The 72,089-nt window shown below is 37.4% G+C and overlaps 1 protein-coding gene across 7 annotated transcripts; it reads left to right on the forward strand.

Moving 5' to 3' along the window:
* The first annotated feature begins 16,076 nt into the window (after positions 1–16,076).
* Positions 16,077–32,777, forward strand: C1d (C1D nuclear receptor corepressor). 7 transcript variants are annotated; one of them, XM_078029097.1, is made up of 8 exons: positions 16,130–16,193; positions 19,395–19,499; positions 20,336–20,383; positions 26,098–26,118; positions 27,599–27,745; positions 28,507–28,573; positions 28,884–28,939; positions 31,605–32,777. In XM_078029097.1, exons 5-8 carry the CDS (start codon positions 27,608–27,610, stop codon positions 31,767–31,769), a joined length of 426 nt encoding a protein of 141 aa, XP_077885223.1. In that variant the 5' UTR covers positions 16,130–16,193; positions 19,395–19,499; positions 20,336–20,383; positions 26,098–26,118; positions 27,599–27,607; the 3' UTR covers positions 31,770–32,777. The 7 variants fall into 7 exon arrangements, with proteins under 7 accessions (XP_005322143.1, XP_040127001.1, XP_077885223.1 ...); XM_078029095.1 differs by lacking the exon at positions 26,098–26,118 and having other exon boundaries at positions 16,131–16,193; XM_078029094.1 differs by lacking the exon at positions 26,098–26,118 and having other exon boundaries at positions 16,131–16,193; positions 19,395–19,426.
* The last annotated feature ends 39,312 nt before the right edge of the window (positions 32,778–72,089 follow it).

A 72,089-nucleotide genomic window follows, 5' to 3' on the forward strand; every position in this document is an offset into this window, starting at 1 on the left:
TTGTTGTTATAACATTTCCACTATGTTTTTGTGATGGTGAGAAAAATGAGGTCAGATTTCTTTTTACGAACCACTTTATTCATTTCTTAGCATTTTTAAAAATTGTATGGTAGCAAAAGTGTTGGATCTGACACGTTAACTCACACGTCAGCAATGGATGGTATTACAGTCATGTGCCAGGCACTGAAAAAAGACATTAGTGGGATGGAAAGGAGGTCACTGTCCTTAAGAACCCTGAAATTTAGTTGCATTTACAGAAGAAGATCCAGGTCTGAAATCAGGTCAGACCCCCCTCTGTATTTATCTGTTCTATGTATTTTTATGCCATCACCTCTGAATTTCTATTAGATGACTCCAGTTGTAGCTAAAGACATTGATGAGAGTAGAGTCAAAAAAGAGCCACAGAGGAGCCCACCTGAGAAGGTCCCCAGGGCTAGTTATGTGTTCGATACATCTCAAAAACCTTAACAATTTATCAACAAAATAAAACATTTATCCTTATCAAAGCATAGGAGATAGAAATGATTAATTGAGGATAGAAAGGTGTGTTACCTTTCCTCACTCTTTAGAGGGGTCAATGCAGAAACTCCTATAATGAAAGATAGTTAATAAGAGAAACGCACAACAGATTTATTTAACCAAAGTTAATATGACACAGAAGGCTTCGGAAGTGAAGACCAAAAGATATAAGGAGAATCACCTGATCTTATGCTTGGGTTCAATGAATCATTCTGTCCATTGAGAGCCATGTGGGAATGTGCCTGGACAAGAGGGCATGATTTAATGGTCATAGACTAAGGTGGGGTGAGGGTGGAGGCCCAGCCAGTCCTACCTGTTCACATTCTTCTTGGCCTTTCTGTTCAGCATTTCTTCCTTTCAAGTGCTGGATCCCTCTGGAATGAGGGTCTTAAAGCCTATCATTACAAGATAGGTCAGAGAGTTTCCTTCTGGCCAGCTCCTACACAGAATAGTAGGAGTAGGAGGGAGTAGTTCTTCTGGGTTTTATGGCTGACTTTGGGGAAGAAGACTTCTAGTTTCTATGGCCCACCTTATGGAAGAAGCCTTCCAGTTTCTGTGACTCACTTTGTGGGAGCAAAGGGAGCAAGAGACACAAGGGCAGGAGAAGGTCAGAGAGACTTGGCTTCTCTGACATCTTCTAATCTCCTTTAGTTCAAACGCTCAGCGTGCCAAAGTCCCATTTTCAGAGCTCTAACAGCTACAACAGGACAGATTCAATGTGAGTTGATTCTTTCAAGACTTTTGCTCCCAGGACTAATAGGTACTTGAGAATGTAGTAAAACAACCCTAATAAGGTAGGGAGATAATATTTATTACCTTTTTTGTTTGTTTGTTTTGTTTTGTTTTTTTGTACTGAGGATTGAACCAAGGACGATTAACCACTGAGCAACATACCTAGACCTTCTTTTAAACTTTATTTAGAGAAAGGGTCTTACTGAGTTGCTTAGGGCCTTGCTAAGTTGCTGAGGCTGGCTTTAATCTTGTGATCTTCCTGCCTTAATTGAACTGCTGGGATCACAGGTGTGTACAACTGTGCCTGGCTCACTCATTACCTATTATGAAGGGACCAGAATATGCTGATGACATAAAATGTTATAGAGGTTTCTCCCTCACTTAGAATTCAAGAAACAGACATCAGTGATGGTTGCTAATGAAAATGGGCATTTTCATCCCTATAAAAAAGCAAAACAAGCAGACAATGTCACACAATACCCTTTCTTTCACATTAAATAATTTTTTGAATGTGGAGAATCAATTATGTTATTGATGAGATTAAGCCAATTTTGGCAATGTAGATTCTCAATTCCATTATCTTTGGTGTCCAGATGCAATTATTTTACTCTAGGGAGAGGGGCTTTATAAAAGATTCAGCAAAAAGTGGGTCCTCTTCATGAACAGCTATTTGTTTTCCCATTAGCAAAAGTTATAGCATAGAATAAGTCCAACATGGTACAAATTACTACAAACATCTCTACTCAAAAGTTTTCAGTCTTGTTTGTTATCAGGATAATAATTTCCACACTTTACTTCCTTTTGGGGGGGCATAAAAAGGTTTTTGAGTTTTTCTGGGTAATTTTTCAGCTTCAAAGTTTGTTTGGCCTATATGGTACCAATCTTTCTTTGAGGAAAGGACAAGACTCCAGCGACTCTTCAAATATCCATGTTACTTATCACCCCATAAATGAATCTGCTTGGTAGGGCATTTTGGGGCTTTGTACTGATTATCCCCCAAGTCCAAGTTGTGTGTGTGTGTGTGTGTGTGTGTGTGTGTGTGTATGTGTTTTCAGGCTTTCTTGTGAACTCATTCTTTTTGTGGAAACTGTTGGATAACTCAACCCTCCCTTCTGAGTCAGTTTGGTTATTGAACTACAGTTGTCATCAGCAGCATATCCATTTCTCTACTTGCTTTGAGTGCCAAAAGTACTTTCTAAGCTTGGATTACTCCACCAGACAAGGGCCAGATGTTATCCCCTCTAACAGCAGCAACATCAACTCAGCTGAGGTGAGGTCCAGCTTCAGGATTCCAACCTAAAAATTTGGTTTAGAATGGTATTTGAACTCGCTCTTTCCTTCCTTCCTTCCCTCCATCCCTCCCTTCCTTCCTTCCTTTTGATGGGAGTCTTGCTATGTTGCTCAGCCTGGCCTTGAAATTCTGCCCCCAAGCAACCCTCCTGCCTCAGCCTTCCCAATAGCTAAGACTACTGTGTAGTCTATTGTTGAACTATTTTTTTTAACAACCCAGCCAAACAAAATTATGATTTATTGTTGGACAACATTGTTTCAAACATACATCAAACAGGCCAAAATAAAACAAAACAAAAAACAAACAAAAAAAAAAAAGAAAGAAGTAAAAAAGAAAACTTTCATCTTTGACCTTTTTAACCATCTCATACAAACCAACTACTTACAGCACAGCAAAAGTACATACACAAAATGTTACTGGAATGCTCAGAATAAGATTTTTGTTATTGTTTGTGCTTTTTTTTTTAAACATAAGTGTCCCCCCCCAGCCCCTTTGAGATTGTAAAGAACATGGTCACATCACAAATCAAATCAAAAGTAGGACAGAGAACACTCCAAAGGCAGTTTATCTGAGATAAATAAAATTGTTGATCCCTAACAATATGTACAAAAATATAAAATGTAAATAAAAATTACAAAGTTTCCTTTTTAAAAGTACTTTAAAGAAAAAAAAAGCAGGGCTTTGGAAGTTTTGTTTCTTTTTTGCTTTGCTGTTGCAAATTCACGCTGTGGTTTGGGGCAGGGGTAGGGGGTGGGGTGCCATCTGCGGCTTCAGGATGACCAGGTTTAGATTCTGAGATTCTGAGACTAGAAATGGAGGATGAATAGATGAGTAGGTCTCAGCGGCTTTTATCTTCTTCTTCTTCTTCTTTTTTTTAAGTTTACCTTTTCTGTTTTGCTGTCTAGTCATCCTCCTGGGTCTTCTGCTTCTTGGTGTCAATACTGTCACGTTTGTCATCTTCAGCTGCCACTTTGCCTGTAGCTGCCCCAGCTCAGTATCTTCACCTTCATCCTCTTTCTCTTCCTCTTCTGCATCTTCCTCTTTGCTGGGCTCCTGCTCCTCAATTTCCTCATTAGCATTCCCTTTACCATGGAGTCTCTTTCCATTCTCTGCCTCCTGCAGACTTCCTTCTCCAGAAGTCCTTGGGGGTGACCAGGAGGTGATAATGGGGAGTAGGCATGCGCGTGAGCCCAGCCATGCAGCAGGTTTAGAAGAGAACCAGGGTGCGGGGACTTTGGCAATCAAGTCCCCTGAGTCTGCAGTGGCGGAGGTGGTTGTGGAGAGCGGGGAGCTGAACCTGGGAACCATGCCAAGATGGCTTTTGGAGTGGGCTGTTGAAAAGTTTTTTAATTGTTATTTGCTATGGTTTGGATTTTAAATGTCCCCCAAAGGCTCTTATGTTAAAGACTTGGTCACTAGCCGCTGGCATTTTGGGGAGGCGATAGAAGCTTTAGAGGTGGGGCCTCCTGGAAGGAAGGTGGTCTTTGGCCCCCTGCCCCTGGAAGGAGGGTGCTGGGACCGCTGTCCCTTCTTGGCTGCCATGTGGCGATTGGCTTCTTCCGCCACTCACTCTCTGCCACGTCCTACTGCCTTGCCACAGGCCCAAAACAATCAGGCCAGCTAACTGTGGACTAAAACTTCCAAAACCAGGAGACAAAATATAATTTTCTTCCTTATGAGTTTTTTAATTTATTTTTGTAGTACTGGAGATTGAACCCAGGGCCGCTTTACCACTGAGCTACATGCCCAACCCTTATTTATTTATTTATTGTTGTAGTTTAGACATAATACCTTTATGTTATTTATTTATTTTATGTGGTGCTGAGGATCAAACCCAGTGCTCTACCCCTAGGCCACCCCCAGGCCTCCCTTTTTATATTTTATTTCGAGTCAGGGTCTCACCACATTGCCCAAGTTGACCTTGACCTTGAGATCTTTTGCCTCAGCCTCCCAAGTTGCTGGTACTACATCTGTGCACCACCACACTTGGCATAAATTGTCCTTCACAGGTTGTTTGTCACAGTGATGGAAAGCCAGCACATTATTACTATTGAAAACAGAGTATTTGGCTTATCCTTGTTCCTAGTACAAGGGGACCTAAATCTTTGGAGTTGCAGGATTGATAGGAGCGGTTCTGTAATTTTTCGTGGTCTTCTTAGACCACTACTGAATTAATGCTGATGAGGTGACTCACGGTGGGGCTGTGGATATTTTCAGAATGGACTGGCCATGCTGACCAACCCTGTGATTGGAAGGTTGGGATTTAGAGCCATGCCTTATCAGTTTGACCTTTGGAATTGAAATGGTACTGGGGATTAAGTTCAAATCATGCAGCCAATGATTCAATCATCTCCACATAATGAAACCCCAATATAAACTCTGGACCGCTAAAGCTTGGGTGTGCTTTCTGGCTGGTGAGACACACTGATGTGCTGGGTATACATGCCGAAGTCTGGCTGGGCACAAATCAGTAGCCACTCAAGAGGAACAAACTTTATTTCTGAACTCTACCAGCACACTCCACACATGCTCCCCAGGAACTCTCCCAAACGCCACAGGGCTCCTCCAGGAACCACCAACAGGAAATCCCTCCTCCGGCACTTCCCCAACCAATGCAAACTCTTCAGGAATCCCCGCCAGAGCTCACAAGTCATCATCTTAATGGCTCGCTGACGTCACCTCTCAACCACTACTAATGGCAAAAATGCCATGTGTCATCCCGACTCGGCTGTGGCCCTCAACATATGCATTCTGAGGACATTGAAAATTTCAGATCTCCTCTGATGAGTCTGTTCATTTGTCTGATTTTTGCCTTTAAAGATGTAATAATTACAATAATTATAAGTATAGCACTTTCCTGAGTCCTGTGATTCATTCTAGTGAATTACTGAGCCTGAGGCAGTAGTGGAAACCTCTACATTTGTAGACAATTGTTAAGAAGTGCCGCTGTACAGGAATCCCAGAATTGGGTGTCTGAAGTGAGGGGAGCCTGCTGGAGGACTGTGCTTTTAGTCTGAGACATTTGACCTAACTCTGGGTAGTTAGTATTAGAATTGCATTGCACCAGGGAATTTTCTTCTACTTTTTAAAAACAAAAGTAGAAGAATTTCTTATATTTACATAAGAACATATGAACACATACTCTCTTGTCAATTGTCCAATTAATTTTATTCTCAAGGTTAGTGTTTTATAATAGACTTCCAAGACCAAATTAATTTTTTTTTGCTTTCTTAGAAGATTGAAATGTTGTATAATGTTCCCTTAATGGGGTTATTTAATCAAGCCACTGTTGCAACAGGTTTTAGTTTATAACCAGCAAGGTTATTTTTAGTTTAAGTGGAGATGAAATTATCAGGTATTTTAAGCAACCTTTTCATGACTTTTCTAGTAATATCAGGTTGCAGGGATTTTTAGGGACTCTGAATATTGAAGGTCTAAGACAAGAAATCTGAAGAACCATTGGAAAAAACAGTGGTGCAGAAGGTTCAATGAATACAAGATATAAGAGTGATATGAAAGTGGTTTCATCAACTTATTGTAGAAACTCAGAAAAGGAGAGAGGAATTTGGAAAGCACTTCCATGTCTTTCTCACAGAGTCTTATAACCAAATGCTTTGTATACAATGGATGCTGAGTAAATGAGATGCTATGAATGAGACCCTGGAAAATTATATGAAAGCTTGATATGAGTCCATGCATTAGTATTACAGTCAGGATTAGATTTTTTTTTGTTTTGTTTTTGCAATAGCAAATAGCTTTTTTCTTTGTGTGAAATGAAGACTTGGATACAGGGAGCTGGAAGTAGTTTAAAGAATTGTGTCTTCTAATACATGCTTTGGAAACATCCCTATATTTTCTGTTTCAAATTGGTGCTTTACATACTATTGCTTCCAACATGGCCCCAGTCTTGAGGGGTGGAGGACATAAAACAAAGTCAAACAGTCTTTTCTGTCACCCCCAACCCCTTGCACTGTCCTATGAAGAATGGAGAGGAATCCTTCATAGAGAATGTAATGTTGGGATCAAGACAAGTATTGAATATAAGAGAAAAAAGGTTTAAATCCAGATATTTAATAAATTATGAACACAATTATATAAAGCTACAAGGAGCTTATACCAATTTCTTCACATTTTCTTCCTCAAAAGTGGCATTCCAATTGATTATGTAACTATTAATTTAGAAAGGAGATGATATTGGAGGCTCTGAGACTATATTTTTTTCTGTTGCTTTATGTTAATAATGATAATTAAAAATTGGTATGTACCCACCACATAGTTGTATGAACTTTAGCCAAAATTGGTCTAGGAGGCAAAGACAAGTGGAAAAATGTTCACTTGATAGTAAGATGAGATCCCTTTTGTGCGGAAACAAGGTATGCTGACATTTCTTGAAGTGTGTCTGTCCTGTTCTAGTCAGCTGTGTAGGTACAAAGAGTGATACAAAATGGTTGCATCAACTTATTTTAGAAACTCAGAAAAGGAGAGAGGAATTTGGAAAGCACTTCCATGAAGCCTTCAGATGACAGTTGTTGGCATCTTTAAAAATGCCCCTGTTGCTCAGAGGTCCTGCGTATCAAGGGTACAAACTTCAGGCAAAGTTTTTCCAGATGCTTCACTCTTAAGCCTGCGAGCATCGTGAAGAGGAACCATGGAATGTGTTTGGACATAGAGCTTTAGAATTCCTTCAGCTCCACAGCATCTGCTATGGAACAAAAATCTCCAAACAAAACAAATTATGAAACACCCACTACTTGAGCCAGAAGAGACTCGCCTTTTGAGGTCTGTTTAATTGAGCCATTAACACCTAGGCAGGAGCTGCTGGAAGCACTTGCACTGGGCAGGCGAGGCATGTCATAAGGGCCTCATAAACACACCCAATTGTCTCTTATTCTTTAATTAACATCTTGTAAAGTTAACAATATGATTATGATTGAGCCAAATGAGAAATGAATTGGTGCTTTTGTCTGTATGAAGCATAGCTTCCCATGGAATTAAGGAATAGTGTAGATAGAAGTGGGTGGCTGATTACATGGAGAACAACCAAGTAGTGTTTTCAGCAGTTTCTTTAACCTTCTAAAGAAAAAAAAATATTGGAATTCTAGTCTTCAGAACTAGGAGAAAATAAATTTTTGTTTTCCAATTACTCAGACTCCGGTGTTCTGCTATGGCAGCCTGAGCAGGCTACCACATTATATAGGGCTTTGACTTAAAATTTTTTGACTTCCATATATTTCTATTGGGGCGTAATGCCATTGAAAGTCAGACGGCAACTATATATTTACTTCTCAAGAGCCTGCAGGGCCCAGCTAATTTGGCCAGCCTAGTGATTTAACCCGGCCCACTTATGTTCCTAGGGAATGGACTAGGAGTCAGCTCTGAGTCTGGGCTGTGCTTTTTGAAGCAACTTAACAGTTTTCCATGTGCCTTTCATCTTCAGCCTGGGACAGTGGGCTAGTTAGGGTCTATCCTTCTCACTGTGTTGGCAAGAGTACAACATACACATCCAATTTTTTTTTTCTGGATCAGATTTTTAAAGTCTCTTTTTGCAACACCTGTTGGTCAAACAATTCAAATAGCCAAATTGGGAATTGAAGGGTGAGAAAATAGGAGGAAGGGCAAAGTCAATGGTAAAAGGCACAGTCAGAGAGAGGGCTGGAAACTTATGAATCAACTGACCTGTTTGCTTAAACTCTCTAGCAGAAGACCATCTTACCATCATTGCTGAAAATTTAGATGGACCTGGCCTTAGAAGGACTACATATGGAAAGATTTTCTAACACTGAAATTTATAAAATACCGTACCTAAGTTATGACAAAAAATTTAGGAAAAATATTACTGAGAAATGTAGTCCTTCCACCCCATCTTTATTCTTTTAATACTCTTATAAACTTATACACTTCTAAATTCACACCAGTGGGGAGTGGAATAAAGGTTTATCTGTGGTATAAAAATTTGTATAGGAAACAAAATTTTCTAGAAAGAATACAAGAATAACTCAGAATTTTTACAAACATTTTATTGTGAAATTTTCATTCACTTGATAGAATTTTTTCATAAGAATTATCAGAGGATAATTTTTTTGTATATGTGATCTCATTTATATCTTAAATCTAAGTCAACATGAAATTCTACACTTTCAGATTCATTTACAAATTCTGTTTTTATGTTAAGATTTATTATTTAGGCAAATTTTCTATTTGATCTCTTCATCTTCATCTTCAGCATCATCCACTTGATTTCTTTATAGAGTCACTGTTCACCCACAAACCACAAAATTTATATGCATAGAGAAGGACCAGACACCTGATATGAAGGAATGTTAGTCAGACAGCTAGGCATACTAAATACCTAAGTGGTTTTGCAAAATAGTTTATCATCCATGTCTTAGAAATATTATATATTGCCCTAGTTCAGGAAACTTGAATGACTTCCTGAACATTTAACTTGAATAGTTTGGCAGCAAGACCTGGTCTATACCCTCCTTAGCAACATTTAGTAGCTAAGGATCAACTGAGCGTGTTGAAACACTTGACATTTTTATTGTACTTATGATTTTCAGTATACTCCCACATTTCTTTTCTCATTTTTCTTTAAAACAATTCCCCTAAAAAGAAACACAAGTTTCCTAGTTTTCCTCTTAATTAGTAGGTCAGGAATCCTGATTTTACAGATTTAGTTTCATTGTACTTAACAGAATCACACTGCCCACCCTGTGGATGAGATGTAATCTCCGACTCCTGGAAGGAGGCTTTCTCTTGTTCCCTTGAGCACTAGTGCAGAAGACTAATTTTATTCTTCAGGTTTTAGTGGAAAATTTGAAATCAGAGCACAGAGCAACATGCAAATCATAGAAAGGGTTCATTCTGAGTAATAAATAAATATATTTATTTTCATTATGCCTGTAAACATTGATTTTTTTTTTTTGCTTGATGGTCATATGTTTTCAAGTGAATTTTTAAAGAAAGTATGTCAGGAATCAATTTCTTAAATAAAATTTCTTAAATAAGCATTGCCTTAAACAATTATTTCTTGAAAGAGGTAATTTTGGGAAGCTTTTCAAATCCTGTCTTTATGAAATTTTTAAATGTAAACAATATATTCGGAGCAACAGAGCACAGAAGATGAGGAAACAAATGTAATTCTGCAGAGTTTTTAGAATTATTTTTGAACTGAAACTCCTATTCTACCAAAACAAAACAAAAAACAATGACAACCATAATTAAAAGGGGGAAAAAAGGGGAAAAGAAAGAGGTTTATTTATGGGACTATGGAGACAACAGCAGAGATGGTGATGGCATATGTTTCTCCTGCCCTTGGTTTTAAGATAGACAATTCTCATGTATTTGCTGATAAATTGTCATTCTCTAGAACTTTGCTGATTCTTATAGGAAAAGCCAAATCAGATGGGGCATATTTCAGGTTGTCTTCTGAACCAGCAAGTCATGATTATCATGCAGGGTTTCTGTCCCTCAGCTTCTGCCTGTCTCAGAGAAGCTTGCCCTCCTCCCTGTCTCCTGTAAAGCTGGAAGATAGGGTGGAATGAGTGATGCGTAAATTTCTTGCTTTTTTGCGCTTACTACCCAGCCAGAGAAGTTGAGCTGGGAGAGCGATTCAGATGCTTTGGAAGCAACGATTGGTGGGTAATGCTTTCAACTGGGTCATGTGGACCAGTTTAGAGTTATCTTTGAATTTATGTTGTATTTAGAAACAAAGCTGGTATTAGAATTCTTGATATTATTATGAACTGTGCTAAATCGTTTCAAAAGTGGGAGAGGATGGCATGAAAAACATTTTTTCAAAGTAATATTTTGAATGCATAGGCTATAATCTCTGGCTAAATTTCCATTCCAGGTCCTCAGGACTACAAATGAGATCAGAAAATGCTTAGTATGCAAACAACCAATAAAACTAGACAAGGTCATGTCATCAAAGGCTCTGCTTCTCCCACCTCCTTATTGCTCATGTTTTTTTTAAAATTTCAAATTTATAGACAAGCTGAAAGCATAATACAATGAACTCTCATACATTTCACTCAGATTCACTAATGATGAACCAAACACTTTGATTCATTTAATATCTCTCTCCACATATTATTATAATCAATATTTTTCAAGAACTATTTTTGAGTAATTACAGACAGTGTGGCCCTCTAGCCCTAATCTAAATGCTTCAGCTGCATCCCCTAAGAGCAAGAATATTCTCTAACACATCCAACAACACAACGATCAAATCAGAAGAGACTGATGTAATACTATTATTCAATATATGATCTGTATTCAGTTTTCCCAATGAGCCCCAATAATATTTTTTATTTTTTTAAAATTAGTTATACATGGCAGCAGGATGCATTTATGCACTTTGTTATATCATACATAGATGGGAAAAATTTCTCATTTTTCTGAGCATACATGTTGCAGAATCATATTGGTCATGCAGTCACATATATACATACAGTAATAATGTCTGTTTCATTTTACTATCTTGCCTATCCCTACATCCCCTATCCTTCCCTCCCATCACTTCCCTCTACCTAATCTGAGGTAACTCTATTCTTCCCTAGTGCCCTGCTGCCTTATTGTGAATTGGCATCTGAATATTAGAGAAAACATTTGGTCTTTGGTTTTGTGGGATTGGCTTATTTCGCTTAGCATGATATTCTCCAACTTCAACCATTTACTAGCAATAGAGTTTGTTTTCAATGATTTGGGATTCAGTCTGGATATACACTGCCTTTAGCTGTCATAGCTCTTTAACTGTTTAATCTAGGATAGTTATTTAGCTTTTCTTCCCCACAATGTTAACATTTTTGAAGCACAGGTCATTTTTTAAAAAAGTATATACTTAACATTTTTTAAAAAGTATATACTTAACATGTCTTATATGAGCATAAGATTCAGGTAAAACATTTTTAACAAGAATAATACATAAATCATGCAGTTTTTCTTAATGCATTACAAAGGAAGGTACATGATACCAGTTTGTCCCAGATGGTAACATAGAATATTTGGTTCTATGTCTACTGTCTTTTTCCACTAAAATGTTATCATATTTTACCCATGTAATTAAAAAATAATCTGGGTTAAAATGCTCTTCCCCATCAAACTTTCTCCCAATAATTTTAGCATCTATTGACTAGACTCATTTGTATCAATTTTTATTATGATGATGTCTGTAAATGGTGATTTTAAAAATGTTATCACTCAAAAGATAGAAAACATTTGTTTTTTGTACTGAGGCTTGAATCAGGAGAGCTTTACCACTGAGTTACATCCCCAACCCTTAAAAAACTTTTTATTATGAGACAGGGTCTCATTCAGTTGCTTAGGGCCTCACTAAATTGCTGAGACTAGCCTCAAACTTGTGATGGGTTGTTGGGGTTACAAGTGTGTGCCACCACACTGGGCCAGAAGATAAGAACATTTGATATTTTATTCATATCAATTGGGAGTTGATTTTGTTATTCATAACTGGAGCACTAAGATTTAAGTAACTTCTTAAATGCAAAGTCAGAATTTTCTAACTTCATCCTTTATAGTGGTAATATTGATAATACTGTATCTCTGCTACTGTTACTAATAACTACTGTTTATTAAATGATTATTTTTTTGTCATCCATAATATGAAGCATTTAGATATTGTCTTATTTGGACCTCATAGTACCAAAGAAATAGGTACCATTATTTTTTCTAATTTCCAGAAGAGGAAACTGAGGATCATAGTTTGATCTTGAAAGGTGATTTTGCAGCACCCTCCATCATTTGTACTACAAAGTAATAAAATGGTAAGGAACTTGTTATGGTTTAAATGTGTTCCCTGAAGTTCAGGTGTTAGAAACTTAATTACCAATGCAGCAGTTTTGAGAGATGGGACATTTGAGGGGTGGTTAGGCCATAAAAGCTCTCACGTCATGTGTGGACTAATGTTCTTTTCAGGGAAGTAGGCCCATTATCACGAAAATGGATCTTTTATAAAAATGAGTTCAACACCCTTGTTCACTCCATTCTCTCTTACTCTCTGTCATTTGCTAGGATGAGGACCATCAAGAAGGTCCTCATCCAGAACTGTGCAAATAAATTTCTATTCTTTATAGATTATTCAGTCTATGGTATATTGTTATAGCAACACAAAATAGGTCAAGACAGGCTGATATGCTCTCAGAATGTGACTAATGTCTTTATTTTCCATTTCCAAAGTCAGCTATATTGTTACATATCAATCTCACTTCGGATAAGGGTTGGAATATTGACTAGCACTTAGAGGTAAGTCCAGCCTCCTGATGTTGTGAAATGGAATACAGTAGTCTCTGATTATCCACAGTTTCATTTTCTTTGGCTTTAGAGTTGCACACACTCAACTATAGTCCAAAAACATTAAATGGTAATTTCCAGGAAAAAACTCTCATAAATTCTAAATTCTGAGTCTTTCTGAGGAGCATGATGAAATCTCATGCCATCCCACCTGGGATGTGAATCACCACTTTGATCAGCATATCCATGTTGATATATCTACACTAGTCATTTAACAGTTATCTTTGTTATCAGATCTAATGTCATAGGTATCACAGTGCTTGTGTTCAATTAACCCAGAAAGCAAGAGTATTGAGCAAAAGAGGCACCAAGGGGATAAAGCATGGAAGGACAGATTAACTTTGGTAGTAAGTCACAATGCTGCAGAGCATATTAAAAAAACAAACAACACAATATCGTACATACAGATGGTACCTGACTTATGGTAGTTTAACTTATGATTTTTTGACTTTCCAATTTGTTTTTAAGGATGTAATCACAACATAAATGAAGGAACATCTGTATTGAGTTTAGTACTATCCAAGGTTTCAGGTCTCTACTGGGCATCTTAGAAAGTATCCTGCAGATAAGAGGAGATGATTGTTACAGAAACTGATGTAGCATGATGCTGTGGTTTTTGAAATGCTATCAGTATTAGTAGTAGGCATCTTTTCCCCCCCTGTATTGTGTGGTTTGGGATAACTATTTCCTCACTTTCCAGTGCTCCTTAGGGATCTAAGCAATACTTAAACATGCATCAGGAAAGTCAAATGCTTAAATGCACATGGATTTAAGGAGAATAAGCTGTGAAGGAAAAAAATGCGAAAGTAAGTGGGATACAGTGGGGGGAAAAGAGGAAGACATTTGAGAAAAGTAAGAAATTTGAATGTTAACTTCATAAGAGGAAGGACTCCCCCCCCCATATCTATTACATGTGGAACATAGTCTAACACATAGGGGGACTGAGTGAATTTGTTGAACAGGTCATAGAATTATGGGCTACTGCTGAATGGATGTTTATTACAAGGGTGTAATAAACCATTCATTCCAATTCAGGTGCAGGAGCTGAAAGCCCTGAGTGAGCAGCATCTGTAGGATCTGTTTCAGCTTTTACATGGAAGGTACATTTTTGCCAGGCATTCTCTACCAATGACGAACATACAAGAGGGCATACTGGGGACTGAACACAGGGAAGAAGCCATTTCTGCCCATGTGAAGGTCTGTAAACAAGTCAAAATAACACCTGGTATTTTGCCAGGGGAATGTTAGAGTTCGTAAACAAGTCTGGATGGTGCCTGGCAAAATGCCAGAGGGAGTGGTTTGAGAAGTAACAAAAGCAGCCATTAAGTGTAGAGATTCCTTATTGGTTGACTGATGTATCTAGTTTATGCTAATTAAGATAAGCTGGGCAAAATGTATAAATAGCTCTGTTGTCCTACAATAAATGGCTCCTACTCCTGCTGTATCAAGGTACACAAGTTATTCGTCACCCCCCCCCCCCCTTATTCTGCTGCAGCAGGACTGGAGCATGCCCAGTCTGATCTTCTCTAAGGGTCATTTTGCTCTGAAGTTCATTGTTAAGTTTGGTTGATCTGTCTGCCACATCTGCATTATGATCTTAGGCTCTTTTTGCCCAATTCTGCTTCCTCTGTCTTTCAGAGACACCCTCCCCTTACAATTTCTTATACTTTTAATTCTGTTTTAGTGTCTTCTTGCTGAAGGATCAAAATGACACAAGGGGTGACATTTTGCCTTGAAGTCTCATCATTCCTTTGATACCGGACAAATAGTCAGATTTTTTGTTATTCTGGGTTCAGTCTTCCCTGGTCTCAACAGTCTTTGTGGTGGAGGTTTGGAATCCAAGTGTGATTACAGATTAGTGTCAGAACATGAACTGTTATTTCACCTGTATAAGAAGATGGGTGCAGAAACTGAAAATAATCATTTAGAAGCTTTCATAACAATTTCACATTTGGTATGACATTAGTGACCAGTGAACTGGTTTTCTTGAACAGTATATAGATTAGTTTGGATGTTGTTGAATTCATATGGTTATCGCTGTTGTATGAACTGTGTATTAGTCATGTGCAGCAGGGCCAAATTCCAGACTATGTTAATATTTTTTTAAATATTTATTTTTTGTTTTAGGTGGACACAGTATCTTTATTTTACATTTTTTTTTCATGTGGTGCTGAAGATCCAACCCAGTGCCTCCTGCATGCTAGGCGAGTGCTCTACCACTGAGCCACAATCCCAGCTGTGACTATGTTAATATTTTAAGCTTAGTTTGGTAATAGTGATCCAACTCCAATATAATCTGGAGTTGACTTCTTTCACTAACACATAATTTAAATTTAATAACTTTAAAGAAAAATTGTTGAAACTGGCAACTGATGGATAATTGATGATGAATTTTGAAAATATGGCATAATTTGTTTCATTTTAGAAAAAAGTTAAGAATTGATATTCTTACTGCCTTGAAACAGCTTTAAAATCTCTTATTTCTATCAATGTACCTATGTGAGAGATTTTTTTCTACGGTTAATGTGAAAATAGAAAAATTAAAAATACATGGTATCCCCTGCAAACTCTTCAAGAAGCTGTCATTAATCCAAGTATAGGAAACAAACCAGAAACAAGTTCATTTGGCACTTTAAGAACTTTAAGTACTTGGCATTTTAAGTATTGACACTCCGTGATTGTGCAAAGCACTAGGCATTTCATACATGGAATTGCAATTTCATGAGAAACTTTTTGTTGAATTATGAATGTGGAACCATAAAAAGTTACGGATGTCAAATAGTTCAGTTCGAACAACATGTAATTTTGGGAATTATTATTTTTTCTTTGAAATGCAACTTTACATGTACTGAAACGAATAATTAAAAAACCTGAGCTTGTATTTTGCACATCCTCTTTTTTTTTTCATTATTCTGGTAATTCATTTTTCCCATATTTACGAAAGTATCTCTTACCGATGTACTGGAAAAATAAAGAACTCATCCGTCACCACGTAAGTGGCTCTGAGACTAATTTTGAGACAGAGGGCCGTGAAGAACCAGGCCCCAGAACACTTCGGCCAAAGCAAAATTTTTAGTAACTAACATTTCTAGGTAAATATCCTCAATTTGTATTTAGACAAATACAAGTCTAGATAAAAGTGCCCGGAGTCCCTTCTCAAAGGAATTTCACGTGGCTGGGCGGAGACACTCAAGAGCCCTGTTTTCCGCAACTGAGTAGAGGGGCGGGGCGTATAGCGTGAGGTCATCGGAGAGCGACGATCACCCTGCAGGCAGAGCCGGCGCGTTACTGATGTCATCATCGCCCGACAGCTTTCAGAGAGACTGGAGTGCACGGCTCAGAGGTATTATTCAAAGTTGGGGTTGAGTCTTTTAGGTACGCCTGCGAATGTCTGCTTCTCTGTCCTGGATTACCCTATCGTTCTCTGGCCAGACCGGGAGGATTCGGGTCGGGGCTGCCTCGCCTTCCGGGAATGCGATCTGTCACGGCCAGGCTTTGCGGGTGGCATTCGCAGGACCCCCACTTCCGCTTGTCTTGGGATTCCTTGCCGACTTTTGCTTATCGTTGCCCCTCACTTTCCTCTCTGGTTCCGTTTTTTCCCCCCTTCGCTCGTTAACTCTGCCTTTCAATATCGGAAGGCGAGAAATAAAAATATATGGCTTCCAAGTGAATTTTCAGCCTTTTCAGCGAGAAGGGCCAAAGTGGAAAGTGTAGGGGAGTAACTTTCCTATATTACCTTCGTTTATCAATCGCATTCATGATTGCAGATTGCCTGCCGCTGCTAGATCAGCCTGTCTGAATAATGGGCTAATTTCACTTTGAGCTGAAATCTGTAGTGAATAATTACAAAGCAGTTTTCTTTTTCAGTGTGAGTCAAACTTCTGTTAGCAAATAACTTACGTGTCTTTATGTTTGTTGACTGCAATTAAGTTTTGGCTTGATAAAGATGTTTGTATCCGAATAAGATGATTTTGGTTCGTTTATTCACCTATTTGGACTTTTTAATAGTAGACTGAACCAAGACTTAAACCAAGTGTGAATAATGGATTTTCAAAATAATCTGAATAGCCTCACAAGTCAGAGGCATATCCTTTTTTTATTAACAGCTTTAACTTTTCATATGGCTCTTCATGTATATCATCTATTTCCAAACATTTGACTCTTTAACTATGACTCTAAATAGTCCACATTGGATTAGTGTTTTTGATCATTTTCAGTTTAATAAAATAATACTAACTATTACTAGCAAATGTTTTGAGTGTAACTGAACCAGGTACTGTTCTAATAGCATACCTATATTATTCATTTAATTTGCACAAAAACCCTGTATAGTATTATTGTTAATTTAGAGAAGAGATGATTGTAATAAACAAGTTTCATATATTTTCAAAGGTAATTTGTTGCTTCATATAATTTTGAAAACTCTTTGAATTACAAACATTGAAAAGAAGTAAATTGCTTCCAATCTGATGTAATTACTTATTTTAATTTTGAGCAACCTCCTTGTAATTTATATATTTTTTATTATAAAACTTTGGAACATGTTTGTTTTTAGAGTTTAATATATTTATTAGAAAAGGAAGAATATTTTATTTTCTCATGGATTGTATTGTAATCATGAAGGAGAATTACAGATGACACTAACATAGACTCAGTTTGTCCAAAACAATATTTATTGAGAACTTGTATGTACATTCACTATTATTTTCTAAGATAACATAATATTTAAAAGAACATGTGAAAATGTCTCTCTAGTTCTAACAAACAATAATATGTATGCTGAATTTTTTCTCTTAGTTCATAACTGTGTATAACTCTATTTGGTATAGAGATGGAAACAGTCCCCAAATGTACAGTATGACATTTTTTCTTTTGGGTTCATGTAGTAACTTCCTAATAGCTGTAGGTCCAAACTACAATCTGATAAGATTCTCTAAAAGTTGGTTCCCTTTTACTTTGATTGATTTTAATCCATAGAAACTATGCTTTGGGGTTTGAATTTTAACCTTTTTCTGGGTTAGTGATCTATGATGCTGGGCAGCAGTAGGGTAGTTCCCAGTCAGCCACATGATCATGAGGATATACAATTGATATTCCACAGTGAACTGTACTCAATGAATTATGTAAGATATGCAGCATTTTATTATAACAGAGGCATAGTGTTAGATGATTTTGCCCAATTGAAAGCTAAGTAAGTGTTCTGAGTATCTTTAAGGTAGGCAAGGCTAAGCTGTGCTTGGTAGGTTAGATATATTAAATACATTTTCAACTTGTTATTTTTTAACTTAAAATGGGTTTTTTGGTATATAACCGCATTGTTAGCTGAGGAGTATCTGTAGTTATTAAGTACCTAGTATCTGTAGTTGCTAAATGTCTTTTTGTGACAAGATTAGTGATATGGAGGTAACAAATTTGATTCAAAATCCTGCCTTGAAGAAAGAGCCTAGCAAGTAAACAACAAATGAGAAGTTCTGAGCAAAGGAACAATGTGATCCTGACTTAAGTTTTAATAGGATCACACTGATTGCTGTGCTAAGAATAGCTTATTGGATGATGTGGTAGATGAAAACCAGGAGACTAATTAGGGAGATGTTGTAATAATTCAGATGAGATGATAGCATCTTAACTAGATGGAAAGAAGTTAAGGTAAATAGCAGTACAATTTTGGATGCATTTTGTATATGAAGCCAATAGAATTTGCTTACGTATTGAATGCGGTTTGTGAGAACAACATAATTGTCAGTTTTGAGCCTGAGCCACTAGAAGAGTGGAATTGCCTTTTACTGAGATGTGGAAAACTGTGGGAAGGGCAGGCTTGTGGGAGAAGATTAGGAGTTAGTTATGACATGTTCAGTTTGAGATATGTTAGTTATCCAAGTGGAGATGTTGAGTAGGCAGTTGGATATATGGAGTCTGGAGTTCAGGGGGAGTGGTCGTTGCTGCAAACAAACATTTGGGAGTTGTCATTGAGCAGATGGTATTTAAAGTTGTGACTTTGGCACTAGTCATTAAAGCAGTGAATGTAGATAGAAAAGAGAAGCAGCAGCTGAGCCCTCAGGTGTTTAGAATTTTCCTATTAGGAAAGTGAGGAAGAACCAGCAGGAGGCAGACTGGACAGCCAGCAAGGGAAAAGGACAATTTTGAGTCTGGTATCGTGGAATTCAGGGTGGAATGATGTGTTCAGATTTGTCAGATGCAGCTGATGGATCAGGTAAAATGAGGATTGACACCTTTGGATTTATCGAGATACATGTGGAATATTACTGATAGGTATGTGATAACTCTTAAGTCTGGAGAAGCAGTCACACACCAGTGTATAACTATATTGTGGGTGTATTCAGAGAACCTTGAGAGTGAAGCTGAGGAACAGATTACTTTTATTTGGGAGATATGGAAGTCTTTTTACAGAGGAAGGGCATTTGATGTGGAGTTTAATAAGTTTCTTTAGGGCCCCCCCCCCAAATGAGTAGAGGTACGGGGAGGTCTTTTCCAAGTAGAGGGAAAGGACTGTGAAACGACTTCCCTTCTTTCTCTTTCTTCACAGCTACACCTACCCGTCAGCTATTTTATGCTTTGGCAAGTCTTCTTTCCTTTGTATCTACTAGCCAATTCCCGGTTTTGGGTAAACTTGTAGCTCCAGGCCTACTAGGTAACTTGTGGGGATTTTAGTTATGTAGTTGAGTGTGATATTAGGGGGTGGGGGAAAGATGGGAATCCAGGCTGGAAGTGTGAGAGGGCTACACTTTGAAGGACCTTCTGTGTTGTGTATAATAAGATTTTTTTCCCCCTAAAAGAATAAGGAATCATTGTAGTGATTTGTGAGGGATGCTTGTCCATTGGATTTTGATTCCATTCCACTGAACTTTACCACTTATTAGTCCTGTGACCTAAGTCCCTGTGGTGTTGTCAATAAAGTGTGGCTATTATCTGTTCCCATTTATAGAGTTGTCATGAAGACTCCCCCCTCTACTGTTTTTGTCCACTTCACTGTCATTCAGAATACTTTTTTTTTTCATTTTTAAGAGTATTTTCTTAAAAGAAGTACTCAGTCTACCCTCAGATTAGGTCGAATGCATTAGTTTATAGCCTCAAGGCACCATTCGTTTCATGTCATTGTAATTTTATATTTCCGTGATTATTTGATTAGTGTTTATCATCTGTACTAAATATAAGCCTAGTGCAGGCAAGTTTTTGTTCTGTTATGGTTTAGATATGAGATGTTCCCCAAAAGCTCATGTGTGAGACAGTGCAAGGAAGTTTAGAGGTGAAATGATTGGGTTATGAAAACTTAATCAGTACACTAATCCACTTGAATGAATTAACTGGATGGTAACTGTAGGCAGGCAAGGTGTGACTTAAGAAGGTGGGTAATTTAGGGCATGCCTTTGGGGTACATGTTTTGTTCCTGGTGAATAGAACAGTCTTGTTTTCTGATTGCTTTGTCCTGGGCTGCCTTTTCTGCCCTGATGTTCTGTCTCCACTCAGGCACAAAACAATGGAGTAGGTCATCTGTGGACTGAGAACTCTGAAATTGTGAGTGCAAAATAAACTTTTCTTCCTCTAAAATTGTTCTTGTTACAGCAATGAAAAAACTGACTAAAACATATTCCAAGTTTCAGGACAATATGTCATCAATACTAAATAAATATCTATTGAATAAGTAAGTCCTTAATGTCTGGCAGGTGGTAAATGCTCAGTGGATGTTATTCATTTACAAGGCATTGTGCATTGTGTGCAGATGAAGGAGTCTAGGATCAATAAAAGAATGGCCAGGTAACTGAGAGGTGAACCAGTGGTGGTTGGGTAGCATTAATTTGTGTTCTTTTGTGAGTTTCTTTAGGGATGTTTAGTAGGCTCAGAGCTAAAATGGTTACCAGGACTAAGAAGTAGCTAACAAGGCCAGAGAAACGTTAAAGACTTCCAGAAGTAACTTGGAAATAGCTGACTGGGAGGAAGGGAGCCAGAAGAGGCTTTTGTACCCTGGGAATAGAGAGAATATGGCCTTTTGGTGGCTAGAAAATTTAGATGTAAGGAAGTGAATACATTCATATGGTTCTTTGAATATAAAAGAACTGAAGGATATGGGTTTCATTTAGCTGCCAAGTAGTGGGAAATTACACTTTATCTGGCCTATTGGGGAATAAGGTAAATTTCAAAATTTAAGATAATTGAAGTTTTCATTTGTAAACATGTAATTATGTTACTCAATTCATTTAAAAATCAATTCAGAGAATGTAATATAATATGCTCTTGTGCTCATACATACAGTCATCCTGTGTGTGTGAGAGGCCCTGGGGAGTACATCACTATGACACAGCCTACTCAAGGAGCTTGTAGTCAAAGGGAAAGTCACGTAAATAAATAAGCAGACATTATAAGATAGCGTTTTAATTGACATGACAGCTTGTAGGTGTGTTTATCCATATAGAGAGAATGGAAAGAGGGCACTCAAGAATCTTCATTGGCTAAAGTGAAACCGTATCTTCAAAGAGAAGCAGGATTTGAACAAAGTGGAATTGCAAGGGCATTTCAGTACAGAGAACCACCTGGTGAAAGTTTAGAGAGAGAATATGGTGCATTTGGAAAGCTGCCATCATGCCTTCAGTTAGAGGATTGGAGGAGGACAAAAATGAGGTTAGACATGCAAGGGCCACTTTATAATGACCTAGCATCCATGCTTAGGGATTTGGAATTATCTTCTAAGTAGTGGGGAACTATTGCAGAATTTTAGGCAGGGGAGTACCATGATAGGACTATTTTTGCAGAAAAATCATGTTTTGTAATATTCTAAAATTGAGAGTGGGGAAAAATTGGCAGTAGGAAGACTACTCAAAGGCTATTGAAAAGCTAATCAGTGAGAATGTAGGAAAGTCTATGGTGTAGGGACATTAAGAAAGCCATAATGACAGAAATGGTTGAATTTGGGGCCTGAGAGTCAGGAGTGACTTGCGGGTTTTTGCCTGGGCTGATACTCAGAATAGAGGGGAGGAGGTAGCTGATGATGTCAGTTTCAGTTGTGGTGCTATGCCCCCTTATTTTTCTCCTCTGGGTACTTTGGTTTCTCTAATCAGTGAGAGGAGGGGCAGAAGAGTGACAGTATGTCCTGTAGGGATACCAGCTGCTGGGCACTGTGTTCCCCCACACCCTCTGCTCCTTATTCTCAGCCAGATCTTATTGAGCACATTTTCTCATGTTCTCTCCATCTCTGTCTGTCCTTGCAGGAAGAATAGGTAGAAGGGCGAGGAGGACAAAGGCAGATGAGTTCTTCCTCCTTTTGGAAGTTTTCCTGTGCATAGCCTTAGGCCCTTCTGTGGCTCCTTTTCTTCTGTGAGGTTTAACTAAGTTAAGGTGTATGGAGTGCTGAGAATAGGGCCTGGCAAGTGGTGCTTTTCAAGCTATTGCTGGATCCTAAGGTCATTGCTTGATCCTAGGGTCAGAGTTGCACAGTGGGGTGTTCCTGCAGAAGTAATAGATAAATCAGTAGAACTGGGAAGAATTTCTGATATAGAAGAGGTTTTATTTTAAGCCTGCCTTGCCTTTAGTTAGGAACAAAGCAAGTGGTTTAGTGTAATGAGGGAAGTTATTCTTATTGCCTTGCTCTCAGTGTTCACCCTAACCCATTTTAACAATAAAAAGCTGCTTATTGGTGCTTAGGGATGGGGAATAATAGCAGAAAACATCCCCACCATGTTCTGGAGAGGCAAACTATTTTCTAATAGGAAAATTGGATGAAAAAAGTCACATTTAAATAAAGATCTTTTGTGATTTAAAAAAAATTGTTGTAGTATTTATTAAAAATCAGATACTTTATAAAATATACCTTTATTTAAATTTGGTGGTGGTTTATTTTATATTACAAATTAAAAATTTTTTGAAAAAAATTTAAGCAATCAAGAATTAAATGAGTCCACTTTGATCCTATTTCCTAATCCCTGCCCCTTCTCAAAGGGTTAAGTATCTATTTCCTTTATAGATCTCCTTTCAAACCCTTTTTTATGTATATGCAAGTACAGATTTTAAAAAACCCTGAAGACATATTTTAGGCACATTTTTGGTTATTTACAATGTTTCATGACTTTTTTCACTTCTCATTGGGTGTCATTGCACATAGACTTCTTTAATTTTAATGGTCATATAGTATTCCCACGGACCGATGGATGTTACTGTAATTCGTTTAACCATTTCCTTATGAATAAAAATTTAGGTTGTTTCTAGTGTTTTTGTAGTAGTTTATTTGCATTCAACAAATTTTATTGTTTATTGACTACCAGGCAGTGCTTGTGAATAAAATGCAAATCCCTGCTCTCATTATTATTTCCTTCTTTTGGTGGTAGACAGATAATAAATTACTAAAACTTTGATGGATGTCAGATGCTGTTAAGTAACATAAGGTGTGGAAGGAGTTGGGAAGTGAGGTGAGGGTAGTGCATTTTTAAATGAGGTAGACAGGAAAGATTCACCACTAGGTGACATTTGAGCAGAGGTCTGGTGCAGGTGGTGTAATGAGCTCTGGAGCTGTTGGTCAGGGAGGAGAAGAGGAAGACAGCATTCTAGGAAAGGGAGAAGTACAAAGGTCTCGAGGTAGACACATTTCCTGATGCCATGTGAGAGACGAGCAGTGGGGCTGTTGTGGCTGGAATGAAATGAGCAAGGGGAGAATGGGAGGGGATGAAGTCACAGAAGATGAGGATTGTGTTTGGACCTCTTTTTACACTATAAGTATTTTGTCTTTTATTCTGAATGAGGTGGCAAGCCTTTGGAAATTTCCGAGTAGAGATGTGGCTTGTTCTGCTTTTGAATGGTCACTCTCCTTTCTTGATAAGAGACTGTTTTTCCTGGATGCAAAGAGGCCATTCAGGTGGCTTTTGCAATAGTCCAGGTAAGACATGAGGGTGGTTTGCACCAGGATGGTAGCAGTGCAGTGGTAGGAAGGGATTTGATTCTGATTTGATATGTGTTAAAGATGAGGTGAGAATAAACAAGCAGGGATCTCTGAAATTTTGGGTCTAAACTGTTAGAAAGTTGGGCCTCAACAATTGAAAAAAATTGTCTTGAAATGAGATGGGGAAGACTGTCATAGACAAGATTAGGAATTTGGTATTGAGCCTGTTACAATTGAGAATTTATTAGATATCCAATCAGAGAAATGAAGTAAGCAGTTGGAAATGTAAAGTTAGAGTTCTGAGGAAAGGTCAGGCCTGGAGACAAACCTGGGAGTCCTCAGTTACTTGATGCAATTTAAATCTCTTAGCTCACCTAGGAATAAGTTTGATAGAGAAGAAAAGAGGCAAGGACAGTATTTGGGCACTTCAAGGTTAAGAGGCTGAGGGCAAAAGAAGAATGCATTAGAGAGACCAAAAAACCAGCCAGCGAAGTGGAGGAGCAACCAAGAAAATGTGATGTTCTAGAAACCAAGTGGAGGGAGATGATGTCAAATAATGAGAACTGAGAGTTGGATGTCAAGTTTAACAGTGCGGCAGTACGAGTGACTTTGAAGAGCAATTGCTAGGAAAAAAGTAGGGAGTCTAATTGGAGGGGATGAGAGAAAGAAAGGAGAAAATAAGAGACTGTTAACATAAGCAACCCATTTGAGGAGTGTTTTCTAAAAGGGAGAAAGGAAATGGGGCTGTAGCTAGAGGGTGTGTTAGTCAGCTGTGACAAAATACCCAAGATAATCAACTTGTAAGGAGGAGACATTTATTTTGTCTCACAGTTTCAGAAGTTTCAGCTCATAGTTACTTTGCTCTAAAGCTTTTGGGCCTGTGATGAGTCTGAATATTATGGTGGGAAGTAATAGAGCAAAGTTGTCACTTCATGGTGGCCAAGAAGAGAGGGAAGAGGGGCTGGTGTCCCAATACTCCTCTTAAGGGCATGCCCTGCTCATGACCTGACTTCCTTCCACTAGGCCTTACCTCTTAAAGGTTTTACCACCTCCCAGAAGTGCCATAGGCTCAGGTCCAAGCCTTCTAGCCTATAGGCCTTTGGGGGACATTTAAGATTTAAGCCATGACAGAGAAAGACATAAGTCAAGGTGTTTCTTTTGTTTCTTGTCTTTGATGGAAAAATAAAATATTTTAAGCTTATGGGTAATGATCTAGCAAAGGGAAAGACTGATGCAAGAGAGTGGGAAAAATTCAGAGAAGAGTTTGAAGCCGATTTTAATACATTCACGTACATATGTATAAGGATTTCTGTAGGCGAGATGCTTAAAAGGATTTCCTGAGTCAAAGGGCAAGTGTACTGAAAATGCTCTACTAATTTATATTCTGCCTAGCATTGAACATTCCTTATTTTTAAAGTTATTGCCGACCTAGTAAGTGATGATAATCTGTCTAATCCTTTTTTATATTTTGGCAATTATTTTCTCCTGGCTGTCTTTGGCCTTTTAATTTTGCTTACAGTATTCTTTTTACCATGTAGACTATTTTTCCTTTCAGTTTTTATGTATTTAAGGCTGTCAGCCATTTCCTTTTAAAATATTTGAGTTTCATTTGGATGATATAAATAATTTTCCTTCTTTTTTAAAATTTTGAGCCACAGTCTTATTAAGTTGTCTAGGCTGGCCTAAAATTTGTGATTCTCCTGCCTTAGCCTCCCAAATATGATATTTTATATAATCTTCTGATATGGTTATACATTTACATTTTAATTCATCTTGGGTTTCTTTTTTGGATATTATGAAATAGATATTTAAATTTTCCATCTCTTTTCTATATTCTTAAACAGTTAAATTCCATAAGAATAATTGCTTCCTAAAGGTCCTCTAGGTCTGGAGCCTTTCCAGAGAGTAGGTCTTTGACTACTTTGTACTTTTTTCCCTATAGTTAATGGTCTAAATACTTCCTTCTGGTTTTGTAATTGATTCTTTTCCCTCCAGAACATCATTCTTTTTATATTTTCAAATTTATTGGTTTCAAATTGTATATAGAGGAAATGCTAATGAGTCTTCTCTGCATGTGCAGTAGATCCCTGTACTTTCACTTTCATGCAGGTGAGGAGTGCTGGAGCTACCCTTTGGTTTAGCTGTTTTTAGCCCTTATGGTCCTTAGGGGTTATTCCTAGATGGTTATTCCTAGATTCTCATTCTAATTTGTTTGAGAAGTTCCTTGGCTCTGCTTCCTATCAGTTTGATCTTACCTGCTGTGCTTACAGAATTTCTGCTGTTGAGGTCTGTTGATGGGTATGTGACCTTAGTTTCCAATGTTTTTATTTTTATATATTTTTATTTTTTTTCTGTCATTTTGGAGGGATTTCATGAGGGATGAAAGGTCAGTGCATATTTTCATTTAAGCTTTTGGGATAAGAAGTCACAGTTCTTTGCTGTATGGTTTTATTTTTATTATAGTCATTTGTTTAGTTGCTGTTGAACAGTAGTTGGATAGTAACTTCACAGCTTAAGTAGTGACAGTCAGGTAGATTTCATTTTTTTTTTTTTAATGAAACCAGATGTCTTGGTGGAATATATTCATTGAGAAGAAATGTTAATTTATTATGACTAAATATTCAAGTAGTACTTTTGAAACCTAAAAGACATAGCATAACATTTAGAACTATAAGGTGCTTTATAGGTCATTAGACCAACTGCCTTGTTTTATGGATGAGGAATTTGAGGCCCAGAGAGAGTCAGCGATTTATCTAAGGTGACAAAAGTCAGTGATCAAGCAAGGTGGAAAACCCAGTCTCTTTACTTCCATTCTGCTGGGCTCTTTGCTACTATTCACTTTATTGCTGTTCTCTTTAGCCATGTAATAAGAATTTTTGTAACCTAAAGATGTTACACATGACTTGGAGTTGCTTCTGGAATTTGGTCTTAGGTACTTTAATACATTGTGTAGATTTCACTTTTTCTCACATAAATATTAATTATTGTGATTTAAGTATGAATTTTCAAAGAATGGGCTGTTAGGGTATGCTCTACTCTAAGTGAAAACCATATAGTTTATTTTTTTCTTCAAGTTTCTTCTTATCTGCTTATAGACTTTATGAGATTTATGGGCTTTGTGAATTTCTTATTAATATTTTAAAGAAGCTCAAGGAATATAAATATAGGCTTGAGAAATAATTTTGGTGATAAATGATCAGTGTTTTTCAGACCTAAGATGTCTAATTTTTTAGTTTAATATAACATCCTGCTAGATAACCACTTAAATTTAGAAAGGCTAAGATATGTAAGCTTTTCAAAGAAAAGCACTTTGCTTATTTTTTCAGCAGGCATTAGGAGATGTATTTTGTAAACTTTCATTACTTTTCTTGGTCTTTACCTTCAACAGAAAATTTTTAAAATGTAGAATTTGATTATTGATATTTCATATTTGTAATCAAGTTTTTTTTAAAGAGAGAAAATTTTTTAATATTTATTTTTCTTTAGTTTTCAGCAGACACAACATCTTTATTTTATTTTATGTGGTGCTGAGGATCGAACCCTGCGCTACGAGCATGCCAGGCGAGCGCACTGCCGCTTGAGCCATATCCCCAGCCCCTGTAATCAAGTTTTTAAAAGTATTGAACATTTGATATGTGTAGCATTAGTGGTCAAAAGTGGGTTCTTTTCTTTTTGTCCTCCCAAGCAGTTTAAGAAGGGAAGCTGGAATAAAGTTGCTCTAGAATTGCATTCTGAGAATATTTGTTTAATTAGCTGCTTGTTTTAATCTTTTAGTGCTTTTGAAATAAATGAAATTTTTATTTTTTGGCAAACTAAAGAACAAGCTCTGTTTCCATTATGAACTCTCAGAACTAATTTTTTTCCAGTTGGTCATAATGGCAGATGAAGAAATTAATGAAGACTATCCGGTAGAAATTCATGAGTATTTGTCAGCGTTTGAGAATTCCATTGGTGCTGTGGATGAGATGCTGAAGACCATGATGTCTGTTTCTAGAAATGAGTTGTTGCAGAAGGTATTTTAAGAATGTAATTCCTAAAAGTGAGTTTCATAAGACAGAACTTTGTCTTATGAAACATATGTAAGAAACAACAAACAGATTAGTGAGTTTTGCTTCTTTTTCCTTTGATTTCAATTTTTTAAGGGTTTGGATTTTTTAGGGGGAGAACAATAAAACTCCAGCCTTAGGAAATACTTCCTAAATATATTTTCATGTTGATTTGGTTTTCAAAAACAAGGAGCACTCACAGCATCCTTTTTGACAGACTCTATTTTTGACCTTTTAAGTATTACAATGATGTTATCAGGGTTTCTGGAAACTCTGTAGGACAAAAAGAGTAAATTGATTTTGACAGTCTAAAACAAATCTCATTATGTTTCTTCTGTCTTTGGTATTGCTTAAGCATGTTAGCCTGCTTCTTATACATAGATACATCATGTACAGTGTTTATATTGAAAAATTGCTTTTGACATAAAAATCCAGATGATAACTTCTGAAATTAAAATAATTCAGAAGAATTTTTCTTGGATTATATACATTCCTTGTTTAACTAAAGATGATATTCTGAAGTGAAAATTTGTGGGCAAAAATCACTGGTTAAGAAAATTTCTTTTTGTAAATTATGTCCAGATTATATGGTTATTGCATTATAGGAAGTAAAAAAAAAAAAGCATATTTCTTTGATATATTGTGCTTGGTGAAAGTTTGAAATGTTATCTGATGGTATTCAAAGTTTGTGTATTTATTCTTTCTTTTTTTGCTCTCTTTTTTATTAGTTGGACCCGCTTGAACAAGCGAAAGTGGATTTAGTTTCTGCGTACACATTAAATTCAATGTTTTGGGGTATGTATACTACATTGGAGTTAATTAGAAAGCACATATATACTATGTTAAAGGTGATTTATTTTTTAAATTACACAAAATATGTTTTACTGTATAGTGATTTTAATAGGTATTTAATTTTTTAAAATCAGAATACTGGGTTTCTATGAGCCATACATAAATTTAATACTACATAGAGGATGAATAATTTAAAATTTAATCAACCATCCAAGTTGCTATCCTTTTTTTGTGAATAATTGGGGTTTCGTTAGTTGGGGTGTTCTTATTAATGCATAACACCAATTTATTCCATGAAATCTTTCTCTTATAGTTTATTTGGCAACTCAAGGAGTGAATCCTAAGGAACATCCAGTAAAGCAGGAACTGGTAAGTTTTCAGTTAATTTATTTTCATTTTATATATGTATTGTAGTGTTTCTGAAGTTTCAGTTATACTATCTTTATCATACTAATCATGGAGAACAAAATTAGAGTCAAAATTATCATAGTGAGTCAGATCTTACACGTCTTTGTTTTTTCTTTCTCTTACCTTTGTCAGAGAATTGGTGTTCCATATATTATATAAATCTCTGGATGGGAAAATGTTAGGGTTCTAGTAATTATTTATAACTTTCATATTATTTTTCCTATAAATTCTTAAAATCCTGTTCATCTCTAGGGCTACCTTTTTTTTTTTTTAAACTCTTACACAATTCTTAAAAGTATATTCTAGTTGATTTACTAGCAAAGACGGGAAAGTTTCTCCCCCACCTTTTCAATTCCTCCATTAATTCATTTTCTCAGCAGTAAAGAATCCAGTTCAGCAACAAAGCTAAAAGCTTTTTTGGCACCAGCTGTATGTGTACTGTCCAGTAATTCTGCATTAGTGACATATTTACAACCTGTAATAAATCTTCTAGGTTTGTCTTTGTATTCCATTTAGATGTATAAGTATAGTATATAAGGTCTGATATCTTGGAGTTTTTGCTGACTTCAAATATTAAATCAAATCATTCAATTTGAAGGGAAAAATTAGAAATCAGACTTATGGTTACCTTGACTTGGCTTTATGAATAAGAATATTAATAAATTTATTTTTTGTGTTTGTAAAACATAAAGTAGATATATATATATATTTATATATATGAAATATACTTGACTTTATATTCTTGTTCTCAAGTCTTATGGTAATTGATATGTATGTTATTTACAACTTAGTGAAGCACTTGGTCATTTATTTATTTATTTTAAAAAAATGTATACCAGACTTGTCTTCATTTTTTTAATGTGTGGACTAAGGCATTTTCTTCTTTTAAATTCCTTGAAGTAAAAATAAATTTATCTTAAAATTCAGCAATCGTGAAAAATATTTAAATCAGAAGCATAAAGCAATATAATATGCAGATTTTGGTTTGACCAATGATACTGGTTTTAAACCTTAAGAAACATAGGTTGTATCATCTGTTTTCCACTAATACAGACTTTACATTTATAAAATATCTTTTTTTCCTTTTAATGCAAAATTATTTAGAGTATTCTTTGTAAAAGGATGGGATCATTTGTCTTCTGCCTCAGAAACCACTGTGCAGAGAGTACATTAATATTCTGAACAGAGTTGGCAAATAAAAAGCATACAAAAACCAATTCCTTTTTTCTGACCTTGTTACAGACATTACTAACTGATCACAGAGTTAGTGTTTTGCTGTATATATCATAAATGGGGAAAAGATTTGAAAATTAATCACTTTATTCATTCAACACATATTTGAATGCCTGCTGGGAGCCAGGCATTATTTCCAAGTGAGATGATTCCTCATTGAACTAAACTGAGAAATGTGGCAGACACCATACTGTATGAGATGGAGGGGGACAAACAATAAACACAATAAAATAAATAATAAATATATATGACTGTAGTATCTTAAGAAGTTTTATGTGTTATGGGGAAAAAAGGAAAATATGAGCAGGGAAAGGAGGCTTGGAGTTGGGTAGGATTACAGTTTTAAATGGTGAAGTCAGGGCCTCATTGCCAAGGTTAACATTTGAGCAGAGAATAAGAGAGGAAGTGGCTGTGAGGATATTTGAGAAAGATCATTTTAGGCGGTGGAATAAACAGGGTGAAGGCCCCAAGGCAGGGCTGGGTTATAGGTATGCTGCCCTTGTTGTCTACTATTGTAAGGACTGTGACTTTTATCAGAGAAATAGGGAGCTAGTAGAGGATTCTGAGCTGAATTTCTAGCCTTTTACAGCGAAAAAAAGTAAGGTTCTACATTTTTCTTTGTATGTTTATGTAACTGTTTTGATTATTTTAGTGAAACTTTCTTTTAAGCAGTGATCAATCATTTAATATGCTATTTTATGACTGTCATCAACTTTATTTCTCCATTTGAAGTATAGGATAGCCATTTATGCTGATTAATGGTCTCACAAGATTCAAAGTGGCCCAGTAACATATTATGTTTCTCACCTTGTAAAGTCTGATTAGAACCGTATATTTTATTAGAAAATTTCATGCACTTATCAATCAAAATCATGAAATTGAATAAAAGAGCTCGTATTTTCTTTCTGCCTATTTTAATTGTGACACTGGACAGTAATAAAAAATAAATGGCTAAATACTGCCTCATCTATTTTCTGTTTAGAAAAACCAAAGGAGAATTTAGTTTGTATGTTACAAATGTATGGGAACTCAGATTTTAGATTTTAGACTTTAGATACAAAACAGTTACTGTATACATTTAATTTAATACTAATTTGAAAAATTTATAACCACATATGAACAATTCAGTGTGTTAGTAGTGGTGTGTGTGGTTCTTTCTCTTTGAAAACACTCAGAACACTTCTGAAATGACTTTTTAATGTCTTTTTCATAGACTGTGAACTCCAGAAAGCATGGAGCATGTTTATCCTGTTCACTTGCATTTGCTAGTACCATGCACTTAATAGGCAATAAATACCTATCTATTGAATTTAACTGAGGTATAGCATGATAAAACTTGGTGGTGGTGAACAGCTCAGTAAATCCATTGCCTTTTTTTCTTTTTGTCTCTAAGGAAAGAATCAGAGTATACATGAACAGAGTCAAGGAAATAACAGACAAGAAAAAGGCCGGGAAGCTGGACAGAGGTGCAGCTTCAAGATTTGTAAAAAATGCCCTCTGGGAACCAAAACCTAAAAATGCATCAAAAGTTGCCAATAAAGGAAAAAATAAAAATTAAATTTTTGGTTTTGATGTACACATATACAAAAAGTACATCATTTTTATTGTTTCACAAAATACATGATTATGTGGCAATGTAAGATTTAAATGTATTGCTTTTTAAATTCACATATAAATTTAAACTTTAAATTTGTAATGCTAAATACTTTTATCCCCCAAAAGATTAAGTTGTCTTTATTGATTTTCCCATGAAGTTTTTAACATTGTGATATATATTTTATATTTAAAGTTTACCATCTCTTTTGATGAGATACTTATTTCTTTATGTTGCTCAATCTTGAAAGTATCCCTTTATAAGCAACTGTGAAATTTAAGTTAAATGTTCTTTGTAAACATTTGTACTATTTTAAATGAGTAATGACCTATGAAGTATGTATCTGTAGGCTGAAGTTATAAGTCCATCTGTTTTCATTATATGATATTAAGAATGAAATGACTTAAAGGTCTACTTTTGTGTGTGTGTGTAGTTAATTCATCATGTTTTCATGATTTTAGGAATTATTGCTTTTTTGATACTCAAAGAGTGAAATTAAACTAAGGTTGTACTTTAATTCTTGGCTTGTTGCCTCTATGTCCCATTTAAAATAAAATATATTCTAATTAACTTTAGGTGGAAAATAAGGTTGTATGTTGATGGCTGAATTTTGGCCTGATGGTTGTATAATAAAGGTTGTCAATGGTTTGTAGTCGACTTGGTTATTTTTCTCATTTGAGTAAATATGCCCTCCAAATTAGGAAGATAGGTTTTAGAATTCGTACTGAATAGAAAAATTCATGAGTTTTTGTTCTTCGCTTCTCCTGATCTCATTCTTTCAGATTATTTGATTACATGTGGCTGAGGCAGCATTAAGTGTATACAAGTGTTTTGGAACAACTTTCTTTGTTACATAATGGCACTTAAGCAGAGGAGAAATCCAAAGGAGATTACACTATGTTCATGTTCTGATTTATATTTCTGAAATATTTGTTACAGAGAATTCTACATATTAAACCTTTTTTGAATGTCTATGCCCATGAATTTTAATTATATGCCCTTAATGCTTTCATTCTTTGAATCCACATCATTATGTGCAGGATTGCCAAGTCTAGTAAAGTACTTTAATTTTTGAAAAAAAAGGAGTTGTTAAAATTTTCTGTGTGATTAATTCTCTATAAGTAATCTTGAATAAATGGATTTCTTGATTTATGGTAGCAGATATTGGAAATGGTCTTAAAATATAATGGATTTTGTGAAGAATGTTGAACTCTTTCTGTGATCCACAAAGAAGTCACTGATAGATACAGAAAGTCTTGTGGCTCTATTGGCAGACACTTTTTGAAGTGTAAGAACATTTTTGAACATTTTTAGTTATTTCACTCTTTTGCCACCTTCACTCTCAAATTTCTAGCTGCTTTTATAAGTAACTTCATGAGAAAAACAGGTGTTAAGATCAAATGTAGTATGTATATGGTTTATTGCAAAGAAACTTATAACTTGAATTTCTGTGTAATTTAAACTTTCTTAGAAAATGTTTTAAGTGGAAAATGTCATAAAATGGTAGAAAATCATTAGCCAAATTATTGGTTTGTGAAAGTTCAACTACGTTTTGTTAGGTTGGAGATTCTTAAGTAAATAATTCTTTTAGTGCTTATTAATAGGAATAAAAATAGCTTGAGCATATTCCATTTTATTAAATGTAATTTAAATTTTAATTTATTTATAACAAGGGACTAATTGATGGTAGTTCGTTGGTTATGTATTCACTCGTTGTTTGTTTATTCCTTCCACAAACATACTTAATGACATTTGTATTGCCAGAATCTGTGCTAGGAGCTAGGTTTCAAAGAAGACAACTCCAGCCTTTATCCCATTTTTATAAAGTATTATAAGAAAATTAGTCTTTTATTTCAGTGTTTCTGAATTACTGGAAAATTTATGACAAATTGTGCTCATTAGCCTTAGTCAGAACCATAAAGGGTGATGGGTTGATCTATTCGACTATGATGCAGTTATTGTTAACACAGTTTCTTCCAAATGACAATCCGCTTTAAGTTTAGATGTTAATTACATCTTTTATTAATCTCTTTGGGAATTGAGAAGTTGGAGAGGTCACGACTATCGATATTTTAAAGTTTAGAATTATAGACTATTAATCTCATCCTGAACAATGAGATCTTGTCTCTTAATATTATTCTAAGTAAAAGTTTCTTGTTCATAGTTGCAGGATGGGAATTCATTTCAGCAAAGTAGAATATGCTAAGAGAAAAATTGAAGCTTGAATTATGGTTTACATTCCAGGAATTAGGAGGTTATGTCAAATTGATGGGTTTTTAAGAAACTGCAGATTAAAAAATTCTTCTACTTAGCTATTAAATCTGGATGGGTATTATTTCTAAATAAGACTTTAAAAATCGACTTGAATGTAGGAAATGCTTAAAAATGGACAATATATTGAGTGTAGATACCTTTTTCTTAAGTGAGTCATTGGAAAAAAAGGTACTTGAGGACTCAGTTGATGATACAGTTAAATCATAATTTTTATGTAATAAATTATTAAAAATTCTGATAATTTATTTCTGATAATTTATACAAAGTGACATGAACTGAGAAAATTTAAATAGTGATTTTGAGACTCATGAGTAAGTTTGGTATATAAAGGGAAGAAGAAAAAACACAGATGTCTCATTTTTTTCTTTTATAGCATAGTTAGTAAACTTGTTTGAGTAAATTCAGTGGCTCTTTTGCTGAATGCTCTTGGAAGCAACCTATTTTATGAATGTGATGTGAATATATTTTACTAATGTAAACATTTCTCTTGTATTCTAATATAAAATTCTTCAGTTTGGAAATATTAACACTATTTTATTTATATGTTAGCATTTTATAATTGTCATTAGCAATCATGTTAAGGGAAAAGTATAGTGGATTATAATATAGTCCATTATATGAATTTGTTCTTCTTGATTAATTTGCTATTATATCACTTAATAACAGGGTTTTAAGAAAATGCTTTGAACGTTTTTTGTTTGCAGGTTTGTTTTCCTATCAAAGGGAGCTAACAACACAGCATACTCCTTGAAACAGCATCCTCTGACTTGATGTGCTTTTTTAAAGTGCTTATTTTTGTAAAACTATCCAGAAAAGGGAAAGCTATAGTGGTAGCTATTGGCAATTGAAACTTCAATTTTTACTTCCACCCTCCTCCCATCAAGATTAAAAACTAACCTGCTCTGGTCTTAAAAAGTAGAAAGAAGATGCTGGATTTTATTCCCCCTTCTCCCAATAAACCTAGATGTTTAGCAAATGTATCATGGCAGAATAGCTACATGCAAGATGTCAATTTCACAGTGATTTATTTTAGACAGTGTACCAAATTTGATGGTAGAAAAATAAGCTTTTATAAATGAAACATTTAAAAGACTCTTTTATTATTTGCTTTTCAGTTTAGTGTTGCCTTTAAGGTACACCATTTCAGTTTGGCAGCTACAATAAATGACTGGAGGAAATTGAAGATGATAATTCAACATTTCAAGATGCTGCTGCTGAAATGAATATAGACCTACCCAGGGCTTGGATTTAAAGTTTATAGTCATGATATTTTAAAGCCAAGTACCCAGGAAATTCATGGTGATAAGATTTGAATGAGATGATTAGGAGAAATAGGGAAGAATACCTTCAGTTCCTTGTTATGTAGGTATTATCTATTGAGGTGCCATGTTGAAAAATTTTATTGCTAATAGCTTGTTATATACAATTTGCTATAGAGGACAATTCATCTTGGTTCTCCTTATTCAAAAAGGTTTGTTTATTAAAATAAAAAAATTATTAGAACAGGAATCACCCCCAATTTAGTGCTAAAGCAATGGATTACTGATAGGCCATAGTATAATGTACATGGCTAATGTTTCATTTGATGACCTTTGATCTACTTATTCCTTGACTTGTTTAAGTTGAAATCATTTGCTATTGTAGTTCTGATGCTCTAATTTTTCCCTTAAGAAAGGAATCATTATTTAAATGTATGTATGGTAGCCACAAGTTTGTGTGGATTTTGACATTTTTGGCTTTTAAAATTTGTGATGTGTTTACTACTTGTAAGTGACTTTTGGAGGCCTGGGAAGTATATAATATTAAGTAATTTTGCCAGGGAATCGTCTTAATTCCTGCTCAATTTCATGCAGGGAGGTAAGACTCTGCTAATGAGTCTAGCCAGCCTCTCAATATGCAGTTTTTTCCCTTCCTTGCAGCCTCATTCACTCAGTCACTCATTCAGTAAATACTTATTGAACACATGTGCGCCAGCTTCTGTTTTAGGCACGGAAAATTTAGCAGTTATGTAAACATGGTTGTAGTGCTTGGGAGCCATCACAATTTCTTTTTTCTTTTTTCTTCTTGTGGTCCTGAAGATGAAAATGCTTAGAAATGCTTGACCATTGAGCTACACCCCTTGTTCCAAACTTTTTATCATGTGAAAAATGGTTGCTATGGGTTGAATTGTGTTTCCCCAAAATTCATATATCAAAGTCCTGAGCCTCAGTACTTCATGTTGTTTATAAATGGGGACATTACAGATATCATTAATGAAGATAAAGTCATTAGGATGTGTCCTAATTTGATACAAGTGTCCTTATAAAAAGAGGAAATTGGACACAGGCAGACCACACACAAAGAGAATACCATGTGAAATGAAGCCAGAGATTGGGGTAATGTTTTCCTAGGTTAAGGAACACCAAAGATGCAGCCAGCAAAGTACCAGAAGCCAGTTGAGATGCTTGGAACAAGTTCTCAGTCCTCAGAAAGAACGAACCACGCTGACATCCTAGACCTCCAGCCTCCTTAACTGTGAGACAGTGCATTTCTGATGTTGGAGCTGCCATGTGCAGCACCTCGTGGATGCTCTAGCAAACAAACAAAAAGCCCATTAGACAAAGCTATGAAAAACATGAATAACCTGGGTGTGAGAGTATGGATAAGATACTTTGACACAAGGTGAAAATATCAATTTTTGGGAGTGGCTGGGGGGGGTAGAACGTGGAACCTATATAAACTTAAGGGGAGTATTTTTGAATTTGGGCAAAGATCTCAGGACTTCTGCCTGGATATGTCAAGGGTCTGTTAACACTCTTTCTGAAGCCAAATGTACAGAATTTTCTAACATACTGTCAGGGGTGATTGAGTGCCATCTTTTAAACTTTGTTATCTTGTTTGAAGATACTCATTTCCCTGAAGGAAGGAAAACCCTGTCAGGATTCCATGGAGAGGAGATTTTCACCAGCCTATTATTATCACGGGCCACATGGTCCTTGTCCTAATGCAATGCAGCAGCCAGATTCAAATAATGAATATAAATATATAAGTTCTGTGTCATTTGTACTCTCAGATGAGTACATACCACTTAAAAAATGTCACATGGAACTCATCTGGATAGAGATGTGTTTTTAAAATGTCTTTTCTGCCCCCTCACAATTTTTATAGTGCACTATTAAATTTTCTTTCTTTAAAGTTAGAACATTCAGAAGTGGGTTTTAACTCTTTAATGATTTGGGCCTCATTTACTTTTTAGTATTATATATACTGTGTTTTGGTTTTCAGCTTTTAGAATCAGTTGGTAGATACAACATGATAATTAAGAATGTTTTAAGTGAAATGGACCTTGAGAATGTAAAAGTAAAGGTATAATAGAAGTAAGTTTGAGATGGTGGGGAGAGAAGAGGGCATTCTCACATGGGGAGAAATTCGTTTGCCAGACAAAACTGATGGACAAATAAGGCTTTAAGGAGGTTTTAAATTGCAAAGGTAGCTAGGTGTGGTTGCACACACCTGTAATCCCAGCGACTCAGGAGGCTGAGGCAGGAGGATTGCAAGCTTTGAGGCCAGCCTCAGCAACTTAGTGACATCCTAAGTGACTTAGTGAGACCCTGCCTTGAAATTAAAATGAAGAGGACTGGGGATGCATAGCTCAGAGATAGAGCTCTGGGTTCAATATTATTGAACAAAGCAATATTATTCTTTTTAGTTCTACCAAAAATTAGAAGGAATTTTCCTATGTACATTTATGAAAATACTTAAGTGAATCCCACCATGTGCCCACCCACAAGAATGGGGTTATAATTAGAATAAGATATCCCATGCTTGTATATTTTATCAAGATGGATTCTACTGTCATGTATAACCAAGAAGAATCAATTTAAAAAGATCTATAGGCAAAAAATAGAGTTGAAAGAGAGTAGTGGAAGTTAAATCCTTATTTTTCAGGTTGGCGGGGGGATTGGTAAATGCTGCCTGGTGATAAAACAATGTAGGTAAGTGTTAAGAAAGCGATGGCCAGAACTAAATGCAGAAATGGTTTAAAAGTGGCAATCCCTAGCATGAGCAGAATGGAAGTAGGAACACAGGGTTATGTTTTATTCTTGGTTCTTGCCTTTTTGTCCTATATATATAATATCTTTGGTAAAAAGAAATGAGAAAAAAGATGTACTGATCAGTTACAAAATTCGTTCAAAGAAGCAGCATAACCATTAGATTCTCAGAGAATACAAATTAGTTTTTGAAATTTTAAGCACAGAACTACTCAGTGATGGGGAAATAATATAAGAACACTTATGTCCTATTGTTCTATAAATAAGACACCTATATAAACTTAAATCGAGCAATTTCATATGTGCAGGTTTTTATAAGTGTCCTATCCATAGGATGATGGGACATTATGGTTTAAGAGTGGTAGCAAATATTTCACTGTTGTATCTGTGCATACACATATAGCTGCGGTACGTGAAGCACAGTATCTAGACATTGAATAATTTCCTAGATCTGGGTCCTGTTTACTTTTAGTTTTAGGTAAGTTGCATTCCAGATAAAACCAGAAAACACATCTTATTTGAAAGTGGATCTCTTTTATTCTGCTTTCCTCTCTATTTTGAAAATTCCAGATATTTAAGTTTAGACACAGCAATGGTGGGGTTATCATATGTAAGTGACAATGCAATCTTTGCCTGAGTGTCTTAATACTAACTTGGAACTGAGTTTTTTATTGGACCTAATAGGGGGAGGCTAGTTCCTGGGATGAGTGCTTATCAAGTGTTGTCCCACTGCAACCCAATTGGTTTATGAATGTCAACTGTTTACAATCTATTATCTCACTTGGCATCAGAAGTTACACTTGGCTGAGAGGTAGTGAAATATAAAACTTCTTTAGAATTCTAAGAACAAAACAAAATTAGGGCTTAAGAAATTTGAATTGCTAGATTTTTATCTATCACTTTTTAAAATTTGTCGAAACATTAATAAATACAAACCTAATAGCATTTTCTTAATTATTGACACCGCTTAAAATTTTATTTTCGCACGACTTGTTATTTGAAGTTTCCCAGGTTCATCATGTTGCCTGCATATGTAACAGTGTAAATTAAATTTTGTCCTTTAAGCTAGGCCTTTAAAGTAATTTAAAATAATTTAACCAACATTGAAAAGAGATTTTTAAAAGCGGATTTTGGAACTAGTGTTAATGTATGTTTTGATCCTTTTTCAGGGAATACTATTTAGACAGCTCAATATGTGTCTTAAACTTTGATGTACTAAGCTTAATTCTTGTATTACTGCTTTGAAATTTACAGAAGCATTTGGAATGATCATTTTAAGCTATAATTGTGTGAAAATATTTCATCTTGTATTTCCCTTCCCCCACTTATGTAATTAAAAATGAATTAGTAAACTTAGTTTTTTTAAGAAGGGTTTTAGTTTCACAAAGGCTAGTACAGGAAGTTCCCATGTACTTCTCTCCTTACACAGGTACAGCTGTCCTCCCCATCTTGCACTCCAGGGCCACATTTCTGACAGCTGATGAACCTGCAAAGTTTGTAGTTGACATTAGGGGGTCTCTCTTGGTGGTGTTCATTCTATGAATTTGGACATACATATAAGGACATTTAGCTTCCGTTGCAGTTATCAAACCAAATAGTTTCACGCCCTAAAAATCCTGTGCTGTGCCTGTTCATCCCTCTCCCCTCCCTTTCTACTGGCAATTACTAACTTTTTACTGCCTCTATAGTTTTGCCTTTTCCAGAAGATTGGGATGCTACCATAGGTAGCCTTTTCAGACTGACTTTCACTTAGTAATATGCATTGGATTTCCCCATGTCTTTTCATGGCTTGGTATCTCATTTCTTTTTAACATTGAATTTAACATGCATCCATTGTCTGGATGCATCACAGTTTATCTTTCGCCTTCTCAAGGACATTTTGTTTGCTTCCAAGTTTTGGCAATTATGAATAAAGCTGCTATAAATATCTGTGTGTAGGTTTTTTTTTGTGCGGACATTAGTTTTCCATTCACTTGGGTAAATACCAAGGAGCACAATTGCTGGATCGTATGATAAGAATATGTTTAGTTTCCTAAGAAACTGCCAAACTCTTTTCCAAAGACTCTGTCCCATTTTACATTCCCGTGAGCAATGAGTGAGTTTCTGTTGCTCCATATCCTCTTCAGCATTTGGTGGTGGCGCAGCGACTGCCCTTCATTTTTTAGCTTTTCAATGAAAAAACGGTTTAAGGGATCCAATGAGATGTAAAAATCCTTAAACTTCTTATGTTAAAATTGGAATGGAGTTAGTGTATATCCTGAGATCCTGGGACTGGGAACATTTTATTCAGAATAAGATTTGGGCTGTAATATAATCTGTCTTAAAATTTCTTAATTTCCTTACTCATTGGAAGATATTTTCAACCAACTTTCTACAAGTCACAGTATCAGAATCCTCTTCCACAAATATATATATATATATATATATATATATATATATATATATATATATTTTTTTTTTTTTGTCAGAAGTAAGTAAAGGCTGTTAACATAGTTGTAAATCATAATTGAAATTATTGGGGCTTTCTTTTTAGTAATATCTTTACCAATTGTTTTGAATATTCTTGCCTTTTATTATGAGAAAGTGAATTAAATGGGGGTAAGCATTATCTTAAAATTCCCCCTGGATTGTCATTTTCACAGCTCAGACCCAGACACGGTGTCTACTTTCCTTGTGTCCCTGTCTGGAATTGAAGTGTAGGCTATTACATTTAAGAAATGATTTGCAAATAAGTAAAAGGATTCTCCAGCCATCCCTTCCTCTGTATAGTAATTGTGTGTATATTAATGTGCTTTGTGTGTCCACATGGGAGGGTGTGTGCCTCTGGGGCTGATGTCAAGCCTTTGCCCTTACCCAGGCATTGTTACCTCATTTGTGATCTTAACAACAAGCAAACTGAGATGAGTGTTCATTATTTTTCGGTTTACAGGCAAAGTTACTGAGATGCAGAGAGATCTTGTCCAAGTTACTCGAGCAGAGGCCAGGATGGGAGTCCACTCTACAGACAGTGCTTTAAGCACTGGTGTCCTTGCCCTCAGCTTTACTGCTGACCAGTGGAGCTACATGTGGAGCAGGCTCTACAGGACAGGACCTGTCAGTCATGGATGCTATTTGCTGATTGGGCAAAAATTGCTCTGAATTTTCAAACACTAGCTGGTTTCAGTTTGGGTTTATGTGGTATCACTGATAAATTTTCACACAAACATTTAAGCATACTTGGTTGGAGCTGTATCACATTTCTGTCAGTGGGTTCGTTCTCTTGCTAGTATCAGCAAGGACAAAATCATATATCTGGAAAGCCATTTTTGATCATGTTTGACAGTTGGTTCTCCAGCTCAGACCATCTTAAAACTATTCAAGGAGCATAGTATTGACACACCTGGTTATATTTCTCAAAAGTAATTCTTTCCTTAAATTTACTCTCACCCCCTCTGGCTGTAAAACAGGCTGTTTATAGGAAGTAGTAAGGAAGTCTCCCCATCAGGAGAGAATTGACTAACATTTAAACTGTTTCTTTCTGCCTGTTTTCCATTTATACCCAACTACAAATAGACTTTCATCATCCTCTCCTCCTCTTGATGATCTTAGTGTTTTGATGGAACAGTTGATAAGAAGGAAGTTGTAGTAAACAAATGCTTATTGAGTTCCTACTTTCTACTCGCCTGGGGAAAAGAGGAAAAGTGAAGTTAAAGAGTTCCCACTCTCCTTTGAACTTAAAATCCAGGGGAGATTTTCCCCCTGTTTAGATGTATCATGAAGGATCATTTTATAGTGTATTACTCCTTCAAAATTTATCACTTTGGGGTTTCTCAAAGGTACACATTTGTCTTTTTCATGCACATATACTCTATTTGTTCTTCTGCCTCATTTTGGGTTTGTCATCATTGCACTTACTAGTAAGAACCACTGGGTGGCAGCAAAAGAACATAGAAGCTTTTCTGTTCTGCTTTTGTGAACAAAAAATGAAGTGAAAGCTATTCTTTGGATTTCATGGGTAATGGAGAGGAAAAAAAAAAAAAAACCACAGTGATTAAAACTTGACATGTAACTACAGCAGACGAGACCCAAATACCTCTTATGTTTAAATATATGTTACCCTAAGTGTATATATTAAATTTGTGCTTTATTATTACCAAAGCAATGTCATAAAGTTTTCCTTTTCAATTTCTTTTAGTCACAGAAATACCTTTCAAGATTTCTAAGCAATTATTTTTTTTCTAATAATGGTGAAGAAAAAAACCCAAACCAGACACTAGAAAAACTTGTTCAGTAAGAACTTGTGAACAGATTCTCATTGTCCAGGAACAAAGGAACAAAGTCACTTTTCTTGATAACCTAACTTAAAGTGCATTCTTCGTGAAAAATTGAGTTTAGAGATCTTGTTCATAGACAAGAGTTTGTTCTCCCTTTTCTTTCAAAATTTGCTTAGCAAGCAGATTTTAAGTAATATGAGATTCTTGGCAAATTTCATACCATTCCTATATACTTAACAGTTCTGAGCTTCGTTCTAATCTAATGTTTAATAATCTAGAGGCAGCACCAATATTTAAAAAAAAACATTTATTTTTGCATATCTGAAATTTGCTTAGGTGCAAATAAAGCTTCTTATTTCTCCTGAATGTTTTCCAACCTTATTATTTTATTTTAAAAATAATCTTATCTTTTGCTTTGTGTTTACCTACCTGACAACTTCTAAATCAGTTATAAAAAAAAGGGCAGAGTAATATTGGCCAAATTATATTGTTATATTGTGTGCATGTACGAATATGTAACAACAGAACCCATCAATTTGTATATCTCTAATGCCCCAATAAAAAATGAGTAAATTAAAAAAATAAAACCTATTCTTTTAAGTATGTATTCTTCTAAGTAAGTAGGTGAACTTCTGTACCTACTTCTGCATCTATAGCGGGCATAACCATGCACTTTTTTCTCCATTGACTGAACAAATTTCAACTGCAGAATAGAAAGGTTGCTTTTGTCAACTCAGCTGAGACCTGAATGAAGCCCAGGTATTCTGGGGCTTATTCTTGATTGTTGTGAAAGAACAGAGAATTTGTTACCCTGTTTGGCTTGGGGCCTTTCAGTTTCCTGGGAGCCTGACCCCTTCTTTATGTTACTTCTTGTTGGCATTATTATCATTTCTTGTTGATGTATGTATGATCAGTGAACTTACGTATCTGGACTTAAGAGAACTGCAGTTTAGGGCCAGGATATAGCTCAGTGGTAGAGCTCTTTCCTAATAAACATGGGGTGTCCTGGGTTCAATTTCTAGTACTGACAGAGAGCTGAAGTTTGGAAAATTGGTAGATCTTTCTTCCCTAATGAGGTATATGGCTTCAGGAGCCTCAACATTCACTCTCCTTTAACAATATAAAAGTACAGCTGCTAACCTTCCCGGGCTTGGACTCTGACCACCAATATCTACAAACCAGAACAAGGAGAGTGAGGTTCTTATTTTCATCATTCCTTCTTTTTGCAGCATTTTCTTTTTTTTGAGTGAAGAGGAGTAAAGAGAGGAGGGACATTTTTATTGTCCCAATGAAAGATAGAAACTAGATTTGCATGAAATATATTTAGTTTCTTCTTTAGAAACTGTGGAAAAGCACTATGCTGAGAGTCTAATTTGGTAATTTTAATTGTCCAGAGTATTTGGGAGCAGAGGGCTATAAATTCTCTCAGAAAATTTCTAGGAAAGAAATTTCTGTACCATTCTTCAATAATAACCACTTAAAATTCTCCCCCTATGTCTATCAGTGTGTCACATGCTTTTTTTTATTTATTTGTATTGACTTCCTGAGACAAAGTTCATTTTGAAAATCAGTGGTGATAACACTGAACACTGATAACTATAATAACTGGATGTATTTTAAGAAGGAAACTAGACTTGTCCTTAAATGTTTGACAGATAGTGAGTGCACAACAAATGTTTTCTAGATGGTGAATGAATGTGAAACAATAACCAAATATAATTTGTACCTGCATTTCTAGACCTACAGATAGAGAGCTATCTGTCAAGTTGGAGTATTTATTTTGCTCCAGATTTATTATTTTTAGGGGTATTTTAAATTTCATCAAACTGAATATCTAATGTTAAGTTATGGATTCCAAAATACATCTTTAGGTAAACATTGCAATAGAATAATTTCTAGAGTGAATCGTAGAATATTGGAAAAATATAACACGGATTTGACTTTTAGATTCTGTCAGTGACGGTTGACTTTGGATAAATCCCTGAACTTCTGCACCTACTTCTTCATCTATAGTGGGCATAACCATGCCCCTTTTTCTCCATTGACTGAACAAATTTCAATGAAAAGGAATCAGGAATCAGGTTTTTAGAAGAAAATGCCATTTAAAATATTTTGTTGGCAGCACTAAAATTTAGATGATATTTTACATTAAAACCTGGATGGAAGTTTTTTTTTTTTTTTTTTTCTATTTATTCTCTATTTTTCTTGTCCCAAGTAAGAGTTCTGAGTTAACAGTTGAAGAGGACATTTCAGGAAGTTAAGAGTTTTCACACCTTGCCTTTGGAAATTTCTCTGGGTGAAATCTAGTCCTAGAGTCTTATCTGTTCCCTTTGGGACAGCTAACATTTTGCTAGGTTGTTTGAGACTATGGCCAGTATTCAGAAGGGTCAGGCAGTAAAATATTTCTACCAAAAAGCAAAGAAATTTATTTTATGTGGAAGTGGCAATCTTTCCCCGATTCTTTTGGAAAGAAGTTCACAGTATAAGGAATAGATTCCCCTGCTTTTGTTACTAAAGAAAATGTTCCTGTTGACCCCAGGGCACTATCTAGATGGAGCAGTGATTTAGCTCTGCTTCCCAGCGAGCATCACTCCAGGAGCTCAGAAAAAAACATCTTCATGTCCAGGCCCCACCCCACATCAACAAATCAGACCTTCTGGGGATGGAAGCCAAGTAGCCTTGTTGTTGGAAGCTCCCCAGCGTGTATCATTGTGGATCCAGGGTGGAGAATCACAGAACTAGAGATTGCAGTAGAGATTTGCAAGTTGGCAAAAGGCTTAAGCCATGAAATAGCCCTCAACATCCATTACTTTGTTCTTGCTTGTATTATCTTACTTTTCTAAAAGGGGACTGTAACTTGAAGACAAACAAAAACCACACTAACAAAGATGTGCTAAAAATTGTACAGATAATCTTGACAGCTAACCATGATCCTCCCTGGGACCATCGGACCTCCCTTAGCTGCAGTACTGAGAGGGAACGGTAATTCCTTCCTCCTAGCCTATTCACTATGCCATTATAAGAAACATAAAAATGAATGTAAGGCCTGGGTGCGGCGGCGCATGCCTGTAATCCCTGCAGTTTGGGAGGCTGAGGCAGGAGGATCACAGGTTCAGAGCCAGCCTCACAACTTAATGAGGCCATAAGCAACTCAGCAAGACCCTGAATCTAAATAAAATATAAGGGCTGGGGATGTGACTCAGTGGTTAAGGGTCCCTGGGTTCAATTCCCAGTACTAAAAAAAAAAAAGAAAGAAAGAATGTAAGGTTCATCTGAACCATTTTAGATGTTGTTGAAATTCTCAGATACAGACACAAAATGATAAAAATAGTTTTCCCAACTTGACTATGAGCCCACTTGATAATTATAGGTCTTAAGAAGTTAGTGGGTTCCCGATTATTTCTGTAATTATAAAAAAGAAAAAACTTCATATCTCAAAATATTCAAATAATTGTGCAAAATCATTTGTGTATAAATAAAAGCAAAAACACATTCCAGAGATAGCAGTTGTAGAATCACAACTCTCAATTTTGTTCTGTGATGCCAAAAACGTGGACTTACGAGGTAGTAGCCATGATTCTGGACTTGAGTTGACCTCAGCTCTCTGGGTTGTTAAAAATCTCTTACTACTAAAAAGTACACATTAAAAAAAAAAAGAAAACCAATCTCTTTTTTTACTTTCATTTAACTTAAGTTTCCTCACTTATAAAAACATGATGACCCTGGCGAGCCAGACACCCTATCTGCTACTTCTAAGATCCTAATCCACTTATCAAATCAACCCTGCTGTGGAGATGAGAAATTCCAAGTAGCCATAGACCTACTTTAGAAATATTCCAACTACCGGTCATAATTTTTGCTGAATGAGTAGAAAAGAATGTTGATGTCATTTGGTATCAATTGCGTTTGTCCCCTTTTATGAGGACGATAACGCAGACATTGGATTAAATTTCAAGGCTGTCCTGGAAAGACACATTACACCGAGAACTGGGAAATATTCTTTTCACTGATTATGTTACAGACAGTAATGTTTAACATGGAACATAAATCAGCAAAATAAATGAGCAAGAGTTGGGTATATTTTAAGAAGGAAACTAGCCTTATACGTAAATGTTTGACGTATACTGGGTGCTTAACCACTGTTTGCTAGATGGTGAATGAATGTGAAACAATGAACAGGAGTTTTTCATTCTCTAACACTAATTTGGAAAGGTGCTAAAGATCAAAGATTTGGTAATAAAATACATTTTTGATTTAAATTGGATTTCCTTAAATGATTAAAATTTGGATACACTAAAATTGGGAAAACTCATCATTGGACAGGAATGGAAAATTTTAACTAGATAGTACTTGGCCTAATATCTTGGGTAATGATTTTGAAAAATTTTAAACATTTGTACCAAGCTTTAAAATATCCTAATTTTACTAAAACCAAAATTTCAGTGAATAACTCCAAGGTAAAATTTTTCCAAGGAGTGTACATCGGTATGCATGATTATATAATCAGTTATGACAAAGTTTGTGACTATTATGCACAATTTTAAAAAGATTTTGAAGACAAAGTCACATTAATATTCCAATATAGCCTCTTATTTAAATTACTACTTTCTAAAAGAGATTAATTTGGTCAAGTGAGTATTCGATTCCTATAAATTGAGTAACTGAGGAATCATTTGGGAATAGGAAGAATTAGAAAATGTTCTGTTTGTCTAACTCCCCTTTTTTAAGACTAAAAAGAAAGGAGGAGCCAGGTACAGTGGGGGCATACCTATAATCCCAGTGGCTCTGGAAGCTGAGACAGGAGGATAGCAAGTTCAAAGCCAGCCTCAGCAAAAGCGAGGTGCTAAGCTACTCAGTGGGACCCTGTCTCTAAATAATTAAATATAAAATAGGGCTGGGGATGTGGTTCAGTGGTCTAGTGCTCCTGAGTTCAATCCCTGTAACCCACCCCCCACCCCCTGAAAAAAAAGAAAAGCAATTATATTTAAATGTCTTCTGTAGCTGATGTGGTGGTGCATACTTGTAATCCCATCTACTTGGGAGGCTGGAATAGGAGGATTGCAAGTTTGAGGCCAAACATGGCAATTTAGGGAGATCCTGTCTCAAAATAAAATTTTAAGAAAGGGCTGGAGATGTGGTTCTGTGGTAGAGTGCTTGCCTAGCATGTAGGAGGCAATGGATTCAATCCTCAGTATCACAGATAAACAAACAACAACAACAAAAAATGCCTTCTGCCCTTAATAAGAGTAGACTAAGTAACTGTGTTGATAACAACTTGAAATGCTGGGGCAATAGTCAGCACAGTGTTGCGTGCCTGTAATCCCAGTGACTGGGAGGTTGAGGCAGGAGGGTCACAAGTTGGAGGCCCATCTAAACAACTTAGCAATACTCTGCCTCAAAAATACAATAAAAAAGGGGGCTGGGGATGCAGCTCAGTGGTAAAGTGTCCCTGGGTTCAATCTCTAGTACAAAAGAAAATAAAGCAAAACAAACAAACAAACAACAACAACAACAAAAACCCACAACTGGACCAAAACAAACAATTAAACCAACAAAATTTGCTTGAAGATCCAAGAAAGCTAACAAAATACAACAGAATCCTAAAGCCAGGATCTAGAGATGGAGCAAGGCTCAGAAAGGTGTTCCAGGTTGTGGGGCTGGTTTTACTCATTTTCCTAGAGATATAATCTGAAAGGTCAAGTGGTCATGTAATGGTTTCAATGCCCATGAAATCAGGGCAACAGGGATAGGTATCCAGGGTTTACTGTGGGTTGGAAAGAGTGTCTGGTACCTCTTTCTCCACTTCGAGTTAGGTCCACAAAGAGCACAGAAAGTTAATGAGAAGTTGATACTTGCTGGTGATCTAGAATATTGCCAGGTACCAGGTGAAGCAAATTCTAATCCTCCCTGGATAAATAATATTACCAAGGCTGCAAATCTCTTCTACAAAGAATTATGCAAATACAGTACTGAAGAAATAATAGCAATAACAACAACAATCCAAGAATACAAACAATAATAATTGTTGGCAAAGATGTGGGGGAAAAGGCACATTCATACATTGCTGGTGGGACTGCAAATGGGCACAACTGCTCTGGAAAGCAGTATGGAGATACCTCAGAAAACCTGGAATGGAACCAGCATTTGACCCAGCTTTCTCACTCCTCGGTTTATATCCGAAGGAGTTAAAATCAGCATACTACAGTGAGGCAGCCACATCAATGTTTATAGCAGCTCAACTCCCAATAGCTAAACTATGAACTAACCTAGATGCCCTTCAACAGATGAATGGATAAAAGAAAATGTGGTACGTATACACAATGGAATATTGCTCAGCATTAAGGAAGAATGAAATGATGGCATTTGCAGGTCAGTAGATGGAGCTGAAGAATATCATTTGTTGAAGATCCAACAAAGCTAACAAGATATAAGAGAATCCTAAAGCCAGGATCTAGAGATGGAGCAAGGCTCAGAAAGGTGTTCCCAAAGAACCAAAGGCCAAATGTTTTCTTTGATAAGCAGATGCTAATCCATAATGGGCTGGGTGGGGGGACAGAATAAAGAAACTTTGGATTGTGCAGAGGGGAGTGAGGGAAGGGGAGAGAGTGTGGGGATGGGAAGGACGGTGGAATAAGATGGACATTATTACCCTACATACATGTATGATTATACTATCAATGTGACTCTGCACCATGTACAGCCAGAGGAATGAGATGTTGTGCTCCCTTTGTGTACAATATGTCAAAATGCATTCTATTATCACGTATAACTAATTAGAAGAAAATTTTAAAAAATAAAGAATTATGAAAATACAGTACTGAGAAAAATGATAGTAACAGCAACAACAACAACAATAAAAATCCAGGTAAGAATGAAAGTCAACAGGAACAACACAATTGAAATGGACCTGCAAGGGCTCCAGATATTGGCGTCATCAAATACAGAATATAAAATAAATATACTGTGGTAAAGGTGTGGTAGAGGACAGGGTTGAGAATGCTGCAGATGGGGAAACAAACAAAAAAAATACCCAACAGAAAATATTCAGCAGAAAATTTAGTGGCTGAGATAGAAAACTAGTAGTTGGGTTTAACAGCAGATTGACACAGATGGTAAGAGAATTGGTGAACAGCCTGATGGGAGAAAGGAAATATCCAGAGTGAAATATGCAAACAAAAGGATGGAAAATCAGAATAGGGTAAAAGACATGAGGATCAAGTAAAAATTCTACCTTATGGGCAACTGCAGTTCCATAAGATCAGGAGAAAGAATGGAGTGCGAGCAAAATTTGAATACACTGTAGACAGGAATTTTTCAAAATTGAAGAAATTCAGCAAGGCACAAAGGATGCCTACAGGTCCAAAGCAAGATAAATAGAAAGCAAGATAAATAAAAATCAAGATATAAGAGAATCATGTTTAGGCGCATCATGATAGTATTAGTAGAAACCAAAGTTTAAAAACAAAACCACTTTAAAAAAAAAAAGATGGCCTTTAAAGGAGCAATGGTTTAAGTGACAATTGACAGAAATGATGGAAACTACAAAATAATGGAATCAGATTTTAAAGTGCTGACAAAAGGGAATGGCCAATCCTAAATTCCAAGCTCAGTGAAGATATGCTTCAAGAATGAAGGAGAAGACTTTTCAGGCAGGCACTTATTTTAAGGGGATTTGCCATTAGCAGCTGCACACAAATGGAAATCCTAAAGGGTACTCTTTAAATAGAAGGAAAATTATTCCAGATGGAAGATTTTCTTCTGTTTAAAGAATACTCAGATGGAAGTTTGGAGTTAAAGAATGAAGACAAAAGGGAAAAAATGGTAAATTTAACTGAATATTAACCAAATAAAGTGGGAATAATATAAGTTCTGTTGGATTTTGCTGTGTGTATGTGTGTGTGTGTGCATGTATGTGTGCATGTGTGTGTGCATGTGCTTTGAGACAGGGTCTCCCTATATTGCCCAGGCTGGTCGCAAATGCCTGGTAATGGTAATCCTCCCACCTCAACCTCCTGAGTAGCTGGGTCTACAGGCATGTACTATCATGCCTAGCCTTGGTGGGGTTTTAAACAAATAAAAGTATAAAAAATAGATAAATGCATATAAGTTAAGAATAGAGAGATGAATATATTTTTTTAAGGAATTGAATGTTTGAGGCCTTTATTTTGATCAAAGATTACTTGGAAAAGGTTTTTTTAAGGTCCTTTGTTTATCAGAGGGTAAAAGCAGCTATTGGTCTGATTTTGATAAGTTAAAGGATGTATGTTGCTATCTAAAGTCAGCACTCACAAGGTACCTAACTTAACCAGTGTGAGGGAGCTGGAATAATGATAAAAATGCTTCCCCTAGCCCCTCCAATCAAATTTGAAAGGAAGGAAAGAAGTAAAAATCTGGTACAGACAGGTGAAGTGAAAAGCACTAAGATATAGATTTCATCTAAAAGAACCAGTCATTATTATATCAACTACAAATGAACTAAAATTATCAACCATATAAAACTTTAAAACTATATTTTACACATATAAAATATATTAACATATGTAATATATTTACATATAGATAGTTATCTATCAATTATGACCTGTTTTCTGGAATTCTCAGCATTTGGCCAGTTCAATTCCTGGATTACCTCTCCATCCCTCCCACAATGAATTATTTTGAAGTAAAGTGAGACACGGTGTCATTTCATCTGCAAATACTTCAGTAGGAATATTTTCTTAGGCATAACATAATATAGTGAGCAACATAAAGAAATTGACATCACTTAGCAGAATCATCAAATGCATATTTTCAAATCTTCCCTCTTGTTCTCTTTTAACTTATTTATTAAGAAAACTGATATACAGTTCCTGTTTTCCTCCATGATGTGGTTTAACATGTTATTCCATCTCTCCATCACTTATAAAATAGTAACAGCATGTTTGAGCTATGGTCTAGACTTTTTTCTTTATAGGTGGTGGTGCATTCTTTCTGTGGCATCCAAGAAAAGGCACATAACATCCTTTTCTATTCTTTTATAACATGATTTGCCAGTCATTTTCCCATCAGCTGGTTTTTGCAGCCATTACAGTTACCACCGTATTTGCCTCAATTCATTTTTTGCTTAGTGGTTGCAAAATGGTGATATTTCAATTATCTCATTCTTATTTATTTATTGTGTAGAATTCTTTGCTTAAAAAGACATGTCCCTTACCCTTGATGTAGTTCATACAGAGAAAAAAAGATAAAATTCTGAGTCCTCCATTGTTTGCCAGACTACAGAATAACATGCTTATTCTCTAATAATCCCCAAAGGCAATCAATTTTTTTAAGAATATCATTATCAGCTCTAGATTTTTCACTTTTACTGTGTGACAATTTTTTTGTAGATACTCTTCTTTATGAGGTCTCAGTTGTTCCATCTTTGGATAGTGGGAGCCTTTTTAAGTTGCCATAAACTTTTGAAAAAACCTTGGTTGGGTCTGTAGCTTCTGTGCATCACATCGATTTGCATTATGTTCTTTTCTGTTCCAAAGATATTTATTTTGCTTTTCAGCCCAATTTTATATGTTTGTTTTTCTGGTTTTCTAAACTTAAGATTGCTTTCTTTATGGAGCATCAACTCACTGCACCATCTTGATGGAAAAGTCTCTAAGAAATATTGACATGATCATCTACATAGGTAATACCTTCAACAAGTGAACTAAAATTTCAGTGCATGTTGACATTGGACAAAAGTTTCATGATCATGAGACACAAGGAAGGAGACAAAAGGTCCACATAGGGTCAGGCTGAAGGTTTGGTCTGTCAGGACCTCAGGAGGAGCAACTGGGCCCCAGAACTCCATGTTTGCTCTGTACCCTTTGCCCCGGGTCAGCCATAGAAAATGTCTGTGTACTCATGTAGAAGGTGAGTTGGTCACGTTCAACAAGTTATTTTGCCTTCCATAAGTTTTGGCTTAGTGGACTCTTCCAGAAAATGTTATGTATGAATTCTTGGTTGAGGTGGCCTATATATATCTGGTGATGGGAATAAGCCCAAGTAGACAAAGAGCTCTACTTCCTGCCCTGAGCTCTGTCTTGTATGTGTACTTTACGTGACAATAATATACTCAGTGTTTTAAGTTCTCATGTTGATATTGCAGAAATAGCTGTTCGCATTTTTGCTTCTGAAGAATCCCTTTACTTGGTTCATATTAATTATTAAATAGTTAAGATCTCAAAAGGATGTGGGTTTCTAGTTAAAAAGGCACCTATCTTATCCTGAATGAAATTATCTAAAAGGACAGATATGTGTTTTAGGCATTGTTTTGGATTTTGGTATTATCATCCTTAACTGGCATTACAAAAATCTCCACCCTTTTTCCTCCCCAAATGTTCATGATTAATCTTTTAAATTAGAACTAGGTAAAAAGTAAATAAATTCACATATCAATACATAATCATGCCTTTATTTATTATTATTATTTTTAAGTAAATAATTAATTTTATGGTAGAATGCATTTTGACACATTGTATACAAATGGAGCACAAGTTCTCATTTCTCTGGCTTGTACATGGTTCAGAGTCACTCCAGTAGTGTAATCATACATATATATAGGGTAATAATTATGCTTTTCTAAGGTAATTTGAAATCTGAATATTTTCTTTAAATTTACTTAGGAATGCAACCTGTATTTCACTCGGCTAAACTCCCTTTATTAAATTGAGAATAGCACAGAACTTTCTTTTGATAGGAAAGATGCTAAAATTGATCCTAGATCAAAACTGAATTTTTATGACTAGGTTTATAATTTAAGTCAATTCACCTTATGGTAGTTGTTGGAATTGAAACTAGTTCAACTTTTGAGAATATCACATTAATTTAGAATTTATACCTCTCTTTCCATTTCTAAAAAGACTGAACATATCTTGCTTTATTAAAAATAAGCCAAAAAATGGGAACAAAACAAAACACAGACCAGCTAAATCTGCATTCCTCAAAATGCAATTTGGGTACTTTGGCAACTTGTCAAAAGGGCTTGGATGTCATCCTAGGTTCACTGAACCAGAATCTGGGGTCCAAGAACCTGTTTTTAAACCACACTTTTCAGGGAATTCTTGTACACAAAAAAGTCTGAGGATCATTGATCAAAATGGAGGAGGGAAAGTTGATGTCATCAGGAACCGGAGATAAATAACCTGATGCAGATAGTGTGACCATGGGTTTGGGCTAACAGTTCCTGGAAATTAAAGGGAAAAAATTTTCTGCCCCCTTCCCCCCCAACAACAACAAAAAAAAAGCCAAGAAGAAGTCACTTGTCTTATGTGGTTTTAATCTTCTGTGCCCAGGACTCTACAAGTTCATCAGCAGAGTTCATGTTTTAAGGAATTACACCCTGGTCTTTGTATAGGAAACCCGGGAAGAAATTGTGGTCAATTTCCTAAACCGTAATTTTGTGAGAGTTACATTACAATCTTTTAACTGCACTGTCCATTGTCTACCTAGAAAGGCTGAGGGTATATGTTAAGCTTTAAATCAGGGAAGGCATTTCTGTAGCAATGAAGATAACACCACCTCCTGTTAATTTACTCTATTGCAATCTCACCAGCGAAGGGATGGAACTTGGACACTTGGGAGAAGAGATAGTTGGCATGTTCTTTACATTATTTTAGACTATTAGTCAGGTATATAGAGGGAGCATTTGGCAGAATTAAAGCACGGTTAACTCTTTACTAAATTCCCTAGTAATTTGTTTTTGGTAAAAGTAGCAACCATATGCTCTATAATCAGATGTGCAGGGGTAGAGTCATCACTGGATTGTGAAAAAGTCTCATCTGGATGAAGAACCAAAGCCCAGAGTACAAGCCTGGGAAGCCCGGAGCTTAGATGTGGATGCTGTAAAAGTAACTCCTAGGTTTGTGAAGAGTTTAGAATCTTGTATAAGTCCTTCTTGGGAACGAAGCTTTGCGCAAAGAAGAAATTTTTATTTTTTTACCAAAACCTTTAGGGCATAGGCCAAATACTCTATGAAAACCAAAACATTTTTTAGGAATGACTTTAAGAGTAATCCTTGTGGAACAAATATTCTCAAGAACTCTATCTCAATAAGTTAGTTCCAAATAACCAAATAATGTTGGTCTGCCAAGTGGACTATTTTATGACAGCCTACTCTAACTCACCTCTAGGTAGGATTGGTGCTGAACGACTCCTTCAGGTAGTAACAAGGCACTGAACCCAACTGCTGCTCCGACCTCTTGTGGTTGGGGTAAAAACACTGGGGCAGCACTGTCTTCGAGATATTTTGATCGTAGATAACAGAAACTAAGTAAATTAAATGATCTCAATAATGTCACATTAACAAGTGGGAATTTATCACCTATATTCAGAGAAGAAGAAGAACATAATTGTGTGTGTGTGTGTGTATATCTGTCCTAAGAAGTTCATTGTATATGAATAGAGCATTAAAAAAGTAAGGTGTTTTAGTCATCTTTGTGTTGCTCTGACCAAAAGACCTGACAAGAACAATTAGAGGACGAAAAGTTTATTTGGAAGAGTGTGGTGGAGGAAAAAAATTGCTCAGGTCCTGGTAGTCAGGAAGGAGAGAGAGAGAGAGAGAGAGAGAGAGAGAGAGAGAGAGAGAGAGAGAGAGAGAGAGAGAGAGAGAATGAGTGTTCCTGAGAGAGCTCTGCTCACTAAGGACCAGAGACAGAAGATATGCCTCAAAGGCACACCTCCAGTGACCCACCTCCTCTAGCCACACCCTCCCTACCTGTTGGTTACCACCCCATTAATCCATGCAAGTGGTCTAATTAGCTGATTAGGTTTAGGCTCCCACACAATCTGATCACTTCACCTCTGAACTTTCTTGCGTTGTCTCCCACGTGAGGAGACACATCTAAACCATAACATAGGTGATAAAAGGAGGTAGAAAGTGAAGTATCTGATGGCTGATATGCCTACACTTCCTGGCAATGTTGTGTATGCATCCACAAACACCAGGCTTTGGAGAATGAGGTCTCACTAAATGGACTGAGAGCTCTGATGCTCTAACAATCACTGAAATCACTTAATTTCCCTGCAGCATCATTCTTATCTTGGCTTGAGTTACTTTGCTGATAAACTTTTTTTTTTTCTTAAAGTGTAACTTAGGTAATACTTTTTATAAGTCTTCAATTTTTCAAATTTATAGATGGGTGATCCAAAGCCAGGCTGCAGGGATCTCTGTCAACTTCTTCATCATATTGCATCTGGGAACTGTGCATGTAGTCACTGGGAATGTGGCTGAGAACAACCTTCAGCTCAGAGCTTTGTGGCAGATGAGATAAGAGGTCTATAGTGACCATGCTGCTCGACCATGCGGTGGGTAACTTCTATCTCTTGATGGGTATGATATGATTCTGAACTGCTTAGTTCTTGATTTTGAAGCGGATAGTTTAACTATTATCAGGAGCAACATTTAATCCCATCTTTTAATTTTGATTTTTGTGGTTCCTTTTGGTCTTTCTAGTATGAAAATGTTTTATTATTGCTCCTAGTGTAATAACTGGCCATTGTAAATATTTAAATATGGGAAACACAACTGAGAGAATGAAAATGCACAAAAATCCCATTGTAGCAGATGGTGAGGTCCCTGACCCATAGTGACTCATCAGCTCCATGCACACCAGCCTGTCATGGACCCAGCAGCACCTGAGACTCTTTGCCTGAGGGTTTTGTTTGAAGGAACACCCTACCTGTGCTGGGCCAGGTGGAAGTGCTGGGGAATTAGTATCCCTTGGATTAGCCGTTGACCAATGACACTCGGCTTCTTTGCCTCTTGCTGAAGATACAGTTCTGTATTATCTCTTGGCTTCCCTGGTTGGGATTAAGCTCCAGTTGCCCTCAGTGATAGCATGCTTGATGAGACACCCTTTTCATTTGCCACTCCTTATCTGGGGTTTCCAGAGATCAACTTCCATATGAACTACTCATACTCGTTCCTTGTCTCAGGGGATTCTCTGGGGGGAAACTTCATCTTAGATGCTCAACATCCAAAGATGATACCATGGATTTAAATTTCCATTCTTTTCACGTGGATGGGAAGAAGCACTGTAGTTCTAGGGTGCTCTTAGGATAAACATGTAACCTCAGATCCTGCCCAGTATTTGGAAACTGAGTCTTAGGAGTAGGGTTGCTCATTTCCTCTGGGCAATCATTTATCAAGGTTCCTTCAGCTTAGCTCTTGCAACATACGGACCTGTTAAATTATCTATTGGGGGCTGTCTTGTGCATTATATAGTAATTATCAGCATCACAGGTTTCTACCCACTAGGTGCCCAGAACATTCCCTACCCTATTTGTGATAACCAACAATATCTCCAGACATTGCAAAATGCACCTGAGAGTCAAATTTTCCCCTGGTTGTAAAACCACTGAGTTAGATCTACTGAATGTAGGTCTAATGTGGTAAGTTTGGTTAGGGTACTAAATGGCTTTCTGATTATCTAGCAAAAAGAAATAAGCAGATTGAAGATGACCTGAAACAACAACAACAACAACTTTGGAGCTATCCCCTTGACACTACCATCTTCCCCCCCAAAAATAAGATCAAAAAGGCATATGTTAGGAAATTTCTCATATGGCAATGAGGATTCACTGTTGGCGATAGTTTGAGAGACTCCTTAGAGAAGGTGGCAGCAGGCTGGTTTCCTGAAGTAACTTCCCAAGTTACCACTGAATTTCTTAGAGTGTAGAATGGACAAGCAATTTCATGAAGACCTGGGTCTGTATGGAATAATCCAAGCTGTGGAATGAACAGAGAACCCTCTGCCATATTCATACCTTTGTCCTTAAGGTCATGGGTTCAGACCTCCCTGGAAAGGAAGGAAACAAACCATTGTCAGGCAGCCTGTGACACAGCAGCTGACTCTCCTCTAAAGACAAAAAAAAAGCAAATGCTTGGAAAATGTGAAGGATACAGCTGGGCATCGCCTAATGTCCTTCATGGAGACAGTGTTAACCTGGAGGGGCCCAAAACCCCTGCATCCCAGGGCAGACCTGAGCGAGGAGGACAAAGATCTGGGAGTACAATGGGAGTAGGAATTCCCCGGGGGTCACCTGCAGGGTGCAGGTGCTTGGGATTTCACCTGCCTTGCTTCTGGGAGTTCAGCACAGTGAGGAAACAATCCTAGGAGCAAACAGAAAGATAAGAATTCTTTGCACAAACAAGCATCGAATTATTTCCTAGGGCAACAGAAGGTGGGAATTAGACAAGTGTTTGACAAACTTTGTTTTCACACCAGGTGTCAGAGATAAGATTGTCCCATGCCTTGGAAAATATTGGGGGGGGGGAGGAAGGAATTGATTATCACCTAGTTGATGATCACTCCTGCCCCTCCCTCAGTTCTAGTTCATAAAGGCTTGGCAATCTCTTTTCACATGCCCTGAGACCAGACTTCTGAACTTATCCGAGCTGTACTTTTACTCCTGTAACAGAAAGGGGATGTCATTTCCACTTTTCTAATTCACTCCCTCACCTTTTGCTGCGTTAGAAAACTGCAGAGGCTGATTTTATCCCCAATTTGGAAACTTGGAAAGGCACAGGTGTTACCTGGAACTTCAATCTTGTTTGGAATGATTGGACTGTCACAGGAAATAAACTACAGCATCCTTGGTTTCACGGGCTGCCTCACTGGTACTCAAAGCAAGGCTTCCAAACCATAGATCACCATCACCTGGAAACTTATGCTAAACATAAAGATGATCATACACCACCCCAAAGCTATGGAATCTGAAACTAGTTAACTAGTCACTAATCTGTGATTTAACTAGCCCTCCAGGTGATTCTGGCTTACATTTAACTCTAAGAACCACTGCTGCATGACATGGAGGAAGAGATAAACTGAGAATGCTTCAGCCTCTAGTCTCTGACTCCTACCTGTGTTCTTGCACATGGGAGGGGCCTTTCTTTCCCGGGTTGCTAAGGAGACTCTGACACCAGGCTCTAAAGGAAGACTAGAACTCAGTCCCCTGTGGAGCACCTGGACATAGGCCGTGGGAGTGAGGCCCCTGGGGTAGCTACCTCCATGGAAAAGCTAAAAATGCCTCCTTGAAATTGTCATCACAACTGCCTGCCCAGGCACGGTTCTGATGGGCAGACAGTGGTGCCAGCATGGAGAATGCTTCCTCTGCCCACCCTGAAACAAGTGAGAATAAGAAAAATGGCTGGGCTGAGGATATAGCTCAGTTGGTAGAGTGCTTGACTCATGTGCACAAGGCCTTGGGTTCAATCCCCAGCATTGCCAAAGAAGGAAAAAAAAAAAAAAGGCTATCTTCAATGAGTCCCAACAGTATGCCATTTATTAACAAATTTTATGATTCAATCATCATAACTCTTTGATAGGTACTCATTATGGACTGCCTGTGCCCCTCCCCCCCACATTCATATGTTGAAACTCTTATTGCCAGTGGGATGGTGCTTGCAAGTGCAGCTTCCGAGAGTAATCAGATTTAGATGAAGTCACGAGGATGGTACCCCCATGATAGGATTAGTGCCTTAAAAAGAGAGAGGCAGAGACCAGTGCACACCCCGCCCCGCCCCCCCCAACCATTGCAGGACTCAGGAAACAACAATCATCTGGAAGTCAGGAAGAGAGCTCTCCCCAGAACCTGACTGTGCTGACACCCTTACCTCAGACTTCCAGCCTCTCCAACTGTGGGAAATAACTTTCTGTCATTTGAGCCACCTGGGTCAGTGGTATTTTTGCTATAGCATCCTAAACAGACCAATATAGTACAATTATTATCTCATTTAGAAAGGAGAAAACAGATTTACAAAACACAAATAATCTGCTTCACCATACTAGTGAGCATCAGAGTAGACTTGGGTGTGGCCTGAGTGATTCTGCTCCTTTTCAGCTTGAAGGTCTTGGATTTCTTGGTTGATGAAGGGTTTAAACATTTCTTTTGACTGGAACCTAGGGACGTAGTCCTCTTAGGAACTTGTTCTTTGAGCCTTTCTCAATTGCTCAGGGCTGAACTTTTCTGGATGCCACTTCCAGTCCAGTTTTCGAGAAGCTTTACTTTCTTGCTCAGTTTGGAGGTGCTCCAAGGCACTTGCATGGGGCTCAGTCCTCTCCTTTCCCTTTTAGCCTAGTGGAACTCATTCTCTCTCAGGACTTTCTGAGGTACCACACGGTGGATGCTCTGCCCTGTAAGCAGTTCTCCCTCACCTTCCATAATTACTTTTTCTCTAATTTGTTTTGGTGGTGCTGGGGATTGAACCCAGGGCTTTGTGCATGTGAGGCAAAGCAATCTACCAACTGAGCTATATCTCCAGCCCATTCTCTCTTATTTTGATGATGCCTTTATTCATTCTAAGCATGCTGGTCTGTTTCTTAAGTGCTGGACTTGCACGTATGTACTTTTCTATACCTTGATGAGGGGCTCCTCCCCTGTATGATCAAAATGACATCAGAACCCTTGAGTAGTGCCCTCAGTGAGGTTAAAGCAGGTATTTGAGACAAAAGCCCAATTGGATATGTTTTGTATCTGAGGAAATGATGTGTGTGTGTGTGTGTGTGTGTGTGTGTGTGTGTGTGTATGTGTGTGTGAGTGTGTGTAGACATTTGCTATTGGTAGAGAGGCAGTGCTGCTCTTCTGGATATATCTGTGTTTGCACTGACATTTCATGTTTGCAAAAACTCACAGCTTGATGTGTTGATCCAATAACATCATCAAGGGAGTGAAATAAAAATACCCAGAAGATTGGCGAATAGGAGAGCCAACTGTGTTGTCACACAAAGCATTGCTAAAAGGAAAAAAGAAGAAGAAGAAGAAAAAAACAGGCAAGAAAAAAGTTCAGCGTGCAACAGGATGGTGGCTGCCTTTCTGAGTTTGCCATGGGGTTTCTAATGATAGGCTTTTAGCCTATTATAGTTGATTGACACACAACTTATTCACAAATTAAGAAGTGTTCATTCCTTGAAATATTTTGGACATTATACCAACTTTTTCTAGTGGGCTGTTGAAAGGACTCTATTATGCCAGTCTGGCTTGGAACCCAGGAAATGAACTGGCACTCTCCAAAGTTAATAAAACATCATTTGTCATAGGATTTGCAGGTGTGACTCAGTTCCGGAATTAAAATATACAATAAAAGGCCAGGACAGATGAACCACCCTTTGCCAAGCTTAATGAGTCTTCTGTAACTGGCATGCTCTGAGCCGTGTGTAATTTGTGTGCTCTCTAGGTTTGAAATGTTCTATTTGTGTGAGCTCTAGCCTGTTGTTCTCACCTCCACGTAGGTTGCTGTGGTCACTGGGCCATGCACAGGAGAAACCCCTGATATTTTCCTGGTGCTTGTTGGAGTTTATCCCACAGATATTCTTTGGCACTTATGTCTTAGAAAAGAGAGGAAATTTGTTAATTTCTCTTATTCATTCATTTGGATGGGCTCAAGGCAGTGGTAGCAACCACAGTGGCAAAAGCCTGAGCTTTTTTCCTGCATGAAGTGGATTTCAAGGGTGAAACTGTCCAGAAGACCATCAGTTCCCCTGGGATCTTCCCCACAGGGAGCCAGTACCAGCTGGTGTCCCCAGGATAAAGGACTTCTACCAAAGTGCTCACAATTCTGATAGAACACTGTTTCCATCCTTTTTAGTCATAGGATGTTGAGGGCCACAGCCGAGTCGGGATGATGCATGGCATTTTTGCCAGAAGTAGTGGTTGAGAGGTGACGCCAGCGAGCCATTAAGATGATGACTTTTGAGTTCTCCCGGAGTTCCCGTTGAGCTCTCGCGGGGATTCCTGAAGAATTCGCGTTGGTTGGGGAAGTTCCGGTTGGTGTGTGGTGTTCCTGGAGGAGCCTCGTGGGTGGCGTTCGGGAGAGTTCCCGGGGAGCGTGTGTGGAGTGTGCTGGTGGAGTTCAGAAATAAAATTTGTTCCTGCTTGAGTGGCTCGTGATTTGCACCCAGCCAGACTGCGCAATAGGAAACTTTTACACTTGCAAATTATTGAGGACTCCAAAGAGATTTGTTTAAGGTGGCTGTTTCTATTGATAATCATCATGTAGGATAGGGATTAGGAAACTATGGCCCATGGGCCAAATCTGGCCCACCACTATTTTTTTTTTCTTTGTATATGAATTTTAAAAAACCCATTCATTCATTGACATATTATCTATGGCTGCTTTCATGATACAATGGCAATGTTGATTAGTTGTAACAGAGTCCCATGATCTGTGAAGCCTAATTTATTTATCTGTCCTTTGCAGAAAGTTTGATAATACTTGATAAAAATTAAAATGAACAAAATATTTTAAAAATATTTATTAATCCCTTAAAATGTCAATTATAAAATGATTTCAAAATAACCCGTCCTTTTCTTTTAAATTGAAAAAATAAATGTCTATACTTTCCCCAATTTGTCCTATACTTTTGAAAATGCTTTGATATCTGACTTGATAGAAGCAACTGTATCCTCATGTTTACTCCTTCATGTGATCCGTAGCTGTGTGCAGACTCAAACCTTTGTGTAGTTAGACAAGGAGGAGTAGTTCAACAATCTTTTCAGGTATTTATAGATATTCTTCTTTGACACTACAATAAATTTTGACAAGTGGTAATTTCTAGGAGGTTGCATGTAAAATCTGAAATCCCACCAATGAAAATTTTATACCCTATAACTTTAAAATCTATTGATCTAATTTGAAGTTTGAATGCTCTTATACCTATGTTACATTCAGTAACATCATGCATCAATTATTTTGAAGATATTAGTTCACTGAGTTATGCAGATCTTCCAACATGTTGACATGTTTAATTTTGTATCATATCAGAATCTCACATGTGTTAACATCACTACCAAGCTCATTAAAAATCTTCAAGCAGGGGCTGGGGATGTGGCTCAAGCGGTAGCGCGCTCGCCTGGCATGCGTGCGGCCCAGGTTCGATTCTCAGCACCACATACAAACAAAGATGTTGTGTCCGCCGATAACTAAAAAAAATATATATATATATTAAAAATTCTCTCTCTCTCTTTCTCTCTTTCTCTCTCTCACTCTCTCTTTAAAAAAAATCTTCAAGCTGTTTAACTCATGGTAGTGCATAAATTTTCCAAAATTCAAATTTTTTGCTTAATAGTGTGCCTTATATAACTGGCATCAATTAGTATCAGTTGTTTTCCCTGTAGAAATGGGCTAATTTCATTTTTAAAAACATTTCTAACAAATACCCAATAACATGCAAAATAATGTCCCATTAAAAAAGAGGATAGTTCAGCTTGCAGCTCAAAACCACTGCACCAGAAACAAATAGACTTCAGTAGGCAGCAGAATTTTTTTTTTATGTGTGTGCTTCCCATTTGGTGACCTAGCATATTAAAAATACATATGCTCAAGGTTATACATTAATGAAATTAATATATATATATATAATATATATGTACTTTCTAAAACATACATAGTTTAAATTTTCAGCGTGGTCATTCTTTTATTCATTTTTTGATAGTACTGGGGATTGAAGTCATTGGGCAAGTGCTATATCACTGCCTTACATCCCCCAACCCTCATCGAAGTCATTTTTACATAAAACTGGCTTCTCCCCCCCACCCCTTGTCCATGTGAAGAACCCAATGACCACTCAAACATTTTGGTTTCCCTGCCTTGATACATGCCGGGGCCCCAGCAGTGTTACTTCTCATAGCTTTTGTACCACTAGTGTGAATGTCAACACAGTAAAGAAGTAATGTCTCACTTGAGTTCACAACAATTCTAATGTGTTTCACTTCTTTCCTTTTATCTATTTTTCAGAATTCTGCATTGTCAACTTCTCAAAAAAATTATTATTAAAATTTAAACTAGCTTTAAAAAAAAAAAGAAGTAATGTCTCCCTATTATTAGGAAAATAGGTTCATCTTGTGGATCTTGACAGTGGATCTGTGGACCACATTTTGAGAACTGTTGAGGTAGAGAAAAGGAGGGGAACAAACAAAATCAAATCCCACTGGTCCTAGAAGTAGCTGTTGCTGGGGTAAAGGGTTCCATGATGAAGTCTTATTGGGGAATGCGGTGGGGTGGGATACCTAGTGGGAACTTTCTGGCACTCATTGGAGTTAAAGGCTCTGAGAAGTCCTCTAGAAAATAGACTTTTTAAACTTTGCTTCTCCTAAATGCTTTTGAGCAAAATATGCACGACGACTCTAACTGTGGCCCTAGAGGGTGTAAACATGCCTCCTGGGATTTCTCTGAAAAGCAGGCTTTCAAGGGCTGGGAGTGGAGTGTCAAAAGGGACTGGAAAGGAAGGGTACCTGGGCCCTCCCAGGCCACTCCTGGGTTGCCTTCTCACTCCATTTGGAGCTGTCTTCCTGAAAACAAAGCCAGTGACCAAGCCCACTGGAGAGAAGGCTGACAACGAGGTCCTGCCTCGCTCAGGGCCCTCTTGCCAGCAGATCTGCAAGACTGTGTTTTTCACGTGGCTGAGTAGAGTTTGAAGAACACAACTGAGCAGCAAGAGCAGTGAAATCTTCTCCAAGGAAGAGCATACCCCGAGAGGATGTGCTCTCATTGATGCTGAGCAGCAAGAGGTTTCTCTTCCAGGCGATATTTCTTTGTTGGTCTGCAACCTTCCTGGCCCTGGCCCTAGGGTACTTGATACAATTGAGCGCACCCCTCTTTTACATTCTAGCACTGGGAACCACAGCACTCTCATCTGCACCCCTCTGAGCCGGGGCAGGCCCTTCTGGGGAATCATTCTTCAGAGGATTGACTCTATACTGCCTGCCCTTGGATTAGAACACTCCCCTCTGGAAGAAAAATACTGAGCACGATGGTTTTGCCATCAGTAAAATGGAATTTTTGAAGCTTGATCATTAGTATCACTTCACTTCCATCCTGAAAAATGCCTCCCATCTCCTAAACTCTGGATTCGAGGAGCAATCTTCCGAAGGCACAAGAGGCAGGAGAAGAGCCGGGCTGTTATCGAAGACTAGGTAAGAGGGCCTCAGAGAGGGAGTTGGTACATTGGCCATGGGATTGCAAATTCTTTGTCTTAAGTGGGGTGTTAGCCTGGGTAATTAGGATAGGGGAGGGAAGGGCAGTGGAGCCCCGGGTTCCAGCCTTCTTCCTTCTTTAATTTGAGCCCTCTTGTTTTTCCTGTGGTGTAATCGGAATTTTGGCATAAGACTTCATTTAAAACAGAGACTCCACTACTTCAAAAACACACTGGAAATCACCAGGAGACGATTCTAAGGTTCCTTCTATCCATAAGTTTATTCCATGCTCTTAGGAGTCTCAACTTCCTGATAATTTCCCAGTAGTTTCGTAGTTTCCCCTGCATTGGGCCCTTTGACCATACTTGGTGACACACTTGTAGAAGGCAGGGAACTTCTATATACTTCAGTTTTCATCACAATGTCCAGCAGAAGTGCTGTCACACTGGCCTTCAGTGACCCTTGACAGAGTGTGGCCGGGAGCACTCTGAGAGGGGCTTCTGAGGCCTGTAGTTTACTTATCTCTGAGAACTGGCCTGTGAGTGCATAAAGCAGGCCATGAACATGACCCTGTACTGGACAGGAGATGGGGTTCTGGATTCTGCTCACAACTCACTAGCCCTGGACCTGAAACTGTGCACATAGTCTCTCTTGTCCTTGTTTTTATTTTCAGTGAAATGAAGAACTTGTTTTAAAGCTGTGTTTCCCAAATGTAGGTCACGCAGAACACTAGGAGTATTGTAGTTCTGTCTAGACTGTCCAGCAGGCCATGGGCTGAATACACAGTGTCTTGCACATGTATAATTATTTTTCATATGTATTTAGAAGTGGCTGTGAATTATAAAATGCAGGTTCATTATAAAGTGTTATTGAATTCATAGAGGTTACTAATGACAAGCATAATGAAGACTAACATTTATTAAATGCTCTCGAGGTGTGAATTATAGTGAGATCCTGGCTCAGGTTGAACTTTCTGACCCTGAGAAGAGAATTTGTATGTAGAGGGTTTATGCTGGATTTCATCAGGGAGCTGGGAGAAGCAGGAATGGGGGAAAGAAGAAACCTAGTGAGGGTGTAAATTGAGGGGAATCTCAGCCTCAGTCTCAGACTGAGTGCATAGGGTGCTCTGGAGGGTTGAGTGTTTTTAAGAAACTGGGCTTCACATTCCTGCCCCTGTCAGTCACCAGGTAAGGATCCCCCCATTTGGGTGATGGTAATATTGGGGCACATAAACTTCCAGGTTATTTTTTTTTAAATTTTTTTTTTTGTGCCTTGACACAAAGTAGCTTCAGTGGCCTTCAGATCATTCCATGACAAGAGCTCCAGACTGTTAGAAGATGAAAACAATAATACCACCCCACCCCCACCAAAAATACTGAACACCCCACTCCATATATAATAGCCAGGGGATGGAGGCTTAGGAACTATGACAACACTTCAAGGAGGTCTGGTGGCATGCTGATAGTACCTGCAACAACCTTACTTAAGACTGATTCTCTTCATTTTGCAGGAGAGAACATGGAAGCACAGGGAGTTTAGCAAACTTGCCACCAGCTGGTAAGGGGCAGACCCAGGAGTCAAAGCAAGAAGCCCAACTTTAATCACCATCCTGCATAGTGCTCCCTTCTTCTCAAAATGCAACAGGAATTGTGTGTGTCATCAAGAAAATTCTGGGAAGGAGTTGGCAAGCCTGGAGGTCCTGTGTGGTGGTCTAGCATTCAATGAAATTTTAATCGCTTGCCAGTTTTGTGCTCTGATTTCAAAGCAATTTCAAGGGCAATTTGGGTTTTGATTTTTTTTTTCTGTCTTTACAATCATTCTGACTTAGGCAATTTTAATCAAAATCAAAAGATCCCAACATAGTTTGTTAATAGCTAAGAAAACAATGGCCAAAGGTGAAAGATTTTTAAAGAACTAAAAGGCACTCTGGTTGGCAGCATAATTGAGAGATGGCTATTTGGATGGGAAACAATGTAATTTGGATTCTAATTCAGCAAAATTACTTAAATTGGCAACACATGCTTCTTGAGTGCAGCAGGAGAGCAGGAGGGTGACTTTCAAATGGGGAACATACGGGAGTGGCACAAGATGGCAGATTCCTAAATATGGTGAAAGATTTTCTTTTGTTTAGTTTTAAATTCTTGTCACTTAGTGCCACAGAGCTCCCATCACGGGCTGCTGTGAGAATTCCAAGGCCCGGAGGAGCATTCCACAATCACACAGTATTCAACACAGTAAGTGGTGGAGGGCCCTGGGGAGACTCAGTGGTTCTCAGTCAAGGACAGTGTCCTTCCTCATTCCAAAGTTTTGGGAAATGTGGGGAGAGCCTTTTTTTGTAATCATGACTCGATTATCTTGAAGTGAGGGTGTGCGTGGGCTACTAGTGTTTGGTTTTCAGAGGGCCAGTGCTGCTAAATATCCTACAGCATACAGGACAGTCCTGTTCCAAAGGAAGTATCACCTTATGTGCCAATGGCACTGATATTGAGAAACCCCAAAAGGGAAAGTGATTTCATGAAGATAATTATCTTTGCATGTGAGACAGAATGGGCTCTGAAAGGACTTACACTTAGGCCACATACCTCCCCTAAACCAGGTGTGAGATTAGAGGGAGGCAGAGCCTCTCAGCTATTAAGGCTGCTCAGATTGGAGTTGCCCATGCCTCTCCGGTGGTGAGGCCCTTGTTATTGGAGGTAATAAAGTAGAGGCCACTTGATCACATGCACGTCATATGGTTGAAGGGATATCCAGCCTGGAGGAGAAGATGGATTAGGTGACCTCTGTGAGTGTATCACCAAGGGGATAGATCTCTGCATACTGTTTATTACTAGAGTTCCAAGGGAAGTTTCTGAAGATAGGAATTAAAACTGAAAGTCATGCAGCCAGTTCCAGGCTGAGGGATTGAGAGGCTGAGCTGAAAGACCAGAGTTTGTTATTAAGAGAGGAAGAGAAAATGCATTTTAGAGGAGAGAATTCTGGGTGGGGGCCCTCTCTGTCCTGATTCCTGTCTCTACTGCTAACTCCCTGACTAGTGTATTCCTGCACTCCTCATGTTTTTTTATATTTATTTATTAGTTTTAGTCAATTATACATGGCAGGAGAAAGCTCCATTTGCACATGGTTGTGCATGAAGTAGAGACACACCATTCATGCAATCATACATGTACCTAGGGTAATGATATCCATCTCATTCTACTGTCTTTCCTACCCCTTTGCCCCACCCCCCTGCTCTTTGCCCCATCCAACGTTCCTCCACTCATCCTAGCCACCCCTCTTATGGATTAGCATGCACTTATCAGAGAAAATATTCAGCTCCTGTTTTTTTGAGATTGGCTTATTTCACTTAGCATGATATTCTCCAACTCCATCCATTTACCTGCAAATGCAATAATTTTATTCTCTTTTAATACTGAGTAATATTACATTGTGTATATACACCACTGTTTCTTTATCCATCTATTGAAGGGCATCTATGTTGCTTCCACAGTTTAACAATTGTGAATTGTGCTGCCATAAACATTGATGTGGCTGTGCCCCTGTAGTATGCTGTTTTTAAGTCTTTAGGGTATAGACCCAGGAGTGGGATAGCTGTGTCAAATGATGGTTTCATTCCAAGTTTTCTAAGGAATTTCCCTACTGCTTTCCATATTGGTAGCACCAATTTGCAGTTTCACCAGTAATGTATGAGTGTTCCTTTCCCCCCACATCCTCGCCAATACTTATTGTTGCTTGTATTCTTGAAAAAAAAAGTAGCTCCTTGTATTTTATCTGCATGTCAGGTGATAGTACTCTTGACTGCTCAGACTCTGTGGCTCTATGGTTTGAGAAGAGAACATGTTCTTTCTCATACTTGCACTGTGGTCCTACCCTCTATGTGATGATATTTAGAGGTCATTAGGGTCAGATGAGGTCAGGATTTGGGGCCTTTTCTTAATGATGAAATTAGTGGCCTTATAGGAACAGATATTTCCCTATTCCTGTCCCTCTCCTTACCCATTTCTATCCCTCTCCCTCTTCCTCTCTCCAATTTTGCACAAGGAAGAGGTCATGTGAGCACACAAGACAGAGGCCACCTGTAGCCCAAAAGGAGAGTCCTCATCAGAAACCAACCAAATTGTCATCCTCATCTTGGACCTCCAGCTTCCAGAACTACAAGGAAAAATATCTGTTGTTTAAACCACAGACTTTACAGTATATCACTGTGGCAGTCTGAGCTGGCTGACACAGGCTTGAAAAATCAAACTGCCATGTTGTCAGTGGACCAGATGGCAGGAATAGCAGGTGGCCCTCAGGAGCTGGGGTTTTTGTTCTGCAGCTCTGAGGCTCTGAATTCTACTAAGGACCAGTGAGTGAGCTTGGAGAGAATCCTTAGCTCCAAATGCAAATGTAGCCTGGTGAGACCCTGGGCAGAGACCTCAGCTAGTGATGCTTGGACTCTTGATCTATGGACATTGTGAGATAAAAAAAGATGGGTTTTGTTTTAAGCCATTAAGTTTGTGATTATTGATTTTATAGCATAGACTACTAACACTTAGGGCATGTTGGAGATCTGCTTTCACTTAGGCATATAAGATTTAAGAGTTGGGTAGCCAGCTTCCCTTACTTTTCTTCATAGTGCTACATAACTGAAATTTTGCATCTGTATGATTCACTTTAATTAATCTTGGGAAAAGCAAGGAGAATTTCAGTGGCTGTATCATTAGACATCTGACTGACAGTTTATAGAAGGCATTTCTATAGTGAAGCACTTTATATGTTACTATGGACTGATGGCTTAGGTTCCCTGAAATTCATAGGTGGAAATTCTAACCTCCAAGCTGATGGTGTTAGGAGATGATTGGGTCATGGCAGCAGAGCCCTCAGGAATGGAATTAGTTCCCTTGCAAAAGGGACCCAGGAGGGAATCCTTCCCTTTCCACCATGTGATGACACAGGGAGAAGATGTTGTCTATGAACCAGAAAATGAGTGAACCCTCACCTGACATGGAATCTACCAGAGCCTTAATCTTAGTCTCCAGAACAGTGAGAAATAAATTTCTGTTGTTTATAAGCAGACTGGGTACACTGATATGTATTTTCCTAATAAGATAGTTCATGATGAGTTTAATTAGGAATTGCAAGGTCAAAGGGAGTAAGAAACTTTTATCAGTTTCATGGTTTAATATAAAGAAATGATGCTATAGAAGACCAATAATTCCTTTCTGGATAATATTTCCAATTCCTTATTCCTGTTGCTGATGGTTGCTCTTTATTTACTTTCAAATAAACTCTACCAGTGGCCTACATATGGAAGTATATTTGGTCACCAGGAGGTTATCTGGACTTCTCTCCTGGGGAGTTGAAAAATCTGGGAACTCACCCTGTGGCTTCCAAGTTTCAGTTCTTTCTGGACTCAGTATTAGGTTGGAAGAGTGCTGAGATTTGATAGGAAAGAAAAAGGTCTCTGATTCTCTCTCCTTTTGCATTAGAAAAAGAAAATGTGTCCTCCAACTGGGACCCCCAGGGATGTAAACTATGCAACTTTGATGAAACTTGATCTAGTGTCTACTGCATTGTGCAGCACTTGATTAAGGATTGTTCCATCCGGAAAAGGAGCCTCTTTTCTTCATGACTTAGGCCCTCTTCATAATCCCTTGCAGAAAGCTGCTTTCTTTTCATTATGTGGCTGCAATTATTTCTCTGTCAAGTGCATAACCTAACACCTCTCCACATACAGTGCCAAGATTTGAAACCACGATAAGCTGATGCTCACCTTTGAAGCCATTATTTCAATCATTAGAACACAGTTTATTCTACCAGCGGACATTAACATTTGAAAATGTGTCAACCAGAGTAAGAAATTCATCATGATCATGGACTATCTGCCAACTGATTAAAATGCAATGTTCTGATTTTCCTGGGTTTAAAAAAAATGAATCTAATACCTCATATCAGTTTACATTTTTATCTTTGTTCAGTAGATGGCAAATTTCTTGTGAAAGCCAAAGAAGTTTTAATTTTAAATAAGAAACAAGAAAAACAAATGCAGTCTGAAGAGGGCTATGGGACCCACTGAGAGAACTCTTCCTTGAGTGTGGATGGGGGAGGTTTGGTCCCCAGTATACAATACTATTTCCATCCTAGAGGGACACAGAGCTGGTCATGGTCTCTGCATTTGGGCACCTATAATTTTGAGCAGAAGTGAAACTTGTTGTACTGAATTTCTTAGAAGACCTTAATGAGATCACCTCTGCAGTTTAACTGGGAAAGAGTAAAGGACAAGTATTACATTTCTGTCTAGCAAAAAGCCACATTTCATCATTAGTGCTTTGAAAGTGTTGGTTGAAAAAAATTAAGCACACACACACACCAAACTGTTAGAGGGAAAAGTAAAAATATAAATCCCCAGGAAGCTGGAGTGTGGGGGTTAATATTATGTCAACCCAGAGATTTTCTGGATGGTTTTTGTCGTCAAGGTAACACTACATCTTGCTAAAGCTCAGGTAGGAAACCAGCAAAGTAAAATGGTGCAATTAGAGTGACCTTAACCAGTCACCTTTCAGCTTCTGCCATGTATTTGAAATGGGTAATTTTTTGGTCAGGTATTTTACAGCTTCCTGCGACCAGACCCGATCTCTTCTCATTATCTAATGCTACATAACAAACCACCCAAATCCTACTGGCTTAAAATAACAACATTAATTTTACTCATGAATGTACAATTTGGGCAGGGCTTAGTGGGGACCGTTGGGACATCCGTTAGGACAGCTTGAAGGGTGGGGTGAGACTCATCCGAAGATTCCTTTGCTCACAGGTCTTGGGATTAATACTGGATGACTAAAACAGTAGGGGCACAAGTGGGATTTCTTGGGTTTCTCTCTCTCTCTTTCTTTCTATGTTCTAATTTACAAATAAAAAATTATATATTTATTGTATACAAATAAAAATTGTACATACTGTTGTATTGTTTTAAAATAAGCATACATCGTGGAACCTCTGAATTGATCTATTAAACACATGCCTTACCTCTCACATACTTCCCATCGTTTTTGGTCAGAACACTAAAATTCATTCCCAGCAATTTTCAAGAATGCAACACATCATTTTAAAATATAGTCACTGTGCTATCCAATAAAGCTCTTGAACTTGTTCCTTCCATCTAACTGAAATGTGTCCTTGAACTAAGATCTCTCCAATCCCCACCCCTAGTAACTGCCATTCTACTTACTCTCTGCTTCCCTGAATTCAACTTTTTAAGGCTCCACATGTAAGTGAGATCATCATTATTTGTCCTTCTGTGTCTGACTTATTTCATTTAACATAATGTCCCTCAAGTTCATCCATGTCATTGCAAATGACAGGATATCCTTTTTTAAAAAAAGACTGAATAGTATTCCATTGTGTATATATACCAGAGTTTCATTATTTACTCATCTATTGGGCACTTAGGTTGACTCCGTGCCTTGGCTATTGTGAAGGGTGTTGTAATGAACATGTGAGTGCACGTATCTCATTGACATACTGATTTTATTTCCTTTGGATATATCCCTAGTACTGGAGTTGATCATATGGTCGTTCTCTTTTTAGATTTTTAAGAAAGCTCCCTACTGTTTGCCACAATGGCTGTACTAATTTACATTCCCATCAATAAAGTACAAGGATTCCCTTTTCTCCACATTCTCACCAGCACTTATCTATCTTCTGATTTTTGAGAACAGTCATTTTAACAGGGGTAAGGTGATGCCTCACTGTGGTTTTAATTGACATTTCCCTGATGAATAGTGGAACTGGGCATTTTTCATATACCTGTTAGATATTTG

The sequence above is a fragment of the Ictidomys tridecemlineatus genome, chromosome 12 (assembly GCF_052094955.1).
Source record: "Ictidomys tridecemlineatus isolate mIctTri1 chromosome 12, mIctTri1.hap1, whole genome shotgun sequence".
NCBI classification, from domain to species: domain Eukaryota; kingdom Metazoa; phylum Chordata; class Mammalia; order Rodentia; family Sciuridae; genus Ictidomys; species Ictidomys tridecemlineatus.

Bases quoted from the DNA above. Each gene is read 5' to 3' on its own strand.
- C1d (XM_078029094.1), top strand. From the start codon at position 16,142: ATGTCATCATCGCCCGACAGCTTTCAGAGAGACTGGAGTGCACGGCTC. The intron at 19,427-20,335 runs GCAAGTCTTCTT...GTCTCCACTCAG, and splicing joins GTCAGCTATTTTATGCTTTG to GCACAAAACAATGGAGTAGG. The intron at 28,940-31,604 runs GTAAGTTTTCAG...TTTGTCTCTAAG, and splicing joins ATCCAGTAAAGCAGGAACTG to GAAAGAATCAGAGTATACAT.